This window comes from Ascaphus truei, unplaced genomic scaffold (genome assembly GCF_040206685.1).
Source record: "Ascaphus truei isolate aAscTru1 unplaced genomic scaffold, aAscTru1.hap1 HAP1_SCAFFOLD_1786, whole genome shotgun sequence".
Classification (NCBI taxonomy): Eukaryota; Metazoa; Chordata; class Amphibia; order Anura; family Ascaphidae; genus Ascaphus; species Ascaphus truei.
Window position 1 is genome coordinate 1 of NW_027454685.1, and position 65044 is coordinate 65044.

The 65044-nt window shown below is 45.0% G+C and overlaps 2 long non-coding RNA genes across 8 annotated transcripts; both read right to left on the minus strand.

Moving 5' to 3' along the window:
* Window positions 1–528: 528 nt before the first annotated feature.
* On the minus strand, window positions 529–12328 carry LOC142476874 (uncharacterized). Of its 4 annotated transcripts, none has more exons than XR_012792026.1 (7): window positions 12234–12328; window positions 9715–9834; window positions 8612–8694; window positions 7051–7154; window positions 3182–3301; window positions 2067–2162; window positions 529–622 (listed from the first exon to the last, which is right to left on the minus strand). It is a non-coding gene; the product is annotated as an uncharacterized LOC142476874 (long non-coding RNA). The 4 variants fall into 4 exon arrangements; XR_012792025.1 differs by having other exon boundaries at window positions 8599–8694; XR_012792027.1 differs by lacking the exon at window positions 8612–8694 and having other exon boundaries at window positions 604–622; window positions 12234–12324.
* A 1240-nt stretch (window positions 12329–13568) lies between these two features.
* Window positions 13569–37069, minus strand: LOC142476875 (uncharacterized). 4 transcript variants are annotated; one of them, XR_012792030.1, is made up of 12 exons: window positions 37055–37069; window positions 35538–35657; window positions 33286–33389; window positions 29370–29489; window positions 28267–28349; window positions 26706–26809; window positions 22756–22875; window positions 21640–21735; window positions 20092–20195; window positions 16234–16353; window positions 15119–15214; window positions 13569–13674 (listed from the first exon to the last, which is right to left on the minus strand). It is a non-coding gene; the product is annotated as an uncharacterized LOC142476875 (long non-coding RNA). The 4 variants fall into 4 exon arrangements; XR_012792031.1 differs by having other exon boundaries at window positions 21653–21735; window positions 28254–28349; XR_012792029.1 differs by having other exon boundaries at window positions 28254–28349.
* Between the last annotated feature and the right edge of the window lie 27975 nt (window positions 37070–65044).

Here is a 65044-nt window from a genome sequence, read left to right on the forward strand (position 1 = left end):
GCTCCAGCAATCCCTGCACTGAGGTCCGAGGCGACGGGGAGGCCCTGCATCGCTCGCACGCACTGTGGACGACCAAGCGTGTGCCCATGATAATCACGGCCTTAGAGGGATGAGTGTGTCAGAGCCTAGAAGGGGCATATAGATGATGGAGGAGGAGGGAGGAGGAGATGATAGCATTGTAAGAGTTAACAAAATAGTTAGTTTAAGCAGAAAGTGAGGAGAGGTTAGAGATAAGGGTAGATGTCAGAGGAGAGAGTTCAATTAAGCTGAGGTATCGAGTAGGACAGGGGTGAGGGGAATGAGAGGTGGTGGATGATGAGAGCAGAAGAGGTCATGTACAAATAGACCTTGTTAGTCAGAGAGCAGTCATTCCAGAGGGCACGTGAGAAGTGAAGAGTAAAGTGAGACATGGAATGTGGATTACATTAGATGGGTTAATACGCTTAGCAGGGAGGTGGAGAGAGAGAGGCAAGAGGCAGAGAGTGGTGCAGGGGTTGAGGAAGAGATGTTGCATGTACCTTATCAGAACATTAAAGAACATCAATTCACACTGGTGCAGAGTTGATGATGAATCCAGTTCACCTCCAATTCAATTTTAACAGAAATGTTTCATTCTTCATTACTGAAAAAAAAGAAAAGTAAAAAACATTTCATTACTATTTTCAAAATGGATTGAATTCCCCCAACAATGACTATGTGTTACCAATATATCCCTCTCAGTCCCACTGCAGCATATACTGTACCAGTGTGAAAGTAGGAAGGTACACAGTACCGGTAAAACAATACGTGCCGGTACTATGCACCATATGAATTATAAGGGGATGTAAATCTCCCAGTCTCTCTCCATATCCGCAACAGAGCGGGCTCCGGTCAGTGGCATGGATGCCCATATATGGGTATGCTCATATTTGGGCATCCCATGTCACTGACCGGAGCCGGCTCTGAGTATAGGGATATATGCGGAGACGCAGAGGTGCAAGGAAATGGGAGGAGGCACGGTGAGAAACAGGGAGAGACCACAGGAAGATAGAGGGCAACAACTTCCACAAGGTACTTGTATGGGTAGAATTGTTTGTATTTTGTGCAGAGGGGGTAATTTCAGATAAAATACAATTCTCCACCCTCTACGAAACAATTCCACTTTGTTCAGTAAGCCAGAAAGTCTTGGTCCCATGTGGACTGAATTTAATGCAAATAAGGTCCTTAATACACAAGTAAAGAATAAAGTTACTTATTCTCTACTGTAAGAAGTGCCACATTGCCCACTATTTGGGTCCTGTGCCCAGATTGTGACCATGCATGGCAGAGGTGAGATTCCCCCAACTCCAATTTGCTACACTCTCCAAGAGAGATAATTGTGATCAGAGGTGGAACTAGGGGAGGGTGTGAGCAGGGTCACTGCCCAGGGAGTAACCTGACTGGGGGCACGGAAATCTCATTTAGTGCATATGTTGCGGCACTGCATTGATTGACCGGTCAATCTGCACTGCTGCCTGTCACAGTGACATCCTGATCGGGCACTGTGATCAGCTATAGCACTGACCCAGGTGAGATAGTTCAGCACTTTACAAGGAGGGAACAGATGTTGTGGGTGACAGATGCTGGAGGTAGGCCAAGACTGTTGGCCAGAGTAACGTGGAGACTTACTGCACTCTGCATGCCCATCCTCTCCCTGACATCAGGGGAAGGAAGTGGCCCTGGGGTGTGTGTAGGTATGCCAGATGTCAGTGTATGCATAAGTAAGTATGCCTGTGTAGTGGGAGGTGTAGGGGCGTTAAGCTGGAGGACTTAAAACAGGCACAAAAGCACATAGATACCTCTGATTATACCGCACCAAATGCTGATAATATCATGCTGTAGCTGCACTTTACAGAAGATGATGCAGATGTCATCATTGGTTGGTGGGTTCATTAAATCAATCCATCATATCATAACCACACTGTGCATATGATGTACTGAATCAGTAACACCAGGAAGACATCTCCATGTTAGGAGTAGAGTTGAAGTTAACAGAATATGTCCAGCACTGTGGTGTGTAGCCCATAAATAATAATTGTGCACATTACCAGAACAACATACTGTCAACTGCAAGATCATTTTGCTGCTTGTAGCGTATGCTCATCCTGTACAGTGTTGTAGTAGATCCGTCTCTTCAGTGTTCACTGCAACAAAAGTAAGACATTGCATTAATATTACAGACGTTTGGGGGCTGAAATCTCACTTCGCTGCGGACAATTTCCCTTTGCATAAGATTCTTGTGATTATGTCAATGATGATCAATAACTGCATCATAACACAGCCGCTCTATACAGAAGATGTACTTGCTCTCATTGGTCATTGAGGTAATACGTCACACAATGTACAGATATAGCAAGGATTATTTCTCCCACTTGTGCATTATGGCATTATGATGGGAAATGTTGTGAGATTCTGCATTATCAGCATCACTGAATCTTTTGGAAATTAAGTGATATTCTATGTTTTAATGCAATATTATGGGTGATCAGCCGGTAAAATAATAATAGCTTGCTGTATCTGTAGCCATGCTCTACCCATGATGTGCTGAACCAATGACTGCAGAGAGATTCAGAGTGCTAAACATGACTGGAACGCATCTCTGAATAATGGGCAGCAAAGCAGTGCAGAATAGGAGGTGAAAGTATTTAAAATGGAAGATCCTTAGCAGCTGTGTGGAGAGTAGACAGTACAGACTGACCAAGTAAATGGTAAAAGGAGTAACTTCAACATTACTTGGCTTTGTTCTCCACATTGAAGCTTTCCTCCTCTTTAAATCACTAATACTGATGCCATGTGTAACCTGTACTGAGAGTTATATAATCTACTGGCCTAGATGAAACCATATGATGCAAACAGGATCCATCCCACTCCAGATTCATAGAATTTACCACCTCAACCTTTCATAACAATCACATAGAACTGCAGCTGTGCGCTACTGCACATGTTCTTGTTATGAATGGTAGTAGATGTGGTCCTTGGGTCTTTACTTCATACTGTAGCCACCCTCTACTCATGATGTATTGAATCAACGAAAACTTGCATGGTTCAGATCACAGGAAGGGGTAGAGTAGAGATGAAAATATTCAATGTGAAACCCGTAGCAGCCGGATTGTGTGGAGTCAATAAAACGACAAATACTAAATGGTAAATGAGAAATATACACATTGCTTATCTGTCTCTGTGTAGTAATTTTCCTTCTCTTCAACTGTCCTTCAAATTTTCTCTTTTGCAAGAAAAGGAACACATGGCTTCAATATTCACTTCTGTTCTGCAGTCATCCCTCCTGAAATAAAAGTTAAGCATTGCATTGTTATTATGATAATACATACAATAAACCTTGCTCCAAACCATTTGATGCAAAGCAAATCCACCTCCCACCCACAGCTGTGCTCCTTCTAGAGCATGCATGTCAAACTCCAGTCCTCGAGGGTCCCAAACAGGCCAGGTTTTCAGTAGGGATATCCTGAAAACCTGGCCTGTTTGCTGCCCTCGAGGACTGGAGTTTGACATCCTTGTTCTTGAGCTTCTACCACGCAAGTCATCCATGTGAGTGACACTGTACTGCAGTCCTGGTCTGCACACAATCTACTGAATCAATGACATCACACTGTAAAGGCAATCTACAAGATGTATTAGTTGTCCACACTTCCGAAATGTTACTTTTATGTCCAAATCACTTATTCCCATGACCTGATATTTGTATTTGTTATTTATAGGATTGTCACAAAGAGTTGATGAGGTCACCAAATGATAGTATGTAGAGAGAAAGAGAGATCTCAGAACAGAGCCCTGATGTATACCCACAGACAGATCAATAGAAGACGAAGACATGTTAGCAACAGAGATGGAGAATGTGTGACAGGAAAGTTATGATGAAAACCAGGATAGAACTGTGTTACGGATACCAAGAGAGTTTAGAATATGAAGGAGGAGAGTGATTGAGAGCATCAAACGCAGCAGATAGATCAAGTAGGATTAGTAGGGAAAAGTGACCTTGGGAATTTGCTTTAAGCACAGTCTGTAGAACGAGCTGTACGAAAGGCAGGTTGTAAAGGATCCAGGAGGGAATGTGATTTAAGAATGTTGACATTCTAGCAATTAGGAGACAAACAGCAGGAGGGATACAGGGCGGTAGTTAGTAAGGCACATAGGGTGTAGGTTGTTTCTGAGAAAAGGGTGACCACTACAGGCTTAAAGTAAGAGGGTAAAGAGCCAGAGAATAGGGAGGAATTGAAGATGTGGGTGAGAGTGGGGACTAAGAGATGCAGTAAGGTGTGAGGGGATACGATCTAGAGGGCATGTGGTAGAGGGAGAAGAGAAGATGATTAGCTTCCAGCTCTGTAAGAGAAGAAAAGGAGTCAAATGCAGAAGGAGAATTAGGTAGAAGGAGAGAAGGGGGAAGGGACAGAAGGAATCTCCTTGTGGGTGGCATCCACCTTGCCTCTGAAGTAGTCAAATGCTTGAGGAGAAGTGAAGGAAGGATGGCAAGTGTGAGGAGAAGGTTAGTGGAGGGAGTCAAATACAGGGAAAAAAAGACAGCGTAAATTAAATTTGAGTGTTGATGAATGTGAAAAAAAAGTAGTGTGGTTTGGCCCCAGAGAGCAGCTTTATACAGGACTGGAGACATTTTTACTGTAGAAAAATCAAATATCAATTGTGTGATTTCCTTCATAGGCATTAAGAACAGCGAGTGGAAGTGTGATGAACATGTTTGGGAATTTAGCCAAGGGTGTGGGCTAGAGGGACAAGTGTGTCAGAGCCTAGAGGGGGCATATAGATAGGAGGATAGCATTGTAAGAGTTAATAAGATTGTTAGTTTAAGCGGAAAGAGAGAGAGAGCAGAGAGGTTAGAGTAGATGTCAGAGGAGAGTTTAATTAAGCAGAGGCAAATCAGTGGGACAGGTAAGATGGGGTGAGGGGAATGACTGATTGTGAATGATGAGAGCAGAAGAGGTCATGTACAACTAGAGCCTTGTTAGTCAGAGAACGGACATTCCAGATGGCATAGGAGAAGGGAAGAGAAAAGTAAGGAAAGGAATGTGGATTACATTAGATAGGTTAACACTCTTAGCAGGGAGGCAGAGGCAGGGAGGCCCGATGTGTATATGAGCAGGTTCAAGATTATAAGAGATATCCCACACATCAGCAAACATAGAAGGAGACATAGAGATAAGTGTAGAGAGAGACAGAGATAGCTCTATGTAGAGAGAGAGGGACGTAGAGAGAATGAGACAGATAGGCGCAGAGAGAGGGGGCGCAGAGAGAGGGGGCGCAGAGAGAGGAGGCGCCAAAAGAGGGGGCGCAGAGAGAGGGGGCACAGAGAATAGGATATTAAAGAGTGCTTTTCATTGAGCAGTGCAGAAATAGCTGCAATAGAGGTCTGTACAAATGGTGCAGTGTGTAGACACATGCAAAGGTAGGGGAAGGAAAGAGGAGAACATGTGGATAAAAGCAGGAGTGTGGAAGTTAGAGAAATTAGAAAAGTTTAACAGAGGAGTGAGGAAACAGCAAGCAGAAAGAACAAGAGAGAGGTTACATTGGGATGACGTTCTGTGGTAAAGAGAAAATGCTAGGAGAGAGCTTTCAAATATTAGAGGACATGAATTGAGGGAGCAAATGTATAAATCAAAACCTGAGGGGGAGGTATAGCACGAAAGCTTGCAGATTATAGTCTTAATGTTGCGTGTACCTGTCAGGGTATTCAAGAAGTTAAATTCTCACAAGTGCAGAGTTCATGATGAAATGCTGAATCTAGTCCCCCTCCAATTTAATTTTAATATAACTTTTCCATTCTTCATTACTGCAAAAAGCAAACAAAACAAAACCACATTGCATTACTATTTTCAAAATGGATTGAATGGCATATTCAACAGTGACTGTGTGATGCCAATATTCCCCACTCACTCGTAGTGAAGCACATATTGTACTAGTGTTGAAAGTAGGCCGGTAGAGTCAGGTACGCAGTACTGATAAAACAATAAGTGCCCGTCGTAAGTACCAGCTCCGCAACAGTGCGGGCATCACATTAGTGACGTGGATGAACATATATGGATAAGCCCATATTAAGGCATCACGTGACCAGAGCCGTCACTGACTGGGTATACGTAAAGACGCAGGGAGATGCAAGGAAAGGGAGGGAGAGAGACAGGGAGAAGATGTGAAACGGAGGAAGGCACGGATGGAGGGAGTTCTTCCGAGCTTCTGCGGGCCTCTCTCTTTCACTGGTGCATGCCGGGAGCTGGTCCCAACATCCACAAAGTGTGTGTGTATTATTGGTTGTATTTTATGGGGGTAGGAGGGTAGTGTGTATATTGTGTGTGTGGGAGTATTATATTGTGTGTAGAGGTGCAGAGGAGAGTACTAGATTGTGTATCTTGTGTAAGGGTGTTGTGTATATTGTGTTTGGAGCTATAATATTATTGGGGAGATTAGTATTGAGGAGGTATTATAGTGTGTATTGTGGGGAGTATTAGTGTGTGTATTGTTTGTGGGTGACAGATGCTGGGGGTATGCAGCAATCCCTGCACTGAGGTCCGAGGCGGCTCTGCATCGCTCGCACGCACTGTGGATGACCAAGCATGTGCCCATGATAATCATGGCCTTAGAGGGATGAGTGTGTCAGAGCCTAGAAGGGGTATATATATAATGGAGGAGGGTGGAGGAAGTAGGAGGAGGGAGGAGGAGATGATAGCATTGTAAAAGTTAACAAGATAGTTAGTTTAAGCAGAAAGTGAGGAGAGGTTAGAGATAAGGGTAGATGTCAGAGGAGAGAGTTCAATTAAGCTGAGGTATCGAGTAGGACAGGGGTGAGGGGAATGAGAGGTGGTGGATGAGAGCAGAAGAGGTCATGTACAAATAGACCTTGTTAGTCAGAGAGCAGTCATTCCAGAGGGCACGTGAGAAGTGAAGAGTAAAGTGAGACATGGAATGTGGATTACATTAGATGGGTTAATACGCTTAGCAGGGAGGTGGAGAGAGAGAGGCAAGAGGCAGAGAGTGGTGCAGGGGTTGAGGAAGAGATGTTGCATGTACCTTATCAGAACATTAAAGAACATCAATTCACACTGGTGCAGAGTTGATGATGAATCCAGTTCACCTCCAATTCAATTTTAACAGAAATGTTTCATTCTTCATTACTGAAAAAAAAGAAAAGTAAAAAACATTTCATTACTATTTTCAAAATGGATTGAATTCCCCCAACAATGACTATGTGTTACCAATATATCCCTCTCAGTCCCACTGCAGCATATACTGTACCAGTGTGAAAGTAGGAAGGTACACAGTACCGGTAAAACAATACGTGCCGGTACTATGCACCATATGAATTATAAGGGGATGTAAATCTCCCAGTCTCTCTCCATATCCGCAACAGAGCGGGCTCCGGTCAGTGGCATGGATGCCCATATATGGGTATGCTCATATTTGGGCATCCCATGTCACTGACCGGAGCCGGCTCTGAGTATAGGGATATATGCGGAGACGCAGAGGTGCAAGGAAATGGGAGGAGGCACGGTGAGAAACAGGGAGAGACCACAGGAAGATAGAGGGCAACAACTTCCACAAGGTACTTGTATGGGTATAATTGTTTGTATTTTGTGCAGAGGGGGTAATTTCAGATAAAATACAATTCTCCACCCTCTACGAAACAATTCCACTTTGTTCAGTAAGCCAGAAAGTCTTGGTCCCATGTGGACTGAATTTAATGCAAATAAGGTCCTTAATACACAAGTAAAGAATAAAGTTACTTATTCTCTACTGTAAGAAGTGCCACATTGCCCACTATTTGGGTCCTGTGCCCAGATTGTGACCATGCATGGCAGAGGTGAGATTCCCCCAACTCCAATTTGCTACACTCTCCAAGAGAGATAATTGTGATCAGAGGTGGAACTAGGGGAGGGTGTGAGCAGGGTCACTGCCCAGGGAGTAACCTGACTGGGGGCACGGAAATCTCATTTAGTGCATATGTTGCGGCACTGCATTGATTGACCGGTCAATCTGCACTGCTGCCTGTCACAGTGACATCCTGATCGGGCACTGTGATCAGCTATAGCACTGACCCAGGTGAGATAGTTCAGCACTTTACAAGGAGGGAACAGATGTTGTGGGTGACAGATGCTGGAGGTAGGCCAAGACTGTTGGCCAGAGTAACGTGGAGACTTACTGCACTCTGCATGCCCATCCTCTCCCTGACATCAGGGGAAGGAAGTGGCCCTGGGGTGTGTGTAGGTATGCCAGATGTCAGTGTATGCATAAGTAAGTATGCCTGTGTAGTGGGAGGTGTAGGGGCGTTAAGCTGGAGGACTTAAAACAGGCACAAAAGCACATAGATACCTCTGATTATACCGCACCAAATGCTGATAATATCATGCTGTAGCTGCACTTTACAGAAGATGATGCAGATGTCATCATTGGTTGGTGGGTTCATTAAATCAATCCATCATATCATAACCACACTGTGCATATGATGTACTGAATCAGTAACACCAGGAAGACATCTCCATGTTAGGAGTAGAGTTGAAGTTAACAGAATATGTCCAGCACTGTGGTGTGTAGCCCATAAATAATAATTGTGCACATTACCAGAACAACATACTGTCAACTGCAAGATCATTTTGCTGCTTGTAGCGTATGCTCATCCTGTACAGTGTTGTAGTAGATCCGTCTCTTCAGTGTTCACTGCAACAAAAGTAAGACATTGCATTAATATTACAGACGTTTGGGGGCTGAAATCTCACTTCGCTGCGGACAATTTCCCTTTGCATAAGATTCTTGTGATTATGTCAATGATGATCAATAACTGCATCATAACACAGCCGCTCTATACAGAAGATGTACTTGCTCTCATTGGTCATTGAGGTAATACGTCACACAATGTACAGATATAGCAAGGATTATTTCTCCCACTTGTGCATTATGGCATTATGATGGGAAATGTTGTGAGATTCTGCATTATCAGCATCACTGAATCTTTTGGAAATTAAGTGATATTCTATGTTTTAATGCAATATTATGGGTGATCAGCCGGTAAAATAATAATAGCTTGCTGTATCTGTAGCCATGCTCTACCCATGATGTGCTGAACCAATGACTGCAGAGAGATTCAGAGTGCTAAACATGACTGGAACGCATCTCTGAATAATGGGCAGCAAAGCAGTGCAGAATAGGAGGTGAAAGTATTTAAAATGGAAGATCCTTAGCAGCTGTGTGGAGAGTAGACAGTACAGACTGACCAAGTAAATGGTAAAAGGAGTAACTTCAACATTACTTGGCTTTGTTCTCCACATTGAAGCTTTCCTCCTCTTTAAATCACTAATACTGATGCCATGTGTAACCTGTACTGAGAGTTATATAATCTACTGGCCTAGATGAAACCATATGATGCAAACAGGATCCATCCCACTCCAGATTCATAGAATTGAACCACCTCAACCTTTCATAACAATCACATAGAACTGCAGCTGTGCGCTACTGCACATGTTCTTGTTATGAATGGTAGTAGATGTGGTCCTTGGGTCTTTACTTCATACTGTAGCCACCCTCTACTCATGATGTATTGAATCAATGAAAACTTGCATGGTTCAGATCACAGGAAGGGGTAGAGTAGAGATGAAAATATTCAATGTGAAACCCGTAGCAGCCGGATTGTGTGGAGTCAATAAAACGACAAATACTAAATGGTAAATGAGAAATATACACATTGCTTATCTGTCTCTGTGTAGTAATTTTCCTTCTCTTCAACTGTCCTTCAAATTTTCTCTTTTGCAAGAAAAGGAACACATGGCTTCAATATTCACTTCTGTTCTGCAGTCATCCCTCCTGAAATAAAAGTTAAGCATTGCATTGTTATTATGATAATACATACAATAAACCTTGCTCCAAACCATTTGATGCAAAGCAAATCCACCTCCCACCCACAGCTGTGCTCCTTCTAGAGCATGCATGTCAAACTCCAGTCCTCGAGGGTCCCAAACAGGCCAGGTTTTCAGTAGGGATATCCTGAAAACCTGGCCTGTTTGCTGCCCTCGAGGACTGGAGTTTGACATCCTTGTTCTTGAGCTTCTACCACGCAAGTCATCCATGTGAGTGACACTGTACTGCAGTCCTGGTCTGCACACAATCTACTGAATCAATGACATCACACTGTAAAGGCAATCTACAAGATGTATTAGTTGTCCACACTTCCGAAATGTTACTTTTATGTCCAAATCACTTATTCCCATGACCTGATATTTGTATTTGTTATTTATAGGATTGTCACAAAGAGTTGATGAGGTCACCAAATGATAGTATGTAGAGAGAAAGAGAGATCTCAGAACAGAGCCCTGATGTATACCCACAGACAGATCAATAGAAGACGAAGACATGTTAGCAACAGAGATGGAGAATGTGTGACAGGAAAGTTATGATGAAAACCAGGATAGAACTGTGTTACGGATACCAAGAGAGAGTTTAGAATATGAAGGAGGAGAGTGATTGAGAGCATCAAAACGCAGCAGATAGATCAAGTAGGATTAGTAGGGAAAAGTGACCTTGGGAATTTGCTTTAAGCACAGTCTGTAGAACGAGCTGTACGAAAGGCAGGTTGTAAAGGATCCAGGAGGGAATGTGATTTAAGAATGTTGACATTCTAGCAATTAGGAGACAAACAGCAGGAGGGATACAGGGCGGTAGTTAGTAAGGCACATAGGGTGTAGGTTGTTTCTGAGAAAAGGGTGACCACTACAGGCTTAAAGTAAGAGGGTAAAGAGCCAGAGAATAGGGAGGAATTGAAGATGTGGGTGAGAGTGGGGACTAAGAGATGCAGTAAGGTGTGAGGGGATACGATCTAGAGGGCATGTGGTAGAGGGAGAAGAGAAGATGATTAGCTTCCAGCTCTGTAAGAGAAGAAAAGGAGTCAAATGCAGAAGGAGAATTAGGTAGAAGGAGAGAAGGGGGAAGGGACAGAAGGAATCTCCTTGTGGGTGGCATCCACCTTGCCTCTGAAGTAGTCAAATGCTTGAGGAGAAGTGAAGGAAGGATGGCAAGTGTGAGGAGAAGGTTAGTGGAGGGAGTCAAATACAGGGAAAAAAAGACAGCGTAAATTAAATTTGAGTGTTGATGAATGTGAAAAAAAAGTAGTGTGGTTTGGCCCCAGAGAGCAGCTTTATACAGGACTGGAGACATTTTTACTGTAGAAAAATCAAATATCAATTGTGTGATTTCCTTCATAGGCATTAAGAACAGCGAGTGGAAGTGTGATGAACATGTTTGGGAATTTAGCCAAGGGTGTGGGCTAGAGGGACAAGTGTGTCAGAGCCTAGAGGGGGCATATAGATAGGAGGATAGCATTGTAAGAGTTAATAAGATTGTTAGTTTAAGCGGAAAGAGAGAGAGAGCAGAGAGGTTAGAGTAGATGTCAGAGGAGAGTTTAATTAAGCAGAGGCAAATCAGTGGGACAGGTAAGATGGGGTGAGGGGAATGACTGATTGTGAATGATGAGAGCAGAAGAGGTCATGTACAACTAGAGCCTTGTTAGTCAGAGAACGGACATTCCAGATGGCATAGGAGAAGGGAAGAGAAAAGTAAGGAAAGGAATGTGGATTACATTAGATAGGTTAACACTCTTAGCAGGGAGGCAGAGGCAGGGAGGCCCGATGTGTATATGAGCAGGTTCAAGATTATAAGAGATATCCCACACATCAGCAAACATAGAAGGAGACACAGAGATAGGTGTAGAGAGAGACAGAGATAGCTCTATGTAGAGAGAGAGGGACGTAGAGAGAATGAGACAGATAGGCGCAGAGAGAGGGGGCGCAGAGAGAGGAGGCGCCAAAAGAGGGGGCGCAGAGAGAGGGGGCACAGAGAATAGGATATTAAAGAGTGCTTTTCATTGAGCAGTGCAGAAATAGCTGCAATAGAGGTCTGTACAAATGGTGCAGTGTGTAGACACATGCAAAGGTAGGGGAAGGAAAGAGGAGAACATGTGGATAAAAGCAGGAGTGTGGAAGTTAGAGAAATTAGAAAAGTTTAACAGAGGAGTGAGGAAACAGCAAGCAGAAAGAACAAGAGAGAGGTTACATTGGGATGACGTTCTGTGGTAAAGAGAAAATGCTAGGAGAGAGCTTTCAAATATTAGAGGACATGAATTGAGGGAGCAAATGTATAAATCAAAACCTGAGGGGGAGGTATAGCACGAAAGCTTGCACAGCAGATTATAGTCTTAATGTTGCGTGTACCTGTCAGGGTATTCAAGAAGTTAAATTCTCACAAGTGCAGAGTTCATGATGAAATGCTGAATCTAGTCCCCCTCCAATTTAATATAACTTTTCCATTCTTCATTACTGCAAAAAGCAAACAAAACAAAACCACATTGCATTACTATTTTCAAAATGGATTGAATGGCATATTCAACAGTGACTGTGTGATGCCAATATTCCCCACTCACTCGTAGTGAAGCACATATTGTACTAGTGTTGAAAGTAGGCCGGTAGAGTCAGGTACGCAGTACTGATAAAACAATAAGTGCCCGTCGTAAGTACCAGCTCCGCAACAGTGCGGGCATCACATTAGTGACGTGGATGAACATATATGGATAAGCCCATATTAAGGCATCACGTGACCAGAGCCGTCACTGACTGGGTATACGTAAAGACGCAGGGAGATGCAAGGAAAGGGAGGGAGAGAGACAGGGAGAAGATGTGAAACGGAGGAAGGCACGGATGGAGGGAGTTCTTCCGAGCTTCTGCGGGCCTCTCTCTTTCACTGGTGCATGCCGGGAGCTGGTCCCAACATCCACAAAGTGTGTGTGTATTATTGGTTGTATTTTATGGGGGTAGGAGGGTAGTGTGTATATTGTGTGTGTGGGAGTATTATATTGTGTGTAGAGGTGCAGAGGAGAGTACTAGATTGTGTATCTTGTGTAAGGGTGTTGTGTATATTGTGTTTGGAGCTATAATATTATTGGGGAGATTAGTATTGAGGAGGTATTATAGTGTGTATTGTGGGGAGTATTAGTGTGTGTATTGTTTGTGGGTGACAGATGCTGGGGGTATGCAGCAATCCCTGCACTGAGGTCCGAGGCGGCTCTGCATCGCTCGCACGCACTGTGGACGACCAAGCATGTGCCCATGATAATCATGGCCTTAGAGGGATGAGTGTGTCAGAGCCTAGAAGGGGTATATATATAATGGAGGAGGGAGGAGGAAGGAGGAGGAGGGAGGAGGAGATGATAGCATTGTAAAAGTTAACAAGATAGTTAGTTTAAGCAGAAAGTGAGGAGAGGTTAGAGATAAGGGTAGATGTCAGAGGAGAGAGTTCAATTAAGCTGAGGTATCGAGTAGGACAGGGGTGAGGGGAATGAGAGGTGGTGGATGAGAGCAGAAGAGGTCATGTACAAATAGACCTTGTTAGTCAGAGAGCAGTTATTCCAGAGGGCACGTGAGAAGTGAAGAGTAAAGTGAGACATGGAATGTGGATTACATTAGATGGGTTAATACGCTTAGCAGGGAGGTGGAGAGAGAGAGGCAAGAGGCAGAGAGTGGTGCAGGGGTTGAGGAAGAGATGTTGCATGTATCTTATCAGAACATTAAAGAACATCAATTCACACTGGTGCAGAGTTGATGATGAATCCAGTTCACCTCCAATTCAATTTTAACAGAAATGTTTCATTCTTCATTACTGAAAAAAAAGAAAAGTAAAAAACATTTCATTACTATTTTCAAAATGGATTGAATTCCCCCAACAATGACTATGTGTTACCAATATATCCCTCTCAGTCCCACTGCAGCATATACTGTACCAGTGTGAAAGTAGGAAGGTACACAGTACCGGTAAAACAATACGTGCCGGTACTATGCACCATATGAATTATAAGGGGATGTAAATCTCCCAGTCTCTCTCCATATCCGCAACAGAGCGGGCTCCGGTCAGTGGCATGGATGCCCATATATGGGTATGCTCATATTTGGGCATCCCATGTCACTGACCGGAGCCGGCTCTGAGTATAGGGATATATGCGGAGACGCAGAGGTGCAAGGAAATGGGAGGAGGCACGGTGAGAAACAGGGAGAGACCACAGGAAGATAGAGGGCAACAACTTCCACAAGGTACTTGTATGGGTATAATTGTTTGTATTTTGTGCAGAGGGGGTAATTTCACATAAAATACAATTCTCCACCCTCTACGAAACAATTCCACTTTGTTCAGTAAGCCAGAAAGTCTTGGTCCCATGTGGACTGAATTTAATGCAAATAAGGTCCTTAATACACAAGTAAAGAATAAAGTTACTTATTCTCTACTGTAAGAAGTGCCACATTGCCCACTATTTGGGTCCTGTGCCCAGATTGTGACCATGCATGGCAGAGGTGAGATTCCCCCAACTCCAATTTGCTACACTCTCCAAGAGAGATAATTGTGATCAGAGGTGGAACTAGGGGAGGGTGTGAGCAGGGTCACTGCCCAGGGAGTAACCTGACTGGGGGCACGGAAATCTCATTTAGTGCATATGTTGCGGCACTGCATTGATTGACCGGTCAATCTGCACTGCTGCCTGTCACAGTGACATCCTGATCGGGCACTGTGATCAGCTATAGCACTGACCCAGGTGAGATAGTTCAGCACTTTACAAGGAGGGAACAGATGTTGTGGGTGACAGATGCTGGAGGTAGGCCAAGACTGTTGGCCAGAGTAACGTGGAGACTTACTGCACTCTGCATGCCCATCCTCTCCCTGACATCAGGGGAAGGAAGTGGCCCTGGGGTGTGTGTAGGTATGCCAGATGTCAGTGTATGCATAAGTAAGTATGCCTGTGTAGTGGGAGGTGTAGGGGCGTTAAGCTGGAGGACTTAAAACAGGCACAAAAGCACATAGATACCTCTGATTATACCGCACCAAATGCTGATAATATCATGCTGTAGCTGCACTTTACAGAAGATGATGCAGATGTCATCATTGGTTGGTGGGTTCATTAAATCAATCCATCATATCATAACCACACTGTGCATATGATGTACTGAATCAGTAACACCAGGAAGACATCTCCATGTTAGGAGTAGAGTTGAAGTTAACAGAATATGTCCAGCACTGTGGTGTGTAGCCCATAAATAATAATTGTGCACATTACCAGAACAACATACTGTCAACTGCAAGATCATTTTGCTGCTTGTAGCGTATGCTCATCCTGTACAGTGTTGTAGTAGATCCGTCTCTTCAGTGTTCACTGCAACAAAAGTAAGACATTGCATTAATATTACAGACGTTTGGGGGCTGAAATCTCACTTCGCTGCGGACAATTTCCCTTTGCATAAGATTCTTGTGATTATGTCAATGATGATCAATAACTGCATCATAACACAGCCGCTCTATACAGAAGATGTACTTGCTCTCATTGGTCATTGAGGTAATACGTCACACAATGTACAGATATAGCAAGGATTATTTCTCCCACTTGTGCATTATGGCATTATGATGGGAAATGTTGTGAGATTCTGCATTATCAGCATCACTGAATCTTTTGGAAATTAAGTGATATTCTATGTTTTAATGCAATATTATGGGTGATCAGCCGGTAAAATAATAATAGCTTGCTGTATCTGTAGCCATGCTCTACCCATGATGTGCTGAACCAATGACTGCAGAGAGATTCAGAGTGCTAAACATGACTGGAACGCATCTCTGAATAATGGGCAGCAAAGCAGTGCAGAATAGGAGGTGAAAGTATTTAAAATGGAAGATCCTTAGCAGCTGTGTGGAGAGTAGACAGTACAGACTGACCAAGTAAATGGTAAAAGGAGTAACTTCAACATTACTTGGCTTTGTTCTCCACATTGAAGCTTTCCTCCTCTTTAAATCACTAATACTGATGCCATGTGTAACCTGTACTGAGAGTTATATAATCTACTGGCCTAGATGAAACCATATGATGCAAACAGGATCCATCCCACTCCAGATTCATAGAATTTACCACCTCAACCTTTCATAACAATCACATAGAACTGCAGCTGTGCGCTACTGCACATGTTCTTGTTATGAATGGTAGTAGATGTGGTCCTTGGGTCTTTACTTCATACTGTAGCCACCCTCTACTCATGATGTATTGAATCAACGAAAACTTGCATGGTTCAGATCACAGGAAGGGGTAGAGTAGAGATGAAAATATTCAATGTGAAACCCGTAGCAGCCGGATTGTGTGGAGTCAATAAAACGACAAATACTAAATGGTAAATGAGAAATATACACATTGCTTATCTGTCTCTGTGTAGTAATTTTCCTTCTCTTCAACTGTCCTTCAAATTTTCTCTTTTGCAAGAAAAGGAACACATGGCTTCAATATTCACTTCTGTTCTGCAGTCATCCCTCCTGAAATAAAAGTTAAGCATTGCATTGTTATTATGATAATACATACAATAAACCTTGCTCCAAACCATTTGATGCAAAGCAAATCCACCTCCCACCCACAGCTGTGCTCCTTCTAGAGCATGCATGTCAAACTCCAGTCCTCGAGGGTCCCAAACAGGCCAGGTTTTCAGTAGGGATATCCTGAAAACCTGGCCTGTTTGCTGCCCTCGAGGACTGGAGTTTGACATCCTTGTTCTTGAGCTTCTACCACGCAAGTCATCCATGTGAGTGACACTGTACTGCAGTCCTGGTCTGCACACAATCTACTGAATCAATGACATCACACTGTAAAGGCAATCTACAAGATGTATTAGTTGTCCACACTTCCGAAATGTTACTTTTATGTCCAAATCACTTATTCCCATGACCTGATATTTGTATTTGTTATTTATAGGATTGTCACAAAGAGTTGATGAGGTCACCAAATGATAGTATGTAGAGAGAAAGAGAGATCTCAGAACAGAGCCCTGATGTATACCCACAGACAGATCAATAGAAGACGAAGACATGTTAGCAACAGAGATGGAGAATGTGTGACAGGAAAGTTATGATGAAAACCAGGATAGAACTGTGTTACGGATACCAAGAGAGAGTTTAGAATATGAAGGAGGAGAGTGATTGAGAGCATCAAAACGCAGCAGATAGATCAAGTAGGATTAGTAGGGAAAAGTGACCTTGGGAATTTGCTTTAAGCACAGTCTGTAGAACGAGCTGTACGAAAGGCAGGTTGTAAAGGATCCAGGAGGGAATGTGATTTAAGAATGTTGACATTCTAGCAATTAGGAGACAAACAGCAGGAGGGATACAGGGCGGTAGTTAGTAAGGCACATAGGGTGTAGGTTGTTTCTGAGAAAAGGGTGACCACTACAGGCTTAAAGTAAGAGGGTAAAGAGCCAGAGAATAGGGAGGAATTGAAGATGTGGGTGAGAGTGGGGACTAAGAGATGCAGTAAGGTGTGAGGGGATACGATCTAGAGGGCATGTGGTAGAGGGAGAAGAGAAGATGATTAGCTTCCAGCTCTGTAAGAGAAGAAAAGGAGTCAAATGCAGAAGGAGAATTAGGTAGAAGGAGAGAAGGGGGAAGGGACAGAAGGAATCTCCTTGTGGGTGGCATCCACCTTGCCTCTGAAGTAGTCAAATGCTTGAGGAGAAGTGAAGGAAGGATGGCAAGTGTGAGGAGAAGGTTAGTGGAGGGAGTCAAATACAGGGAAAAAAAGACAGCGTAAATTAAATTTGAGTGTTGATGAATGTGAAAAAAAAGTAGTGTGGTTTGGCCCCAGAGAGCAGCTTTATACAGGACTGGAGACATTTTTACTGTAGAAAAATCAAATATCAATTGTGTGATTTCCTTCATAGGCATTAAGAACAGCGAGTGGAAGTGTGATGAACATGTTTGGGAATTTAGCCAAGGGTGTGGGCTAGAGGGACAAGTGTGTCAGAGCCTAGAGGGGGCATATAGATAGGAGGATAGCATTGTAAGAGTTAATAAGATTGTTAGTTTAAGCGGAAAGAGAGAGAGAGCAGAGAGGTTAGAGTAGATGTCAGAGGAGAGTTTAATTAAGCAGAGGCAAATCAGTGGGACAGGTAAGATGGGGTGAGGGGAATGACTGATTGTGAATGATGAGAGCAGAAGAGGTCATGTACAACTAGAGCCTTGTTAGTCAGAGAACGGACATTCCAGATGGCATAGGAGAAGGGAAGAGAAAAGTAAGGAAAGGAATGTGGATTACATTAGATAGGTTAACACTCTTAGCAGGGAGGCAGAGGCAGGGAGGCCCGATGTGTATATGAGCAGGTTCAAGATTATAAGAGATATCCCACACATCAGCAAACATAGAAGGAGACACAGAGATAGGTGTAGAGAGAGACAGAGATAGCTCTATGTAGAGAGAGAGGGACGTAGAGAGAATGAGACAGATAGGCGCAGAGAGAGGGGGCGCAGAGAGAGGAGGCGCCAAAAGAGGGGGCGCAGAGAGAGGGGGCACAGAGAATAGGATATTAAAGAGTGCTTTTCATTGAGCAGTGCAGAAATAGCTGCAATAGAGGTCTGTACAAATGGTGCAGTGTGTAGACACATGCAAAGGTAGGGGAAGGAAAGAGGAGAACATGTGGATAAAAGCAGGAGTGTGGAAGTTAGAGAAATTAGAAAAGTTTAACAGAGGAGTGAGGAAACAGCAAGCAGAAAGAACAAGAGAGAGGTTACATTGGGATGACGTTCTGTGGTAAAGAGAAAATGCTAGGAGAGAGCTTTCAAATATTAGAGGACATGAATTGAGGGAGCAAATGTATAAATCAAAACCTGAGGGGGAGGTATAGCACGAAAGCTTGCACAGCAGATTATAGTCTTAATGTTGCGTGTACCTGTCAGGGTATTCAAGAAGTTAAATTCTCACAAGTGCAGAGTTCATGATGAAATGCTGAATCTAGTCCCCCTCCAATTTAATATAACTTTTCCATTCTTCATTACTGCAAAAAGCAAACAAAACAAAACCACATTGCATTACTATTTTCAAAATGGATTGAATGGCATATTCAACAGTGACTGTGTGATGCCAATATTCCCCACTCACTCGTAGTGAAGCACATATTGTACTAGTGTTGAAAGTAGGCCGGTAGAGTCAGGTACGCAGTACTGATAAAACAATAAGTGCCCGTCGTAAGTACCAGCTCCGCAACAGTGCGGGCATCACATTAGTGACGTGGATGAACATATATGGATAAGCCCATATTAAGGCATCACGTGACCAGAGCCGTCACTGACTGGGTATACGTAAAGACGCAGGGAGATGCAAGGAAAGGGAGGGAGAGAGACAGGGAGAAGATGTGAAACGGAGGAAGGCACGGATGGAGGGAGTTCTTCCGAGCTTCTGCGGGCCTCTCTCTTTCACTGGTGCATGCCGGGAGCTGGTCCCAACATCCACAAAGTGTGTGTGTATTATTGGTTGTATTTTATGGGGGTAGGAGGGTAGTGTGTATATTGTGTGTGTGGGAGTATTATATTGTGTGTAGAGGTGCAGAGGAGAGTACTAGATTGTGTATCTTGTGTAAGGGTGTTGTGTATATTGTGTTTGGAGCTATAATATTATTGGGGAGATTAGTATTGAGGAGGTATTATAGTGTGTATTGTGGGGAGTATTAGTGTGTGTATTGTTTGTGGGTGACAGATGCTGGGGGTATGCAGCAATCCCTGCACTGAGGTCCGAGGCGGCTCTGCATCGCTCGCACGCACTGTGGACGACCAAGCATGTGCCCATGATAATCATGGCCTTAGAGGGATGAGTGTGTCAGAGCCTAGAAGGGGTATATATATAATGGAGGAGGGAGGAGGAAGGAGGAGGAGGGAGGAGGAGATGATAGCATTGTAAAAGTTAACAAGATAGTTAGTTTAAGCAGAAAGTGAGGAGAGGTTAGAGATAAGGGTAGATGTCAGAGGAGAGAGTTCAATTAAGCTGAGGTATCGAGTAGGACAGGGGTGAGGGGAATGAGAGGTGGTGGATGAGAGCAGAAGAGGTCATGTACAAATAGACCTTGTTAGTCAGAGAGCAGTCATTCCAGAGGGCACGTGAGAAGTGAAGAGTAAAGTGAGACATGGAATGTGGATTACATTAGATGGGTTAATACGCTTAGCAGGGAGGTGGAGAGAGAGAGAGGCAAGAGGCAGAGAGTGGTGCAGGGGTTGAGGAAGAGATGTTGCATGTACCTTATCAGAACATTAAAGAACATCAATTCACACTGGTGCAGAGTTGATGATGAATCCAGTTCACCTCCAATTCAATTTTAACAGAAATGTTTCATTCTTCATTACTGAAAAAAAAGAAAAGTAAAAAACATTTCATTACTATTTTCAAAATGGATTGAATTCCCCCAACAATGACTATGTGTTACCAATATATCCCTCTCAGTCCCACTGCAGCATATACTGTACCAGTGTGAAAGTAGGAAGGTACACAGTACCGGTAAAACAATACGTGCCGGTACTATGCACCATATGAATTATAAGGGGATGTAAATCTCCCAGTCTCTCTCCATATCCGCAACAGAGCGGGCTCCGGTCAGTGGCATGGATGCCCATATATGGGTATGCTCATATTTGGGCATCCCATGTCACTGACCGGAGCCGGCTCTGAGTATAGGGATATATGCGGAGACGCAGAGGTGCAAGGAAATGGGAGGAGGCACGGTGAGAAACAGGGAGAGACCACAGGAAGATAGAGGGCAACAACTTCCACAAGGTACTTGTATGGGTATAATTGTTTGTATTTTGTGCAGAGGGGGTAATTTCAGATAAAATACAATTCTCCACCCTCTACGAAACAATTCCACTTTGTTCAGTAAGCCAGAAAGTCTTGGTCCCATGTGGACTGAATTTAATGCAAATAAGGTCCTTAATACACAAGTAAAGAATAAAGTTACTTATTCTCTACTGTAAGAAGTGCCACATTGCCCACTATTTGGGTCCTGTGCCCAGATTGTGACCATGCATGGCAGAGGTGAGATTCCCCCAACTCCAATTTGCTACACTCTCCAAGAGAGATAATTGTGATCAGAGGTGGAACTAGGGGAGGGTGTGAGCAGGGTCACTGCCCAGGGAGTAACCTGACTGGGGGCACGGAAATCTCATTTAGTGCATATGTTGCGGCACTGCATTGATTGACCGGTCAATCTGCACTGCTGCCTGTCACAGTGACATCCTGATCGGGCACTGTGATCAGCTATAGCACTGACCCAGGTGAGATAGTTCAGCACTTTACAAGGAGGGAACAGATGTTGTGGGTGACAGATGCTGGAGGTAGGCCAAGACTGTTGGCCAGAGTAACGTGGAGACTTACTGCACTCTGCATGCCCATCCTCTCCCTGACATCAGGGGAAGGAAGTGGCCCTGGGGTGTGTGTAGGTATGCCAGATGTCAGTGTATGCATAAGTAAGTATGCCTGTGTAGTGGGAGGTGTAGGGGCGTTAAGCTGGAGGACTTAAAACAGGCACAAAAGCACATAGATACCTCTGATTATACCGCACCAAATGCTGATAATATCATGCTGTAGCTGCACTTTACAGAAGATGATGCAGATGTCATCATTGGTTGGTGGGTTCATTAAATCAATCCATCATATCATAACCACACTGTGCATATGATGTACTGAATCAGTAACACCAGGAAGACATCTCCATGTTAGGAGTAGAGTTGAAGTTAACAGAATATGTCCAGCACTGTGGTGTGTAGCCCATAAATAATAATTGTGCACATTACCAGAACAACATACTGTCAACTGCAAGATCATTTTGCTGCTTGTAGCGTATGCTCATCCTGTACAGTGTTGTAGTAGATCCGTCTCTTCAGTGTTCACTGCAACAAAAGTAAGACATTGCATTAATATTACAGACGTTTGGGGGCTGAAATCTCACTTCGCTGCGGACAATTTCCCTTTGCATAAGATTCTTGTGATTATGTCAATGATGATCAATAACTGCATCATAACACAGCCGCTCTATACAGAAGATGTACTTGCTCTCAATGGTCATGGAGGTAATACGTCACACAATGTACAGATATAGCAAGGATTATTTCTCCCACTGGTGCATTATGGCATTATGATGGGAAATGTTGTGAGATTCTGCATTATCAGCATCACTGAATCTTTTGGAAATTAAGTGATATTCTATGTTTTAATGCAATATTATGGATGATCAGCCGGTAAAATAATAATAGCTTGCTGTATCTGTAGCCATGCTCTACCCATGATGTGCTGAACCAATGACTGCAGAGAGATTCAGAGTGGTAAACATGACTGGAACGCATCTCTGAATAATGGGCAGCAAAGCAGTGCAGAATAGGAGGTGAAAGTATTTAAAATGGAAGATCCTTAGCAGCTGTGTGGGGAGTAGACAGTACAGACTGACCAAGTAAATGGTAAAAGGAGTAACTTCAACATTACTTGGCTTTGTTCTCCACATTGAAGCTTTCCTCCTCTTTAAATCACTAATACTGATGCCATGTGTAACCTGTACTGAGAGTTATATAATCTACTGGCCTAGATGAAACCATATGATGCAAACAGGATCCATCCCACTCCAGATTCATAGAATTGAACCACCTCAACCTTTCATAACAATCACATAGAACTGCAGCTGTGCGCTACTGCACATGTTCTTGTTATGAATGGTAGTAGATGTGGTCCTTGGGTCTTTACTTCATACTGTAGCCACCCTCTACTCATGATGTATTGAATCAACGAAAACTTGCATGGTTCAGATCACAGGAAGGGGTAGAGTAGAGATGAAAATATTCAATGTGAAACCCGTAGCAGCCGGATTGTGTGGAGTCAATAAAACGACAAATACTAAATGGTAAATGAGAAATATACACATTGCTTATCTGTCTCTGTGTAGTAATTTTCCTTCTCTTCAACTGTCCTTCAAATTTTCTCTTTTGCAAGAAAAGGAACACATGGCTTCAATATTCACTTCTGTTCTGCAGTCATCCCTCCTGAAATAAAAGTTAAGCATTGCATTGTTATTATGATAATACATACAATAAACCTTGCTCCAAACCATTTGATGCAAAGCAAATCCACCCCCCACCCACAGCTGTGCTCCTTCTAGAGCATGCATGTCAAACTCCAGTCCTCGAGGGTCCCAAACAGGCCAGGTTTTCAGTAGGGATATCCTGAAAACCTGGCCTGTTTGCTGCCCTCGAGGACTGGAGTTTGACATCCTTGTTCTTGAGCTTCTACCACGCAAGTCATCCATGTGAGTGACACTGTACTGCAGTCCTGGTCTGCACACAATCTACTGAATCAATGACATCACACTGTAAAGGCAATCTACAAGATGTATTAGTTGTCCACACTTCCGAAATGTTACTTTTATGTCCAAATCACTTATTCCCATGACCTGATATTTGTATTTGTTATTTATAGGATTGTCACAAAGAGTTGATGAGGTCACCAAATGATAGTATGTAGAGAGAAAGAGAGATCTCAGAACAGAGCCCTGATGTATACCCACAGACAGATCAATAGAAGACGAAGACATGTTAGCAACAGAGATGGAGAATGTGTGACAGGAAAGTTATGATGAAAACCAGGATAGAACTGTGTTACGGATACCAAGAGAGAGTTTAGAATATGAAGGAGGAGAGTGATTGAGAGCATCAAACGCAGCAGATAGATCAAGTAGGATTAGTAGGGAAAAGTGACCTTGGGAATTTGCTTTAAGCACAGTCTGTAGAACGAGCTGTACGAAAGGCAGGTTGTAAAGGATCCAGGAGGGCATGTGATTTAAGAATGTTGACATTCTAGCAATTAGGAGACAAACAGCAGGAGGGATACAGGGCGGTAGTTAGTAAGGCACATAGGGTGTAGGTTGTTTCTGAGAAAAGGGTGACCACTACAGGCTTAAAGTAAGAGGGTAAAGAGCCAGAGAATAGGGAGGAATTGAAGATGTGGGTGAGAGTGGGGACTAAGAGATGCAGTAAGGTGTGAGGGGATACGATCTAGAGGGCATGTGGTAGAGGGAGAAGAGAAGATGATTAGCTTCCAGCTCTGTAAGAGAAGAAAAGGAGTCAAATGCAGAAGGAGAATTAGGTAGAAGGAGAGAAGGGGGAAGGGACAGAAGGAATCTCCTTGTGGGTGGCATCCACCTTGCCTCTGAAGTAGTCAAATGCTTGAGGAGAAGTGAAGGAAGGATGGCAAGTGTGAGGAGAAGGTTAGTGGAGGGAGTCAAATACAGGGGAAAAAAGACAGCGTAAATTAAATTTGTGTGTTGATGAATGTGGAAAAAAAAGTAGTGTGGTTTGGCCCCAGAGAGCAGCTTTATACAGGACTGGAGACATTTTTACTGTAGAAAAATCAAACATCAAGTGTGAGATTTCCTTCATAGGCATTAAGAACAGTGAGTGGAAGTGTGATGAACATGTTTGGGAATTTAGCCAAGGGTGTGGGTTAGAGGGACGTGTGTGTCAGAGCTTGAAGGGGCATATAGAGGATAGCATTGTAAGAGTTAATAAGATTGTCAGTTTAAGCAGAAAGAGAGAGAGAGAGCAGAGAGGTTAGAGTAGATGTCAGAGGAGAGTTTAATTAAGCAGAGGAAAATCAGTGGGACAGGTAAGATGGGGTGAGGGGAATGACTGATTGTGAATGATGAGAGCAGAAGAGGTCATGTACAACTAGAGCCTTGTTAGTCAGAGAACGGACATTCCAGAGGGCATAGGAGAAGGGAAGAGAAAAGTAAGGAAAGGAATGTGGATTACATTAGATAGGTTAACACTCTTAGCAGGGAGGCAGAGGCAGGGAGACCCGATGTGTATATGAGCAGGTTCAAGATTATAAGAGATATCCCACACATCAGCAAACATAGAAGGAGACACAGAGATAGGTGTAGAGAGAGACAGATGGGCGCAGAGAGAGAGGGGGCGCAGAGAGAGAGGGGGCGCAGAGAGAGAGGGGGCGCAGAGAGAGAGGGGGCGCAGAGAGAGAGGGGGCGCAGAGAGAGAGGGGGCGCAGAGAGAGAGGGGGCGCAGAGAGAGAGGGGGCGCAGAGAGAGAGGGGGCGCAGAGAGAGAGGGGGCGCAGAGAGAGAGGGGGCGCAGAGAGAGGGGGCGCAGAGAATAGGATGTACATGAGTGCTTTTCATTGAGCAGTGCAGAAATAGCTGCAATAGAGGTCTGTACAAATGGTGCAGTGTGTAGACACATGCAAAGGTAGGGGAAGGAAAGAGGAGAACATGTGGATAAAAGCAGGAGTGTGGAAGTTAGAGAAATTAGAAAAGTTTAACAGAAAAGTGAGGAAACAGCAAGCAGAGAGAACAAGAGAGAGGTTACATTGGGATGACGTTCTGTGGTAGAGAGAAAATGCTAGGAGAGAGCTTTCAAATATTAGAGGACATGACTTGAGGGAGCAAATGTATAAATCAAAACCTGAGGGGGAGGTATAGCACGAAAGCTTGCACAGCAGATTATAGTCTTAAAGTTGCGTGTACCTCTCAGGGCATTCAAGAAGGTAAATTCTCACAAGTGCAGAGTTCATGATGAAATGCTGAATCCAGTTCCCCTCCAATTTAATTTTAATATAACTTATCCATTCTTCATTACTGCAAAAAGCAAACAAAACAAAACCACATTGCATTACTATTTTCAAAATGGATTGAATGGCATATTCAACAGTGACTGTGTGATGCCAATATTCCCCACTCACTCGTAGTGAAGCACTTATTGTACTAGTGTTGAAAGTAGGCCGGTAGAGTCAGGTACGCAGTACTGAAAAAACAATAAGTGCGCGTCGTAAGTACCAGCTCCGCAACAGTGCGGGCATCACATTAGTGACGTGGATGAACATATATGGATAAGCCCATATTAAGGCATCACGTGACCAGAGCCGTCACTGACTGGGTATACGTAAAGACGCAGGGAGATGCAAGGAAAGGGAGGGAGAGAGACAGGGAGAAGATGTGAAACGGAGGAAGGCACGGATGGAGGGAGTTCTTCCGAGCTTCTGCGGGCCTCTCTCTTTCACTGGTGCATGCCGGGAGCTGGTCCCAACATCCACAAAGTGTGTGTGTATTATTGGTTGTATTTTATGGGGGTAGGAGGGTAGTGTGTATATTGTGTGTGTGGGAGTATTATATTGTGTGTAGAGGTGCAGAGGAGAGTACTAGATTGTGTATCTTGTGTAAGGGTGTTGTGTATATTGTGTTTGGAGCTATAATATTATTGGGGAGATTAGTATTGAGGAGGTATTATAGTGTGTATTGTGGGGAGTATTAGTGTGTGTATTGTTTGTGGGTGACAGATGCTGGGGTATGCAGCAATCCCTGCACTGAGGTCCGAGGCGGCTCTGCATCGCTCGCACGCACTGTGGATGACCAAGCATGTGCCCATGATAATCATGGCCTTAGAGGGATGAGTGTGTCAGAGCCTAGAAGGGGCATATAAATATATAATGGAGGAGGGAGGAGGGAGGAGGAGGAGATGATAGCATTGTAAAAGTTAACAAGATAGTTAGTTTAAGCAGAAAGTGAGGAGAGGTTAGAGATAAGGGTAGATGTCAGAGGAGAGAGTTCAATTAAGCTGAGGTATCGAGTAGGACAGGGGTGAGGGGAATGAGAGGTGGTGGATGATGAGAGCAGAAGAGGTCATGTACAAATAGACCTTGTTAGTCAGAGAGCAGTCATTCCAGAGGGCACGTGAGAAGTGAAGAGTAAAGTGAGACATGGAATGTGGATTACATTAGATGGGTTAATACGCTTAGCAGGGAGGTGGAGAGAGAGAGGCAAGAGGCAGAGAGTGGTGCAGGGGTTGAGGAAGAGATGTTGCATGTACCTTATCAGAACATTAAAGAACATCAATTCACACTGGTGCAGAGTTGATGATGAATCCAGTTCACCTCCAATTCAATTTTAACAGAAATGTTTCATTCTTCATTACTGAAAAAAAAGAAAAGTAAAAAACATTTCATTACTATTTTCAAAATGGATTGAATTCCCCCAACAATGACTATGTGTTACCAATATATCCCTCTCAGTCCCACTGCAGCATATACTGTACCAGTGTGAAAGTAGGAAGGTACACAGTACCGGTAAAACAATACGTGCCGGTACTATGCACCATATGAATTATAAGGGGATGTAAATCTCCCAGTCTCTCTCCATATCCGCAACAGAGCGGGCTCCGGTCAGTGGCATGGATGCCCATATATGGGTATGCTCATATTTGGGCATCCCATGTCACTGACCGGAGCCGGCTCTGAGTATAGGGATATATGCGGAGACGCAGAGGTGCAAGGAAATGGGAGGAGGCACGGTGAGAAACAGGGAGAGACCACAGGAAGATAGAGGGCAACAACTTCCACAAGGTACTTGTATGGGTATAATTGTTTGTATTTTGTGCAGAGGGGGTAATTTCAGATAAAATACAATTCTCCACCCTCTACGAAACAATTCCACTTTGTTCAGTAAGCCAGAAAGTCTTGGTCCCATGTGGACTGAATTTAATGCAAATAAGGTCCTTAATACACAAGTAAAGAATAAAGTTACTTATTCTCTACTGTAAGAAGTGCCACATTGCCCACTATTTGGGTCCTGTGCCCAGATTGTGACCATGCATGGCAGAGGTGAGATTCCCCCAACTCCAATTTGCTACACTCTCCAAGAGAGATAATTGTGATCAGAGGTGGAACTAGGGGAGGGTGTGAGCAGGGTCACTGCCCAGGGAGTAACCTGACTGGGGGCACGGAAATCTCATTTAGTGCATATGTTGCGGCACTGCATTGATTGACCGGTCAATCTGCACTGCTGCCTGTCACAGTGACATCCTGATCGGGCACTGTGATCAGCTATAGCACTGACCCAGGTGAGATAGTTCAGCACTTTACAAGGAGGGAACAGATGTTGTGGGTGACAGATGCTGGAGGTAGGCCAAGACTGTTGGCCAGAGTAACGTGGAGACTTACTGCACTCTGCATGCCCATCCTCTCCCTGACATCAGGGGAAGGAAGTGGCCCTGGGGTGTGTGTAGGTATGCCAGATGTCAGTGTATGCATAAGTAAGTATGCCTGTGTAGTGGGAGGTGTAGGGGCGTTAAGCTGGAGGACTTAAAACAGGCACAAAAGCACATAGATACCTCTGATTATACCGCACCAAATGCTGATAATATCATGCTGTAGCTGCACTTTACAGAAGATGATGCAGATGTCATCATTGGTTGGTGGGTTCATTAAATCAATCCATCATATCATAACCACACTGTGCATATGATGTACTGAATCAGTAACACCAGGAAGACATCTCCATGTTAGGAGTAGAGTTGAAGTTAACAGAATATGTCCAGCACTGTGGTGTGTAGCCCATAAATAATAATTGTGCACATTACCAGAACAACATACTGTCAACTGCAAGATCATTTTGCTGCTTGTAGCGTATGCTCATCCTGTACAGTGTTGTAGTAGATCCGTCTCTTCAGTGTTCACTGCAACAAAAGTAAGACATTGCATTAATATTACAGACGTTTGGGGGCTGAAATCTCACTTCGCTGCGGACAATTTCCCTTTGCATAAGATTCTTGTGATTATGTCAATGATGATCAATAACTGCATCATAACACAGCCGCTCTATACAGAAGATGTACTTGCTCTCAATGGTCATGGAGGTAATACGTCACACAATGTACAGATATAGCAAGGATTATTTCTCCCACTGGTGCATTATGGCATTATGATGGGAAATGTTGTGAGATTCTGCATTATCAGCATCACTGAATCTTTTGGAAATTAAGTGATATTCTATGTTTTAATGCAATATTATGGATGATCAGCCGGTAAAATAATAATAGCTTGCTGTATCTGTAGCCATGCTCTACCCATGATGTGCTGAACCAATGACTGCAGAGAGATTCAGAGTGGTAAACATGACTGGAACGCATCTCTGAATAATGGGCAGCAAAGCAGTGCAGAATAGGAGGTGAAAGTATTTAAAATGGAAGATCCTTAGCAGCTGTGTGGGGAGTAGACAGTACAGACTGACCAAGTAAATGGTAAAAGGAGTAACTTCAACATTACTTGGCTTTGTTCTCCACATTGAAGCTTTCCTCCTCTTTAAATCACTAATACTGATGCCATGTGTAACCTGTACTGAGAGTTATATAATCTACTGGCCTAGATGAAACCATATGATGCAAACAGGATCCATCCCACTCCAGATTCATAGAATTGAACCACCTCAACCTTTCATAACAATCACATAGAACTGCAGCTGTGCGCTACTGCACATGTTCTTGTTATGAATGGTAGTAGATGTGGTCCTTGGGTCTTTACTTCATACTGTAGCCACCCTCTACTCATGATGTATTGAATCAACGAAAACTTGCATGGTTCAGATCACAGGAAGGGGTAGAGTAGAGATGAAAATATTCAATGTGAAACCCGTAGCAGCCGGATTGTGTGGAGTCAATAAAACGACAAATACTAAATGGTAAATGAGAAATATACACATTGCTTATCTGTCTCTGTGTAGTAATTTTCCTTCTCTTCAACTGTCCTTCAAATTTTCTCTTTTGCAAGAAAAGGAACACATGGCTTCAATATTCACTTCTGTTCTGCAGTCATCCCTCCTGAAATAAAAGTTAAGCATTGCATTGTTATTATGATAATACATACAATAAACCTTGCTCCAAACCATTTGATGCAAAGCAAATCCACCTCCCACCCACAGCTGTGCTCCTTCTAGAGCATGCATGTCAAACTCCAGTCCTCGAGGGTCCCAAACAGGCCAGGTTTTCAGTAGGGATATCCTGAAAACCTGGCCTGTTTGCTGCCCTCGAGGACTGGAGTTTGACATCCTTGTTCTTGAGCTTCTACCACGCAAGTCATCCATGTGAGTGACACTGTACTGCAGTCCTGGTCTGCACACAATCTACTGAATCAATGACATCACACTGTAAAGGCAATCTACAAGATGTATTAGTTGTCCACACTTCCGAAATGTTACTTTTATGTCCAAATCACTTATTCCCATGACCTGATATTTGTATTTGTTATTTATAGGATTGTCACAAAGAGTTGATGAGGTCACCAAATGATAGTATGTAGAGAGAAAGAGAGATCTCAGAACAGAGCCCTGATGTATACCCACAGACAGATCAATAGAAGACGAAGACATGTTAGCAACAGAGATGGAGAATGTGTGACAGGAAAGTTATGATGAAAACCAGGATAGAACTGTGTTACGGATACCAAGAGAGAGTTTAGAATATGAAGGAGGAGAGTGATTGAGAGCATCAAACGCAGCAGATAGATCAAGTAGGATTAGTAGGGAAAAGTGACCTTGGGAATTTGCTTTAAGCACAGTCTGTAGAACGAGCTGTACGAAAGGCAGGTTGTAAAGGATCCAGGAGGGCATGTGATTTAAGAATGTTGACATTCTAGCAATTAGGAGACAAACAGCAGGAGGGATATAGGGCGGTAGTTAGTAAGGCACATAGGGTGTAGGTTGTTTCTGAGAAAAGGGTGACCACTACAGGCTTAAAGTAAGAGGGTAAAGAGCCAGAGAATAGGGAGGACTTGAAGATGTGGGTGAGAGTGGGGACTAAGAGATGCAGTAAGGTGTGAGGGGATACGATCTAGAGGGCATGTGGTAGAGGGAGAAGAGAAGATGATTAGCTTCCAGCTCTGTAAGAGAAGAAAAGGAGTCAAATGCAGAAGGAGAATTAGGTAGAAGGAGAGAAGGGGGAAGGGACAGAAGGAATCTCCTTGTGGGTGGCATCCACCTTGCCTCTGAAGTAGTCAAATGCTTGAGGAGAAGTGAAGGAAGGATGGCAAGTGTGAGAAGAAGGTTAGTGGAGGGAGTCAAATACAGGGGAAAAAAGACAGCGTAAATTAAATTTGTGTGTTGATGAATGTGGAAAAAAAAGTAGTGTGGTTTGGCCCCAGAGAGCAGCTTTATACAGGACTGGAGACATTTTTACTGTAGAAAAATCAAACATCAAGTGTGAGATTTCCTTCATAGGCATTAAGAACAGTGAGTGGAAGTGTGATGAACATGTTTGGGAATTTAGCCAAGGGTGTGGGTTAGAGGGACGTGTGTGTCAGAGCTTGAAGGGGCATATAGAGGATAGCATTGTAAGAGTTAATAAGATTGTCAGTTTAAGCAGAAAGAGAGAGAGAGAGCAGAGAGGTTAGAGTAGATGTCAGAGGAGAGTTTAATTAAGCAGAGGAAAATCAGTGGGACAGGTAAGATGGGGTGAGGGGAATGACTGATTGTGAATGATGAGAGCAGAAGAGGTCATGTACAACTAGAGCCTTGTTAGTCAGAGAACGGACATTCCAGATGGCATAGGAGAAGGGAAGAGAAAAGTAAGGAAAGGAATGTGGATTACATTAGATAGGTTAACACTCTTAGCAGGGAGGCAGAGGCAGGGAGACCCGATGTGTATATGAGCAGGTTCAAGATTATAAGAGATATCCCACACATCAGCAAACATAGAAGGAGACACAGAGATAGGTGTAGAGAGAGACAGATAGGCGCAGAGAGAGAGGGGGCGCAGAGAGAGAGGGGGCGCAGAGAGAGAGGGGGCGCAGAGAGAGAGGGGGCGCAGAGAGAGAGGGGGCGCAGAGAGAGAGGGGGCGCAGAGAGAGAGGGGGCGCAGAGAGAGAGGGGGCGCAGAGAGAGAGGGGGCGCAGAGAGAGGGGGCGCAGAGAATAGGATGTACATGAGTGCTTTTCATTGAGCAGTGCAGAAATAGCTGCAATAGAGGTCTGTACAAATGGTGCAGTGTGTAGACACATGCAAAGGTAGGGGAAGGAAAGAGGAGAACATGTGGATAAAAGCAGGAGTGTGGAAGTTAGAGAAATTAGAAAAGTTTAACAGAAAAGTGAGGAAACAGCAAGCAGAGAGAACAAGAGAGAGGTTACATTGGGATGACGTTCTGTGGTAGAGAGAAAATGCTAGGAGAGAGCTTTCAAATATTAGAGGACATGACTTGAGGGAGCAAATGTATAAATCAAAACCTGAGGGGGAGGTATAGCACGAAAGCTTGCACAGCAGATTATAGTCTTAAAGCTGCGTGTACCTCTCAGGGCATTCAAGAAGGTAAATTCTCACAAGTGCAGAGTTCATGATGAAATGCTGAATCCAGTTCCCCTCCAATTTAATTTTAATATAACTTATCCATTCTTCATTACTGCAAAAAGCAAACAAAACAAAACCACATTGCATTACTATTTTCAAAATGGATTGAATGGCATATTCAACAGTGACTGTGTGATGCCAATATTCCCCACTCACTCGTAGTGAAGCACTTATTGTACTAGTGTTGAAAGTAGGCCGGTAGAGTCAGGTACGCATTACTGAAAAAACAATAAGTGCGCGTCGTAAGTACCAGCTCCGCAACAGTGCGGGCATCACATTAGTGACGTGGATGAACATATATGGATAAGCCCATATTAAGGCATCACGTGACCAGAGCCGTCACTGACTGGGTATACGTAAAGACGCAGGGAGATGCAAGGAAAGGGAGGGAGAGAGACAGGGAGAAGATGTGAAACGGAGGAAGGCACGGATGGAGGGAGTTCTTCCGAGCTTCTGCGGGCCTCTCTCTTTCACTGGTGCATGCCGGGAGCTGGTCCCAACATCCACAAAGTGTGTGTGTATTATTGGTTGTATTTTATGGGGGTAGGAGGGTAGTGTGTATATTGTGTGTGTGGGAGTATTATATTGTGTGTAGAGGTGCAGAGGAGAGTACTAGATTGTGTATCTTGTGTAAGGGTGTTGTGTATATTGTGTTTGGAGCTATAATATTATTGGAGAGATTAGTATTGAGGAGGTATTATAGTGTGTATTGTGGGGAGTATTAGTGTGTGTATTGTTTGTGGGTGACAGATGCTGGGGTATGCAGCAATCCCTGCACTGAGGTCCGAGGCGGCTCTGCATCGCTCGCACGCACTGTGGATGACCAAGCATGTGCCCATGATAATCATGGCCTTAGAGGGATGAGTGTGTCAGAGCCTAGAAGGGGCATATAAATATATAATGGAGGAGGGAGGAGGGAGGAGGAGGAGATGATAGCATTGTAAAAGTTAACAAGATAGTTAGTTTAAGCAGAAAGTGAGGAGAGGTTAGAGATAAGGGTAGATGTCAGAGGAGAGAGTTCAATTAAGCTGAGGTATCGAGTAGGACAGGGGTGAGGGGAATGAGAAGTGGTGGATGATGAGAGCAGAATAGGTCATGTACAAATAGACCTTGTTAGTCAGAGAGCAGACATTCCAGAGGGCACGTGAGAAGTGAAGAGTAAAGTGAGACATGGAATGTGGATTACATTAGATGGGTTAATACGCTTAGCAGGGAGGTGGAGAGAGAGAGGCAAGAGGCAGAGAGTGGTGTAGGGGTTGAGGAAGAGATGTTGCATGTACCTTATCAGAACATTAAAGAACATCAATTCACACTGGTGCAGAGTTGATGATGATTCCAGTTCACCTCCAATTCAATTTTAACAGAACTTTTTCATTCTTCATTACTGCAAAAAAAAAAGTATAAAACATTGCATTACTATTTTCAAAATGGATTGAATTCCCCCAACAATAACTATGTGTTACCAATATATCCCTCTCAGTCCCACTGCAGCACATACTGTACCAGTGTGAAAGTAGGAAGGTACACAGTAACGGTAAAACAATACGTGCCGGTACTATGCACCATATGAATTATAAGGGGATGTAAATCTCCCAGTCTCTCTGCATATCCGCAACAGAGTGGGCTCCGGTCAGTGGCATGGATGCCCATGTATGGATATGCTCATATTTGGGCATCCCATGTCACTGACCGGAGCCGGCTCTGAGTATAGGGATATATGCGGAGACGCAGAGGTGCAAGGAAATGGGAGGAGGCACGGTGAGAAACAGGGAGAGACCACAGGAAGATAGAGGGCAACAACTTCCACAAGGTACATGTATGTGTATAATTGTTTGTATTTTGTGCAGAGGGGGTAATTTCAGATAAAATACAATTCTCCACCCTCTACGAAACAATTCCACTTTGTTCAGTAAGCCAGAAAGTCTTGGTCCCATGGGGACTGAATTTTAATGCAAATAAGGTCCTTAATACACAAGTAAAGAATATAGTTACTTATTCTCTACTGTAAGAAGTGCCACATTGCCCACTATTTGGGTCCTGTGCCCAGATTGTGACCATGCATGGCAGAGGTGAGATTCCACCAACACCAATTTGCTACACTCTCCAAGAGAGATAATTGTGGTCAGAGGTGGAACTAGGGGAGGGGGTGAGCAGGGTCACTGCCCAGGGAGTAACCTGACAGGGGGCACGGAAATCTCATTTACTGCATATGGTGCGGCACTGCATTGATTGACCGGTCAATCTGCACTGCTGCCTGTCACAGTGACATCATGATCGGGCACTGTGATCAGCTATAGCACTGACCCAGGTGAGATAGTTCAGCACTTTACAAGGAGGGAACAGATGTTGTGGGTGACAGATGCTGGGGGTAGGCCAAGACTGTTGGCCAGAGTAACGTGGAGACTTACTGCACTCTGCATGCCCATCCTCTCCCTGACATCAGGGGAAGGAAGTGGCCCTGGGGTGTGTGTAGGTATGCCAGATGTCAGTGTATGCATAAGTAAGTATGTCTGTGTAGTGGGAGGTGTAGGGGCGTTAAGCTGGAGGACTTAAAACAGGCACACATCTCACTTCGCTGCGGACAATTTCCCTTTGCATAAGATTCTTGTGATTATGTCAATGATGATCAATAACTGCATCATAACACAGCCGCTCTATACAGAAGATGTACTTGCTATCAATGGTCATGGAGGTAATACGTCACACAATGTACAGATATAGCAAGGATTATTTCTTCCTCTGGTGCATTATGGCATTATGATGGGAAATGTTGTGAGATTCTGCATTATCAGCATCACTGAATCTTTTGGAAATTAAGTGATATTCTATGTTTTAATGCAATATTATGGATGATCAGCCGGTAAAATAATAAAAGCTTTCTGTATCTGTAGCCATGCTCTACCCATGATGTGCTGAATCAATGACTGCAGAGAGATTCAGAGTGGTAAACATGACTGGAACGCATGTCTAAATAATGGGCAGCAAAGCAGTGCAGAATAGGAGGTGAAAGTATTTAAAATGGAAGACCCTTAGCAGCTGTGTGTGGAGTAGACAGTACAGACTGACCAAGTAAATGGTAAAAGGAGTAACTTCAACATTACTTGGCTTTGTTCTCCACATTGAAGCTTTCCTCCTCTTTACATCACTAATACTGATGCCATGTGTAACCTGTACTGAGAGTTATATAATCTACTGGCCTAGATGAAACCATGTGATGCAAACATGGTCCATCCCACACCAGATTCATAGAATTGAACCACCTCAACCTTTCATAACAATCACATAGAACTGCAGCTGTGCGCTACTGCACATGTTCTTGTTATGAATGGTAGTAGATGTGGTCCTTGGGTCTTTACTTCATACTGTAGCCACACTCTACTCATGATGTATTGAATCAATGAAAACTTGCATGGTTCAGATCACAGGAAGGGGTAGAGTAGAGATGAAAATGTTCAATGTGAAACCCGTAGCAGCCGGATTGTGTGGAGTCAATAAAACGACAAATACTAAATGGTAAATGAGAAATATACACATTGCTTATCTGTCTCTGTGTAGTAATTTTCATTCTGTTCAACTGTCCTTCAAATTTTCTCTTTTGCAAGAAAAGGAACACATGGCTTCAATATTCACTTCTGTTCTGCAGTCATCCCTCCTTAAATAAAAGTTAAGCATTGCATTGTTATTATGATAATACATACAATAAACCTTGCTCCAAACCATTTGATGCAAAGCAAATCCACCTCCCACCCACAGCTGTGCTCCGTCTAGAGCATGCATGTCAAACTCCAGTCCTCGAGGGTCCCAAACAGGCCAGGTTTTCAGTAGGGATATCCTGGAAACCTGGCCTGTTTGCTGCCCTCGAGGACTGGAGTTTGACATCCTTGTTCTTGAGCTTCTACCACGCAAGTCATCCATGTGAGTGACACTGTACTGCAGTCCTGGTCTGCACACAATCTACTGAATCAATGACATCACACTGTAAAGGCAATCTACAAGATGTATTAGTTGTCCACACTTCCGAAATGTTACTTTTATGTCCAAATCACTTATTCCCATGACCTGATATTTGTATTTGTTATTTATAGGATTTTCACATGTATTACTACTGTGAAACGCTATATACATTAATAGTGCTATATAAATAAATACATACACATTTATATATAATAATAATAACAGCATGTTCTTTTAAAGCGCTGCTAGTTTTACGTAGCGCTATACAGAGACATTTTGCAGACACAAGTCCCTGCCCCATAGAGCTTACAATCTATGACATTGGTGCCTGAGGCACAGAGGATATGAAGTGACTTGCCCAAGGTCACACACACACAAATATATATACATAAATATATACACACACACACACACACACACACACACACACACACACACATATATACATAAATATATACATATATATACACACACACACACACACACACACACACATATATATGAAAACTAACACAGAAAAAAAGAATCCCCTGAATAGCACTCTAACATACACAAATTGTATCAATAAAGGTTTATTAATCACATACACATAAATGGTTAAAATGAGGAGCAGTGGTGACCTACAAAGCTGTTATAAACTGAACCTTAAGGTGTGGGGAAAAATGCTACACTGCAGTAATAAGTACAAAGTATGTAAATAAAGTGTAGAGGCAAGAAATATATGGAAATGAGAACACTCAGACCGGCCGGTCAAGTACTACCTAAGTTGAAGCCCCCTGTGTGAAGTGCTTGTATGAAACTAGTGTATAACTAACAAGCAAATGCTTGTCCGGGGGCTTAACATATAGACAGTTGATAGATGTATTTGAAGTTGCATATTCTGTGCCGTGGATTAATCAGTATACTGAAAGCAACTGAGGATGGTACAGTAGCTGTGATAGGTTGGCCTCATAGCTCCTCCTTCAATGGAGGACTCGGCTCACGGAGCACTTAAATCCCTAAATGCCCACAGAAAAAAATAAGCATGCAGTACTTAAAGTGAAAGTAAAATGAGAAATGAAATAAAATAAACACACACATTGAAAAATCACTCACCCGACTGAGAGCGCCTTCTACAGAGCGCTGTACCACTGCTCAGCTAGCAGCTAAAACTGTCTCATTTTCCCACCATTGAAGTTTACACATGTCCACGCCCCACTCTAACAAGACGCTGTGTACGGAAGCTCGCAGGAGACAAACTAGTGAGAGAAGGTGTAGCTGCTAGCCACACTCCACGAGGTGCATTGTGGGAAATGTAGTTCTTTGCCTTTTAGCTTCTCTGACTGGTTACTGATCACGTGATGTCACTAGGGGCGGGATTAGTGTGTTGCAATGTAACGGCCCGGCTGTATGATTGTCACAGAAGGGGGGAGCCTGAGAATGTCACGGATTTAATTACACATGTAATGATGTAATAACACAGCCATGAACTAAGACAGTATACATATGGTCATGTGATATTTATAATGCATTTATTAACATTATTGTGTGGATTTGGGCTGAATTAAACTTGTATGGGATTGTCACTTTAATATCACAGTACCACTACTGTTTTAACACTTATAATGACCTCCTGATTACAGATTATTAGGGACAGACTTAAAAAGGCCTGTGTAAATATTTATTATAGAGTGGCCTCTTTACTTTATAATATCAGGGAGTATCAGACAGGCCTGTGTTTATTTTTAATATACATTAGGGTGACCTGACTCCAGATTATTGGCCTTTCCCTCTGACAAATGCATATTTTCCTATACTGTGTTAATTTTGTTAGAACAAAATAAATATTCATGCGCTAAATGACAGTACCAGTGTGAGTCCCAATAAGAAGTAGTGAGGTAAAAAACCATGGTACCAGCAACATATGTAACTGATGGGGAGGGTGCTAAAATATATGGAGTGTGGCGTCCTGATTGCTAAATGAGGTGTATTATATCATAAGTGCATATAACAATATCCCTCATAGCAATCTATTAAGAACCAACAAGAACTAGGTAGCACAATAATCAGTGCTGCAGTTATAGCCTAATAATAAGTATATATATATATATATATATATATATATATATATATATATATATACAGTGTTCGACAAACCTATACATTTGCTCGCCCCGGGCGAGTGGATTTAACCCCCGGGCGAGTAAATATTGGCCCAAGCAGCACACGTTTGGTACTAGGTGGCGAGTAGATTTTTTTGTGTGGCGAGTAGATTTTTTGGTGATTTGTCAACCACTGTATATATATATTGTGACAAACGGCTTACTCCGGGGCTCCGTCGTTTGTCCGGGACTGTTTAGAACACGGTCTTTTAGGGTAGGTTAAATGATGAGGCGTCACGTACTGTTCCTTTAAACAGGCTATGCCTGGTTTATTCAGTCCCAGGCACTGAGACTGCCACAGTGCATACAACAGAAAACAGATCAAAACAAAAGCTGCTCACCTGAGCGATAACTTAACTTAGATATCCCTGACTCAGGGTTGGAAGTGGCTTTTCCACTTCCAACATCAAAACATGGTACTTTTGCAGTCTTACACAAATGAACAGAAAGATTGAACCTGTTTGGGGAAGAGGCTTCTCCCCTCTGTAGTTCAGCAGCCTTCCAGCCTCCTGGCTCTTGTGGGGAGACCAGAGCAAACAGGAAATCAGTCTTTCATACCTGATTCCTAATTAGCATGACAGGTGACAGAAATCAGGCAGCAGACAAACTCTGGTCTGGATCTCTCATCCCTCAGTTCCAGCGCTTGCCAAACTGTGGGATGGAGTGTATGTATTATAAGGTTGCACTCCCAGGCCAAACAGGATAGAAACTGTCTAGTATCCTGGGAGCCCTATATACGGAATTTATTACCATCCCCTGGTTTCTGTCACATATCCTCCCCCCCAGCTCAGACCTCGAGGGATGAGCGACCATGGATATTAGGGAGTGCATCCTTGACAACCCGTCAGCATTGCCATGTTTGTGCCCTGACCTGTGTTCCACAGAAAATTTAAAGGGTTGTAGGCTTAGGAACCACCTGGTCACTCTAGCATTCTTTTCCCTGTTTTGACACATCCAGGTAAGGGGTGCATGATCTGTGACCAACCGGAATTTTCTCCCCAACAGGTAGTATTTGAGCGTCTCTACAGCCCACTTTATTGCGAGACACTCTTTCTCTACTATGGAGTAATTTTTCTCCTGGGGATTTAGTTTCCTACTTAAATAAAGGATGGGGTGCTCCTCACCTTGAGACTCCTGGGAGAGTACCGCCCCCAGCCCTACCTCAGATGCGTCGGTTTGGACTACGAACTCTTTGGAGAAGTCAGGTGTGACCAACACTGGTTGGGCACAGAGAGCTTCTTTCAGGCTTCTAAAGGCCTGTTCGGTTTCGGGGGACCACTTTACCATTAGCGGTCCTCTTGCTTTTGTGAGGTCAGTTAGTGGGGTTGCCTTAGTTGCAAAATTGGGAATAAACCTTCTATAGTACCCAATTAAGCCCAAAAAGGTCCTTACTTGTTTTTTTGTAACTGGCCTTGGCCAATTTTGTATCGCCTCCACTTTGAGTGTTTGGGGTTTGAGTAAACCTCTGCCAATAGAATATCCCAGATACTTGGCCTCCTCCAGACCAATAGTGCATTTAGCGGGGTTAGCAGTTAGTCCAGCAGACCGGACTGCGTCAAGCACAGCTTGGACCTTTGGAAGGTGGGATTGCCAATCTTCACTATGGATTACCACATCATCCAGGTAGGCAGCAGCATACCGAGCATGTGGTTTTAAAATTTTATCCATCATTCTTTGGAATGTGGCGGGAGCTCCATGTAAGCCAAAAGGCAACACCTTATACTGAAAGAGGCCGTCTGGGGTTGAGAAGGCTGTCTTTTCTTTTGCCCTTTCTGTGAGGGGAACCTGCCAGTACCCTTTTGTTAGGTCTAGGGTTGTGAGATATCGGGCTTTGCCCAGTCTCTCTACAAGTTCATCTACCCTGGGCATAGGATAAGTATCAAATTTTGACACCGCGTTTAGTTTCCGGTAGTCATTACAAAACCTTGTTGTACCATCTGGCTTTGGGACTAAGACTATAGGGCTGTTCCACCCACTTTGGGATTCCTCAATTACACCTAGTTTTAGCATTTTTTTAACCTCTAAACTTATAGCCTTTCTTTTGGCCTCTGGGATTCGGTACGGTTTAAGGTTAACTCGGACCCCCGGTTCAGAGACTAAGTCATGTTCAATTACGCTAGTTCTACCTGGCCGTATAGAGAAGATATCTTTGTTTCTTTTCACTAAATTCTGAACCTCTCGTTTCTGATGAACAGACAGTGTTTCAGCTATGCTAACCTCTGGGTCAGTTTCTTGATTCTCTGACGGACCTGGGGGTACTAGGGTTAACAAGACTTCTCTATCTTTCCAGGGCTTGAGTAGGTTTATATGGTAAATTTGCTCAGGTTTCCTCCTACCTGGCTGTCTTACCTTATAATTTACTTCTCCCACTCTTTCCAAGACCTCATATGGCCCATGCCATTTAGCAAGGAATTTACTCTCCACGGTGGGAACCAGAACTAGTACCCTATCACCTGGAGAAAAAATTCTGACCCTAGCACCCTTATTATATGTATTCCTCTGTGCTTCTTGAGCTTTCTCCATGTGTTCCCTCACTATGGGTAGGACTGCAGCAATGCGGTCCTGCATCTGGGCAACATGCTCTATTACACTTCTGTAAGGGGTAACCTCGTGTTCCCAAGTCTCTTTGGCTATATCCAGTAAGCCCCTTGGGTGTCGGCCATACAATAGTTCAAACGGGGAGAAGCCTGTGGATGATTGGGGAACTTCCCTAATGGCAAATAACAGGTACGGTAACAAACAATCCCAGTTTTTCCCATCTTTATCAACCGCCCGCCGTAACATGCTCTTTAAGGTTTTATTGAACCTTTCCACTAAACCATCTGTTTGTGGATGATAGACTGAGGTTCTGAGATGCTTGATTTTTAGGAGTTTACATAGCTCTTTCGTTACTTGGGACATAAATGGTGTTCCCTGGTCAGATAGAATCTCTTTAGGAATCCCGACCCGGGAAAACAGAACTACTAACTCTTTTGCTATGTTTTTAGCTGAGGTGCTACGTAGGGGAACTGCCTCCGGATATCGGGTGGCATAATCTAATATTACCAATATATGCTGATGTCCCCTAGCAGACTTTATTAGGGGTCCTACTAGATCCATAGCAATCCGGTCAAATGGTACCTCTATTATGGGAAGGGGTACCAATGGGCTGCGGTACGCCTTGAACGGGGCGGTGATCTGACATTCTGGGCATGAGGAACAATAATTCGTAATTTCTGCCAGAACCCCAGGCCAATAGAAGCTTCGGAGAACCTTTTCTTTTGTCTTTTCCACCCCTAGGTGTCCCCCCAATGGATGACTATGTGCGAGGTGTAATACTACGTTACGGAATGTCCGTGGTACCAACAATTGTTTAGTTGTAACTGATTTCCTTTTATCAACCCGATATACTAGGTCGTTCTCTACCTCGAAGTAGGGGTAAGCAAGTGACCTATCTGGTTGGCCAGGAGTACTATTCTGGTCCCGTATATTTCCCCTTGCTACCGCTAATGTGGGGTCCTCCCACTGGGCCTTCTTAAAACTCCCAGGACTGACCTCTAGGTCAGCGAGGGTCTTATCCGGTTCTGGGGTGGTAAGTGTCTGCTCAACATCTTGATTTGGGGTATTCCCTACCAAAGTAGTGATGGGGAAGGGAATTTTACAGCACTCCTCCTTTTCCCCCTTCTTATTTGGGCCCTCGTCAACCTCCATTTCTGAAAAAGGGAAAGGATTTGTTTCTTCTAATACTTCGTTATGGTCCGCTATTGAACTCTGGGCACTATTCTGAGCGGGGGACCACATTTTTAGAAAATGGGGAAAGTCGGTCCCTATTAACACATCATGTGCCAGTTTGGGTACAATACCCACCTTGAAATCTAAAGAACCAAACTCTGTTTCAAAAAAAACATCAACAGTGGAATATTCATGATTATCCCCATGTATACAACAAATTGCCACTCTTTGTGAACTGTTTCCCTGTTTCTTCTTAATGGGCAAGAGGTATTCGGACACTAGTGTGACCATGCTCCCAGAGTCAAGAAGTGCCCGAACCCTCTTACCATTAACCTTTACAAATGCCCACAGATGGTTATTCAAGGGGTCCTCTGGGCTAGGGCCCATACATTGGGACAACAGCGAATAAGGTTCCACGCTGTTGCATTGCATGGGCTCATAATTTAGTGGGCAGATTTTTGCTGTGTGGCCCCTCTCATGACAATTTACACATTTAGGTACATAGTCTGTGTCCCACTTAGAGCCTTTTCCCGGCTCCCCATGTTGGCTATTGCCCTTAGTGTGCGAACCACTGTTGCTGGTGCTGCGTGAAGGTGGTCGCCGCTCTTCAGCGCCCCTTAACCCCGGTACCCTTTTACCGTCTCTGGAAGAGTCCTGGAACCTCGGGTAGTGGGGTTGCTCCACGACTGTGGGTTGCGGGTGCTCTTCTGCTGCATTGTACCTTTCTACGAGGGCCACAAGCTCATCCGCATTGTGGGGGTCACTCCGACTGACCCAACGGCGTAAGGCAGAGGGAAGTTTCCTCAAGAACTGGTCCATGACCAACCGTTCCACGATGTGGCTGGCTGAGTTGATCTCGGGTTGTAGCCACTTCCGGGCGAGGTGGATGAGGTCATACATCTGGCTTCGGGTGGCTTTATCCATCGTGAAGGACCATGCGTGAAACCTTTGGGCGCGAACAGCCGTGGTTACGCCGAGGCGGGCGAGGATCTCGAACTTCAATTTTGCATAGACGTTAGCTTCGGCTGGCTCTAGATCAAAGTAAGCCTTCTGGGGTTCGCCGCTTAGGAAGGGTGCGATTAGACCAGCCCACTCAGCTTCTGGCCATCCCTCTCTCTGTGCCGTGCGTTCAAACGTGAGAAGATAGGCTTCCACATCATCCGAGGGTCCCATCTTCTGAAGGTAGTGGCTTGCCCTGGTCATTTTCGGAACTGGGGCTGCCGCTGCCAGTGGAAGGTTACTGATAGTCCCCCTCAGGATCTCGAGTTCCTGCTGTAAGCCCTGAGCGAACCGCTGTTGCTCCTCTCTCAGCAAGCGGTTTGTCTCTTGCTGGTTTGCATTCGCGTTTTGCAGGGCTTCATTCGTCTGTTGCTGGTTTGCATTCGCCTGTTGCTGGTTGGCATTCGCCTGTTGCTGGTTGGCATTAATCTCTTGCTGGGCTATTAGCAGCTGTTGATGGGCTGCATTCGTCTGCTGCTGGTTTGCATTAGTTTCTTGCTGGGCTATTAACAGCTGTTGCTGGGTTTCATTCGCGTCTTTCTGGGCAGCGACATTGCGTACCAGCGCACCCACCACGTCTTCCATCTTGTTTGCAGAGGATGAAAAAAACTTTTTTTTTTTTTTTTTTTTTCAAAGTTCTTCAACCCGCAGACCCCCTAGTGCTCTGCCCGCATTCTCCACCATATGTGACAAACGGCTTACTCCGGGGCTCCGTCGTTTGTCCGGGACTGTTTAGAACACGGTCTTTTAGGGTAGGTTAAATGATGAGGCGTCACGTACTGTTCCTTTAAACAGGCTATGCCTGGTTTATTCAGTCCCAGGCACTGAGACTGCCACAGTGCATACAACAGAAAACAGATCAAAACAAAAGCTGCTCACCTGAGCGATAACTTAACTTAGATATCCCTGACTCAGGGTTGGAAGTGGCTTTTCCACTTCCAACATCAAAACATGGTACTTTTGCAGTCTTACACAAATGAACAGAAAGATTGAACCTGTTTGGGGAAGAGGCTTCTCCCCTCTGTAGTTCAGCAGCCTTCCAGCCTCCTGGCTCTTGTGGGGAGACCAGAGCAAACAGGAAATCAGTCTTTCATACCTGATTCCTAATTAGCATGACAGGTGACAGAAATCAGGCAGCAGACAAACTCTGGTCTGGATCTCTCATCCCTCAGTTCCAGCGCTTGCCAAACTGTGGGATGGAGTGTATGTATTATAAGGTTGCACTCCCAGGCCAAACAGGATAGAAACTGTCTAGTATCCTGGGAGCCCTATATACGGAATTTATTACCATCCCCTGGTTTCTGTCACAATATATATATATATATATATACTGCTGCGGCCAAGTTTATTCGAGCATTTGCCCGTTCTTGGCCGCAGCAGTAGCCTGGCGCGCGCCCGAGAGTGACGGGCGCGCGCCGAAGCAGCGGAAGAGCGCCCTCCGATCGGGGCGCTCTCCCTACCGCTGCCGGGTCCGCCGGGTCCCCCGGAACCCCCTGCCGCTGTCCCGCGATCGCGGGACACCAGGGCTCCCTCGGGGAGCCCCTGGACGCGCGTGCAGGGGGCGCACGCTCCCGAAGACACGTGACCGCGCGTCTATGACGCGCGGCACGCCGAGGGGCGGCCACTAGCAAGCCGGGAAATCTCCCGGCTTGCGGTACCGGCCACACTCGAATAAAGTGTGTCGGTACTATATATATATATATATATATATATATATATATATATGTAACCCATATTCCCCCACCCAATCGCAGATAGGGTGCATGTGAGGGGAGCTATATGTATTACCCAGTGTGGTGCTTTACCTGTGAGGCTCACAGGAGGCCTGAGCCTCCGCCAATGAGAGCCTGGGGTGTATCCTCCTGAACAATACTATATGGTGCAGCGCCTCCACCTGTGATGGCTCCAAGCAGAGCGGGAGTTGTTCCTCACAGGACAATAATATAATATCACGCACACAGCATATAAAAGAACAGTGACTTTTCTAACAGTAACATAACTATGCATGTCATACATTAAGTGTCTCTCTTCTAGGAGACACAGTAACTCACGTGTCTCGCAGGATGCAACCCCTCACCGTGTACCCACACCATGTCCAACTCCCCACACCACAACCCCACCCCCAAAGTAAGGTATGTGTGTGTGTGACTGCACAGCCACTATGTACTGATTTATAGTTGGTGCACTTATGGATGTTACCTGCCGAGCGCTCCAGCGCTAGGACCTGCAAACAGACTTCGCAAAGGATCCGACGGTGAAGATACGTCAGGGTTACCTTCCAGGGCGATCCCACCCGGTTGGTTGCTGCTGTGCTTGAAGAGGTCTGATCCTAAACCTCTGTAATGGTGCTGCGACAGTCTCTGCTTCCTTCACTTCTCTCTCTCTCTAAAGTGACAGGTTCCTGTACTAGGGCCTGTCCCTGTGACCACCCACCCTCACTAGTGGGAAGTCAGGGCCTCAACTCTAGCCTGGGGATTTCTGGCCTAGGGCAGAATCTCGCAGCTCTCTGCCCACCTTCTTTCCCCCTTTGTCCCCTAAGTCTCACTCACTCACGTGCTTCCCAGTCTGCTTCCTGACTGCACAAAACAATGTATCAAATTCCCTGCTGCAGAGAATCTGCAAGTCTCAGTGGCTGGTTGGTTGCAGGTGACAGGGAACATAGGGCATTCACCAGAGGCTGCTGGGGGATGTAGTCCACTCAGAACCTCTTTCCTATGGGGACTGTGTGCGCGGTCTCTACTGCACCTGTGCAAAGCTGTAGTGGCCACCGCTACACATAACTGCACCTGCGCAACCTACCAGATCTCCTGTACACTTGTAATGGCCACCACTACCCTTGCCAACCTCTGCGTATTGCGCGAACCTCGCACCAAACACAACATGGCCGCTGTGGCTATCTGCGCATGCTCGAGCATCAGGGCCCCCGACGGCGCCGGCACAGATAGCGGCGCCAACTGGGAAAAGTCGCCATCCCCTTCCCCCACTGCCACAGGGGTAAGGCAAGGGGCAAAGGAACATCAGGGAAGCCGGGAGTGGCCCCCTTACATATATATATATATATATTGTGGTTGACAAATCACCCAAAAATCTACTCGCTGAACAAAAAAATCTACTCATCACCTAGCCCCGCCCCAGGCCCGCTTTAAAAAAAATTGAATAAATTCCTAGTAAGAACAACATTCGTTTTTGACATGTTTATTTATTGTATTACATTATACTACAATTAGTCCTTGTTAAGAGTGTGTGTGTGACACAGAGAGAGTGTGCGTGTGTGTGTGACACAGAGAGTGTGTGAGACACAGAGAGTGTGTGAGACACAGAGAGTGTGTGAGACACAGAGAGTGTGTGAGATAGGGTGAGGCAGAGGGTGACAGGGTGAGGCAGAGGGTGACAGGGTGAGACAGAGAATGACAGGGTGATACCGAGAGATACAGAGGTTGACAGGGAGAAAATGGGTGACATGGTGTGACACAGGGTGACAGGGTGAGACAGAGGGTGACAGGGTGAGACAGAGGGTGACAGGGGGAAACAGAGGGTGACAGAAAGTGAGACAGAGGGTGACAGAAAGTGAGACAGAGGGCGACAGAAAGTGAGACAGAGGGAAACAGGGTGGGTGACACACACACACACACACACACACACACACACACACACACACACACACACACACTCTCCCTCTTACACACACACTCTCTCTCTCCCTCTCACACACACACACACACAGACAGACATCAAACCCCTCCCCTCTGCGAGAGCGAGGGTCCGCCCTCACAAATTCCTCTATGCCTCTTATCAGCGGTGCAGACAGGAGATGAAATACAGCAGTGACCGCACGACCCTTCTTTTGGCGATGTTACATATATATACTGATAATAGTAAAAAGCAGAACAAATAATATAAAAAGGCAATTGCTTGCTTGGGAAGTAGCTTCTGCTGGGCCCAATTTGAGGAATCCCTTGTCAGTAGGGCCGCCAGCAGAAATCTTGGGGCCCAGGACAAATGCAAGGATCAGGCCCCCCTCCCTACCCCATAGCACACCTACCATGACATTTTTTTTAGGGCACAACTTTTACTCAAATGGTAGTGTTGCAAGGCCTATTTCACACCTCGCAAACCCCCCCATTTTACACTTTTTTATATTTTTATATATATATATAAAAAGAGAGAGAGAGAGAGAGAGAGACAATCAAGTGGTTTCTTCTTCTCTTAGCCAAAGACGTACTACTCTATGTTCCTTTTCTCATTCTCCTATTTTTGTACCTTGGTATAATTGTATATACATACTTCACAGCATATGTTCCACCAAAGTAACTACGTCAGCGATGACAGCGACCAACAGTGGCACTACTGTGTTTAGGGTTCTACAGTGCACAGCCACCCTACACTACCCATCTGGTATTTCCACAGCCCAGATAGTTGAACAAACTGGCTGCGGTCCATATTACCTCTGACTCCAGCAATGCTTGGACAGTTTCCCCTATCTCTTTCTGCTCAATTTATTGGATACATAGCTTTGGATATATTTCAGCATTCTATGACACTCAGGATAGCGCTCATGATGTCATCAACAACCAGGGGACTCCCAATAGTTGCTATTATGTGATCAATTTTTACTGCACGCAGTCCTGAGTATACTATCAGCTTTGCCACAGTTGAGAGTCTGGCACATTTCTCTGCTGTACAAATGTGTCAGAGAACACATCCAGGCATTCAGTATACATCCCAGTTAGGCAGCGCTTATAGTAAGTGCGACGCGACGGGAGTAACGCTGGCGACTCAAAATTTGGAGCTGGGGAAATCAGATTTTTCAGAGGCTGTCGCCACATGTGACAGCCTCTGAACCAATCAATGCCCATGTCGCCAGCGACATCCCCGAAAGTTAAATTATAACTTTCGCAGGTGACGTCACCCGTCACTTCGCCAGTCGCGTTGCTGGCACTATAAGCATGACCTAGGGGAGGGCCCAGGAGAATCCCATACAACTCTGGAGAGTTTCTCTTAATTAAGGTAACTTTCCACTATGTGTCCTGTTCACAGCAATGCAGTACTAACTACATTTAAGCATGTCTGTAAGATACAAAAGTTAACCCATCATGCACCTTGGCCTAGGGAGGATTTGTTCCTATAAAGTACACCCAGTTTGGCAATGATTTTGGATGTCAGATTATCAATATGCAACTCAAATTTTAAATGGGAGTGAAACCAAATGCCAAGATATTTAAAATTAGTGACACTTTAGTTGGCTTCAATTAATTACTGCATTTATAAAATTCTGCAGAGCATCTAGTAACCTTGTAATATTAAGAGATGGCAGCCTTGGTATGTTATGCCTCTTTTTTCCTGTACACCGCAAAGGATTTTGTGGCCTATTCTAGTAACTCTGAAGTGAGGCAAACCACTTCTAAATAGCTCTCTTTATGTGAATTGGCCTACTTTGCTATGCTGTAAGCCAGGCCTGCACAGTTCCAGTCCTCGAGAGCCGCAAACAGGCCAGGTTTTCAGGATACCCTAACCCTAACTTCTTTCACTGCAGCCATTGTAATCAGACACTGCTAATGGAGGGTATGATACATTCTCTACCACTGAAAGAATATACATCTCAGTGGTAGACGGCTGATAAGAAGCTGTTTCAGTCTGGTTCTGCCAATTCGATCGGTTTAAAAAATCCTCCATTTTCAGGTCTATGTATGTTGATCTGATTTCTTAGGCTTTCAAGACGTTATAGCAGTCCTGTTTTTAGTGCTCATTCTCTCCCCCTTTATCTCTCAACTTTTCTCTCTCCCTTTATCACTCACTCCCCCTTTATCTCCTTCTATATGACCCTTGCCTCACTTCCCCTGACTCAAACTAATCAATCTTTAATCACCTCTCTCTACCTCTTCTCCCTCTCCCACTCCCTTCTCGCTCCCTTCTCTCTCACTCTCCCTTCTCTCCATTTTTTCACTCGGACTCCAACTGGTATTAGTATCTCAGATTTATTTTGATTTTTGGTGTGCAACATTTTTCCACATTACATAGCACTTGTGAGCAAGACATCCAGTCCAGCCACGGCTGATGGGACACTGTTCTTTCACTGATCGCTATATCTGAGCTATTGGGAAACAATTTTAAACACTATTACATTCTCTGCTCTTTCTCTCAGCTGCTATCTCGGTCATTGTGCCCAGCATATGGCGTCATCAGGCATATTAATGCTTCCAACATCCCAGGAGAAAATGGTTATATTGTTTTGAACAAGGGGCCTATTTCTGATGACTTATTCCTGCATTAGTAATATGTGTCATATATCTTGGCTCAATCAGAGGCTTGGTTGAAAACTGAGCCCCTGATGGAACCACATGTGCTTAAGGTGGGATATCCTGAAAACCTGACCTGTTGGACAGGCTTGAGTACTGGAGTTGAGAACCCCTGTTCAAACATTTATCTTCCTACCAGTACATAGGTAATTTCAAGAAATTAAACAAAAAAAGGTAGAAAAACTTTAAACAGCAAAATAACCATACAGTAACTTGTAAACCTTGAGAAATGCATCTTAATAGGGTCATGTCACACTGAAAATATAGTATTCCCAGGTTTAACCCTTGCATTCATCAGCCAGATATGTTGAGTCTTTAAGTTGCATTCATTGTTTTGAAATAGACTTGGTATTTTATGTCTCTTTTTTCCTGTACACCGTAAAGGATTTTGCGGCCTAGTCTAGAAACTCTGAAGTGAGACAAATCACTTCGAAAGAGCACTCTAGATGCGAATTGGCATGGTTTGCTATGCTGCAAGCCCTTCTCGCATGTCCAATCTGTATCTAAAAAGGCTTTGTACGAAGCTGTTTCAGTCTGGTTCTGCCAATTCGATCGGTTTTAAAAAATCCTTCATTTTCAGTGTATGTTGATCTGATTTCTTAGGCTTTAAAAACATTAAAGCAGTCCTGTTTTAAGAGCTCATTCTCTCCCCCTTTCTCTCTCCCTTTATCACTCACTCCCCCTTTATCTCTCTCGATATGACCCTTGCCTTACTTCCCCGACTAAAACTGCCCCCTCTTTAAACACCACTCTTTACCTCTGCTCTCTCTCCCTCTCCCTTCTCTCTCCCTCTCCCTTCTCTCTCATTTTCCCTTCTATCTCACATTCCCTTCTCTCTCACTTTCCCTTCTCTCCATTTTTTCACCCTGACTCCCACTCTATTTCTTTCACTCAACCCGTCTCTTGCTCTCACACATACTCCCAAAGAGTAACCCTAGAAAATACAAGAGATATCTAGAAATCTAATTGCAAGGTAATAAGTCACATTAAGTGAAATGCACAATGGAATAGTCCCCCCCTTTTTTTAAAAAAACGGTAGATTCCTTACATTTTAGCTATTTGCACTTCTATATTTGTAACACTGGTAATTGCTATAATAACACTGTTACTTTTTTTTAGTTTGTACATGCACACACACACAATTAAATGACCTACTGTATCTCAGTACCTCAGATAGACACAGACACACACACACGCCTATGCAGTAAGCGTTCATAAGCCACTTATCAAGCACTTAATGCCTACTGCTATTCAGTAAGCAGTGATAGTGGGTGATAAGGCGGGAAGGTTGGAAGAGATCACGTGCCACTACATGGGTATTCTGAAGTATACACAGCGTGAAGTGTTCGAATAAAGGCCGCTGCTGCTGCAGCTGTACATTCATATGTGCAATAATGAAAGAAAAATCAATGGCGTCTATCCTCATACAATGAGTTTTGGATTCAAATAAGGCATTTCATAGCACAAGGAGAAAAACATATTAGTTAGTAATTTTGCATTTAAAATGGGAAATGCTCAATAATATAATAATATAATTTATAATAATATAATATAGGTCCCTGCCCCATGGAGCTTACAATCTATGTTTTTGGTGCCTGAGGCACAGGGAGATAAAGTGACTTGCCCAAGGTCACAAGGATCTGACACCAGGAATTGAACCAGGCCCCAGGCTTCAAACTCTCAGTGCCATTCAGTGTCTTTTACTCACTGAGCCACTCCCTCTCCACAAGAGTGCAAGAGTGCAAGAGTGCAAGAGTGCAAGAGTGCAAGAGTGCAAGAAAGAAAGAAAGCAACTGTCTATACTTCCTAATGTGTGGATTCAGAACCACAAACATGAAAAAATATATAATTAAGCAATAATTAAGAGCGGAGAGAAAAATACTAAAATAATTCAGTCAATTCATAGTGAATTAAAAGAAATTAGAGAATTAGTACATGTAAAATATTTTTATTTGTTAAGAATAGATTGATTTAAGATGACACACACACATACACACACACACACACACACACAATTAAATGACATATCCCTGGACCTCAGACACACACACTGACATTACAATAAGCAGAATAGATACATTTAGTTTTTGTTACAATTTGTCTCACTCCCAGTTGTAAGACATCAATCATTGTAAACTCTTGAACTCCAGGATGAGTTTGCAGCAAAGCTTCATGGGCACTGTAGTTTTTTTGTCTCTGCTACAAATTCTCTAATTGGTCACTGATCATGTGATGTCAGATGGGCCTGGGCTTCAATTCAAAGTGTTTAACCGAGTGGTGTGTGTCTCAAATACAGTAAGTTGCTTTATTTTTTTATCTCTGGGAATCTTCTGTGATTAAAGAGGGTCTGTTACTGAAAAAGCACAAAGCTGCTGATTACTTTCTGTTTAATAGAGAAATATTCATAAGGTATCAGTGTTTATTTGAGATGTGTCTGTACCTGAAAGGCTCAACCACCCCTGTTTGTGGGGCTCTTGTGTATGAAATAGCCCAGAGCAACTACCCCTAGAGATAATATACACACATACACACCCACATACTGTAATCTGTGTGTGTGTGTGTGTGTGTGTGTGTGTGTGTGTGTGTGTGTGTGTGTGTGTGTGTATATATCCACTTTTTATTGTCTCTATAAGAGTTCTGATAAAGATTGTAAATACTGTAAATGTTTATCAGTTGATCAAAAAAGATTTGATCAGAAGAGTTGCCCTGTAAATTATCTATTCAGAGCAGCAATACCAGTATATATGTTAGACAGTGATTGTGGTTTGAATGGTGAATTTTGCAAGTATCTATCTGCGAGTTAATAACATACAAAACATTTACAGACCTGCTGTTATTACTCTGTGAGTTATGATATGATCTCAAACTGTGATTTTTGCCAACATTTGTTTGCTAGCTAGCCACATACAAATCAATTACAGACCTGCTGTTATTACTCTGAGAGTCATGATATGATGATATATGGCAAGAGATCCAAATAATCCTCATCCTATTTACATATCAGCCACAAAAAGGGATTTTTAATAATGTATATGTGTTTTTAATTATCTATGTAGAATTAATAAAATGTTATTATTTTCTGATATCCGCAGTGATTCTGGCCAACCTGACAGATCTGCAGTAATATACTGCAAGACCAATTTGTTTGCTAGCTAGCCACATGCAAATCAATTACAGACCTGCTGTTATTACTCTGAGAGTCATGATATGATGATATATGGCAATAGATTCAAATAATCCTCATCCTATTTACATATCAGCCACAAAAAGGGATTTTTAATAATGTATATGTGTTTTTAATTATCTATGTAGAATTAATAAAATTTTATTATTTTCTGATATCCGCAGTGATTCTGGCCAACCTGACAGATCTGCAGTAATATACTGCAAGACCAATTTGTTTGCTAGCTAGCCACATGCAAATCAATTACAGACCTGCTGTTATTACTCTGAGAGTCATGATATGATGATATATGGCAATAGATTCAAATAATCCTCATCCTATTTACATATCAGCCACAAAAAGGGATTTTTAATAATGTATATGTGTTTTTAATTATCTATGTAGAATTAATAAAATTTTATTATTTTCTGATATCCGCAGTGATTCTGGCCAACCTGACAGATCTGCAGTAATATACTGCAAGACCAATTTGTTTGCTAGCTAGCCACATGCAAATCAATTACAGACCTGCTGTTATTACTCTGAGAGTCATGATATGATGATATATGGCAATAGATTCAAATAATCCTCATCCTATTTACATATCAGCCACAAAAAGGGATTTTTAATAATGTATATGTGTTTTTAATTATCTATGTAGAATTAATAAAATTTTATTATTTTCTGATATCCGCAGTGATTCTGGCCAACCTGACAGATCTGCAGTAATATACTGCAAGACCAATTGTTGTCTACCTTTACCATACGAATGACAATAGAGTGCTGTATATAAGGGGAACTCTTCTGATCAAATCTTTTTTGATCAACTCTGATAAACATTATATCTATACCCCTTGAGCACCTGTCGTTTGATCCTATATACCTATTCATAATGGTGATTGCGGTCACATTCACGTACTTTAAATACTGTACATGTTAATTTTTCTTTGGTTTGAAATATGGTATTCATTGGTTTATCATCAACCAGCCCTGTTTGTGGGAGGCTCTTTGCATAGTTCTGTGTATTCTCTGTGTTTTTTCTGTTAAGTTTGCTGAGTAACCTTGTGATATAAAGAGATGGCAGCCTTAGTTTGTTATGCCTCTTTTTTTCCCTGTAAACCTCAATGGCTTTTGCGGCCTATCCTAGCCACTCTGAAGTGAGACAAACCGCTTCTAAAGAGTACTCTAGATGCAAATGTAAATAAAAAGTATAATAGAATTTGAACACATGGCTGCTCAACTCAAGTCCTTAAGCCACGAAACATGTCTGAATTTCAGGATTTTCCAGCTTCAGCACAAGTGGCTCAAACAGAGGCTTGTTTGAAGACAGAGACCCTGATTGAGCCACCTGTGCTGAAGCAGGGACTGATTAAAGCATCTGTGTTGAAGCTTGGATATCCTGAACACCTGACCTCCCTTCTCTCTCTCCCTTTCCCTTCTCTCTCTTTCCATTCTCAACCTCTCCCTCTCCCTTCTCTCTCTCTCTCCCCCTCCCTTCTCTCTCCCTCTCCCTTATAACTCCCTCGTCATTCCCTCTCCCTCTCCCTTCTCTCTCTCAACCATTCCTTTCTCTCTCACCCTCTTCCTTCTCTCTGTCTCTCCCTCTCTCTTCTCTCTCTCGCCCTTCTCTCTCCTCTCTCCCTCTCCCTTCTCTCTCCCTCTCCCTTCTCTCTCCCTTTTCCTTGTCACTCCCTCATCACTCTCTCTCTCTCCCTCTCTCTCTCTCTCTCTCTCTCTCTCTCTCTCTCTCTATCTCTCTCTCTCTCTCTCTCTCTCTCTCTCTCTCTCTCTCTCTCTCTCTCTCTCTCTCTCCCTCTCTCTCTCTCTCTCTCCCTTCTCCATCTTCCTTCTTCTCCATCTCCCTTCTCTCTACATCTACCTTCTCTCTCTCCGTATCCCTTCTCTCTCTCCCTATCCCTTCTCTCTCTCCCTATCCCTTCTCTCTCTCCCTCTTCCTTCTCTCTCCCTATCCCTTGTCGCTCCCTCTCCCTTGTTTCTACCTCTCCCTTGTCTCTCCATTCTCTCTCCCTCTTCCTTCTCTCTCCCTCTTCCTTCTCTCTCCCTCTTCCTTCTCTCTCCCTCTTCCTTCTCTCTCCCTCTTCTTTCTCTCTCCCTCTTCCTTCTCTCTCCATCTTCCTTCTCTCTCCCTCTTCCTTCTCTCTCCCTTTCCATTCTCTCTCCCTTTTCCTTTCCCCTCCCTTTTCCTTCTCTCTCCCTCTCCCTTCTCTCTCCCTCCTCTCTTCCTTGTCACCCCCTTCTCTCTCCCTATCCCTTCTCTCTCCCTTTCCTTGTCTCTCCCTCTCCCTTGTCTCTCCATTCTCTCTCCCTTTCCTTCTCTCTCCCTTTTCCTTCTCTCTCCCTTTCCCTTCTCTCTCCCTTTTCTTTCTCTCTCCCTTTTCTTTCTCTCTCCCTTCTCTCTCCCTTCTCTCTCCCTTTTCTCACTCCCTTCTCTATCCCTCTGCCTTCTCTCTCCCTTCTCTCTCCCTATCCCTTCTCTCTCCCTCTTCCTTCTCTCTCCCTCTTCCTTCTCTCTCCATCTTCCTTCTCTCTCCCTTTCCAATCTCTCTCCCTTTTCCTTGTCTCTCCATTCTCTCCCTTTTCCTTTCCCCTCCCCTTTCCTTCGCTCTCCCTCTCCCTTCTCTCTCTCTCTCCACTCCCTTCTCTCTCTCTCTCCCCCTCCCTTCTCTCTCCCTCTCCCTTATAACTCCCTCATAATTCCCTCTACCTCTCCCTCTCCCTTCTCTCTCTCTCCCTTTCCCTTCTCTCTCACCCTCTTCCATCTGTCTGTCTCTCCCTCTCCCTTCTCTCTCTCTCCCTTCTCTCTCTCCTCTCTCCCTCTCCCTTCTCTCTCCCTCTCCCTTCTCTCTCCCTTTTCCTTGTCACTCCCTCATCACTCTCTTTCTCTCCCTTCTCTCTCTCTCTCCCTTCTCTCTCTCCCTCTTCCTTCTCTCTCCCTATCCCTTGTCGCTCACTCTCCCTTGTTTCTACCTCTCCCTTGTCTCTCCATTCTCTCTCCCTCTTCCTTCTCTCTCCCTCTTCCTTCTCTCTCCCTCTTCCTTCTCTCTCCCTCTTCCTTCTCTCTCCCTCTTCCTTCTCTCTCCATCTTCCTTCTCTCTCCCTCTTCCTTCTCTCTCCCTTTTCCTTTCCCCTCCCTTTTCCTTCTCTCTCCTTCTCTCTCCCTTCTCTCTCCCTCCTCTCTCCCGTGTCACTCCATTCTCTCTCCCTCTCCCTTCTCTCTCCCTATCCCTTCTCTCTCCCTTTCCTTGTCGCTCCCTCTCCCTTGTTTCTACCTCTCCCTTGTCTCTCCATTCTCTCTTCCTTTTCCTTCTCTCTCCCTTTTCCTTCTATCTCCCTTTCCTTCTCTCTCCCTTTTCCTTCTCTCTCCCTTTCCCTTCTCTCTCCCTTTTCTTTCTCTCTCCCTTCTCCATATCCACATTTATTGACTATAAGAGTTCTGATAAAGATTGTAAGTACTGTAACTTGTAATGTTTATGCGGTTAGAAATATGGTATTCATTGGTTTATCATCAACCAGCCCTGTTTGTGGGTGGCTCTTGTGTATGAAATAGTCCATAGCACCTACCCCTAGAGATAATGTACACATACACACCCACATACTGTAATGTGTGTGTGTGTGTGTGTGTGTGTGTGTGTATATCCACATTTATTGTCTACAAGGGTACTGATAAAGATTGTAAGTACTGTAACTTGTAATGTTTATGCAGTTTGAAATATGGTATTAATTGGTTTATCATCAACCAGCCCTGTTTGTGGGGCTCTTTTGTGTGAAATAGCCCAGAGCACCTACCCCTAGAGATAATGTACACATATACACCCACATACTGTAATGTGTGTGTTTATATCCACATTTATTGTCTATAAGAGTTCTGATAAAGATTGTAAGTACTGTAACTTGTAATGTTTATGTGGTTTTAAATATGGTATTCATTGGTTTATCATCAACCAGCCCTGTTTGTGGGGCTCTTGTGTATGAAATTCCCCAGAGCACCTACCCCCTTTATTGTCTCCATAAGAGTTCTGTTAAAGATTGTAAATACTGTGAATGTTAATGTTTCTGTGGTTTGAAATTTGGTATTCATTGGTTTATCATCAACCAGTTCTGTTTGTGGGTGGCTCTTTGCATTGTTCTGTGTATTCTCTGTGTTTTTCTGTTATGTTTGCTGAGTAACCTTGTGATATAAAGAGATGGCAGCCTTGGTTTGTTATGCCTCTTTTTTCCTGTACACAGCAAAAGATTTTGCGGCCTATTCTAATCACTCTTAAGTGAGACAAACCGCTTCTAAAGAGCACTCTAGATGCAAATGTAAATAATAGGTATCATAGAATTTGAACACATGGCTGCTCAACTCAAGTCCTTAATCCCCCAAACTGGTCTGAATTTCAGGATTTTACAGCTTCAGCACAATTTTACAGCTTCAGCACAAGTGGCTCAAACAGAGGCTTGTTTGAAGACAGAGACCCTGATTGAGCCACCTGTGCTGAAGCAGGGACTGATTAAAGCATCTGTGTTGAAGCTTGGATATCCTGAACACCTGACCTCCCTTCTCTCTCTCCCTTTCCCTTCTCTCTCTCTCCCTTCTCAACCTCTCCCTCTCCCTTCTCTCTCTCTCCCTCTCCCTTCTCTCTCTCTCTCCCTCTCCATTCTCTCTCTCTCCCCCTCCCTTCTCTCTCCCTCTCCCTTATAACTCCCTCGTCATTCCCTCTCCCTTCTCTCTCTCTCCCTTTCCCTTCTCTCTCACCCTCTTCCTTCTCTCTCCCTCTCCCTCTCCCTTCTCTCTCTCTCCCTTCTCTCTCTCCTCTCTCCCTCTCCCTTTTCTCTCCCTCTCCCTTCTCTCTCCCTTTTCCTTGTCACTCCCTCATCACTCTCTCTCTCTCTCTCTCTCTCTCCCTTCTCTCTCTCTCTCCCTTCTCCATCTTCCTTCTTTCTCCATCTCCCTTCTCTCTACATCTACCTTCTCTCTCTCCGTATCCCTTCTCTCTCTCCGTATCCCTTCTCTCTCTCCCTATCCCTTCTCTCTCTCCCTATCCCTTTTCTCTCTCCCTCTTCCTTCTCTCTCCCTATCCCTTGTCGCTCCCTCTCCCTTGTTTCTACCTCTCCCTTGTCTCTCCATTCTCTCTCCCTCTTCCTTCCCTCTCCCTCTTCCTTCTCTCCCCATCTTCCTTCTCTCTCCATCTTCCTTCTCTCTCCCTCTTCCTTCTCTCTCCCTCTTCCTTCTCTCTCCCTTTCCAATCTCTCTCCCTTTTCCTTGTCTCTCCATTCTCTCCCTTTTCCTTTCCCCTCCCCTTTCCTTTGCTTTCCCTCTCCCTTCTCTCTCTCTCCACTCCCTTCTCTCTCTCTCTCTCTCTCTCTCTCTCTCTCTCTCTCTCCCTCCCTCCCTCCCTCCCTCCCTCCCTCCCTCCCTCCCTCCCTCCCTCCCTTCTCTCTCTCTCTCCTTATAACTCCCTCATCATTCCCTAAACTCTCTCTCTCTCCCTCTCCCTTCTCTCTCTCTCCCTTTCCCTTCTCTCTCACCCTCTTCCTTCTCTCTGTCTATCCCTCTCCCTTCTCTCTCTCTCCCTTCTCTCTCTCCTCTCTCCCTCTCCCTTCTCTCTCCCTCTCCCTCCTCTCTCCCTTTTCCTTGTCACTCCCTCATCACTCTCTTTCTCTCCCTTCTCTCTCTCTCTCCCTTCTCTCTCTCCCTCTTCCTTCTCTCTCCCTATCCCTTGTCACTCCCTCTCCCTTGTTTCTACCTCTCCCTTCTCTCTCCCTCTCCCTCCTCTCTCCCTTTTCCTTGTCACTCCCTCATCACTCTCTCTCTCCCTTCTCTCTCTCTCTCTCTCTCCCTTCTCTCTCTCTCCCTTCTCCATCTTCCTTCTTTCTCCATCTCCCTTCTCTCTACATCTACCTTCTCTCTCTCCGTATCCCTTCTCTCTCTCCATATCCCTTCTCTCTCTCCCTATCCCTTCTCTCTCTCCCTATCCCTTTTCTCTCTCCCTCTTCCTTCTCTCTCCCTATCCCTTGTCGCTCCCTCTGCCTTGTTTCTACCTCTCCCTTGTCTCTCCATTCTCTCTCCCTCTTCCTTCCCTCTCCCTCTTCCTTCCCTCTCCCTCTTCCTTCTCTCTCCATCTTCCTTCTCTCTCCATCTTCCTTCTCTCTCCCTCTTCCTTCTCTCTCCCTCTTCCTTCTCTCTCCCTCTTCCTTCTCTCTCCCTTTCCATTCTCTCTCCCTTTTCCTTTCGCTCCCCTTTCCATCTCTCTCCCTCTCCCTTCTCTCTCCCTCCTCTCTCCCTTGTCACCCCCTCCTCTCTCCCTCTCCCTTCTCTCTCCCTATCCCTTCTCTCTCCCTTTCCTTGTCTCTCCCTCTCCCTTGTCTCTCCATTCTCTCTCCTTTTCCTTCTCTCTCCCCTTTTCCTTCTCTCTCCTTTTCCTTCTCTCTCCCTTTTCCTTCTCTCTCCCTTTCCCTTCTCTCTCCCTTTTCTTTCTCTCTCCCTTTTCTCACTCCCTTCTCTATCCCTCTGCCTTTCTCTCCCTTCTCTCTCCCTATCCCTTCTCTCTCCCTCTTCCTTCTCTCTCCCTCTTCCGTCTCTCTCCCTTTCCATGCTCTCTCCCTTTTCCTTATCTCTCCATTTCTCCCCTTTTCCTTTCCCCTCCCCTTTCCTTCGCTCTCCCTCTCCCTTCTCTCTCTCTCCACTCCCTTCTCTATCTCCCCCTCCCTTCTCTCTCCCTCTCCCCTTATAACTCCCTCGTCATTCCCTCTCCCTCTCCCTTCTCTCTCTCAACCATTCCTTTCTCTCTCACCCTCTTCCTTCTCTCTGTCTCTCCCTCTCTCTTCTCTCTCTCTCCCTTCTCTCTCTCCCTCTCCCTTCTCTCTCCCTCTCCCTTCTCTCTCCCTTTCCTTGTCACTCCCTCATCACTCTCTCTCCCTTCTCTCTCTCTCTCCTCTCTCTCTCTCTCTCTCTCTCTCACTCTCTCTCTCCTCTCTCTCTCTCTCTCTCTCTCTCTCTCTCTCTCACTCTCTCCCTCTCCATCTTCCTTCTTCTCCATCTCCCTTCTCTCTACATCTACCTTCTCTCTCTCCCTATCCCTTCTCTCTCTCCCTCTTCCTTCTTTCTCTCCCTCTTCCTTCTCTCTCTCCCTCTTCCTTGTCGCTCCCTCTCCCTTGTTTCTACCTCTCCCTTGTCTCTCCATTCTCTCTCCCTCTTCCTTCCCTCTCCCTCTTCCTTCCCTCTCCCTCTTCCTTCTCTCCCCATCTTCCTTCTCTCTCCCAACTTCCTTCTCTCTCCATCTTCCTTCTCTCTCCATCTTCCTTCCTCTCCCTCTTCCTTCTCTCCCCATCTTCCTTCTCTCTCCATCTTCCTTCTCTCTCCCCTCCCTTCTCTCTCCCTCTCCCTTATAACCTCCCCTCGTCATTCCCTCTCCCTTCTCTCTCTCCCTTCCCTTCTCTCTCACCCTCTTCCCTTCTCTCTCCCTCTCCCTCTCCCTTCTCTCTCTCCCTTCTCTCTCTCCTCTCTCCCTCTCCCTTCTCTCTCCCTCTCCCTTCTCAATCCCTTTTCCTTGTCACTCCCTCATCACTCTCTCTCTCTCCCTTCTCTCTCTCTCCCTTCTCCATCTTCCTTCTTTCTCCATCTCCCTTCTCTCTACATCTACCTTCTCTCTCTCCGTCTCCTTCTCTCTCTCCCTATCCCTCTCTCTCTCCCTATCCCTTCTCTCTCTCCCTCTTCCTTCTCTCTCCCTATCCCTTGACGCTCCCTCTCCCTTGTTTCTACCTCTTCCTTTCTCTCCATTCTCTCTCCCTCTTCCTTCCCTCTCCCTCTTCCTTCTCTCCCCACTTCCTTCTCTCCCCATCATCCTTCACTCTCCATCTTCCTTCTCTCTCCATCTTCCTTCTCTCACCATCTTCCTTCTCTCTCCATCTTCCTTCTCTCTCCATCTTCCTTCTCTCTCCCTTTCCATTCTTCTCCCTTTTCCTTTCCCTCCCTTTTCCTTCTCTCTCCCTCACCCTTCTCTCTCCCTCCTCTCTCCCTTGTCACCCCCTTCTATCTCCCTCCTCCCTTCTCTCTCCCTATACCTTCTCTCTCCCTATACCTTCTCTCTCCCTCTTCCTTCTCTCTCCCTCTTACTTCTCTCTCCCTTTCCATGCTCTCTCCCTTTTCCTTATCTCTCCATTCTCTCCCTTTTCCTTTCCCCTCCCCTTTCCTTCGTTCTCCCTCTCCTTCTCTCTCTCCACTCCCTTCTCTCTCTCTCTCCCCCTCCCTTCTCTCTCCCTCTCCCTTATAACTCCCTCGTCATTCCCACTACCTCTCTCTCTCCCTCTCCCTTCTCTCTCCTCTCCCTTTCCCTTCTCTCTCACCCTCTTCCTTCTCTCTGTCTCTCCCTCTCCCTTCTCTCTCTCTCCCTTCTCTCTCTCCTCTCTCCCCTCTCCCTTCTCTCTCCCTCTCCATGCTCTCTCCCTTTTCCTTATCTCTCCATTCTCTCCCTTTTCCTTTCCCCTCCGCCTTTCCTTCGCTCTCCCTCTCCCTTCTCTCTCTCTCCACTCCCTTCTCTCTCTCTCTCCCCCTCCCTTCTCTCTCCCTCTCCCTTATAACTCACTCGTCTTCCCTCTACCTCTCTCTCTCCCTCTCCCTTCTCTCTCTCCCTTCTCTCTCTCCCTTTCCCTTCTCTCTCACCCTTTTCCTTCTCTCTGTCTCTCCCTCTCCCTTCTCTCTCTCTCCCTTCTCTCTCTCCTCTCTCCCTCTCCCTTCTCTCTCCCTTCTCTCTCCCTTTTCCTTGTCACTCCTCATCACTCTCTCTCTCTCCCTCTCTCTCTCTCTCTCCCCTTCTCTTCTCTCTCCCCCTCCCTTCTCTCTCCCTCTCCTTATAACTCCCTCGTCATTCCCTCTACCTCTCTCTCTCTCTCTCTCTCCCTCTCCCTTCTCTCTCTCTCCCTTTCCCTTCTCTCTCACCCTCTTCCTTCTCTCTCTCTCTCCCTTCTCCATCTTCCTTCTTTCTCCATCTCCCTTCTCTCTACATCTACCTTCTCTCTACATCTACCTTCTCTCTCTCCGTATCCCTTCTCTCTCTCCCTATCCCTTCTCTCTCTCCCTATCCCTTTTCTCTCTCCCTCTTCCTTCTCTCTCCCTATCCCTTGTCGCTCCCTCTGCCTTGTTTCTACCTCTCCCTTGTCTCTCCATTCTCTCTCCCTCTCTTCCTTCCCTCTCCATCTTCCTTCTCTCTCCATCTTCCTTCTCTCTCCCTTTCCTTCTCTCTCCATCTTCCTTCTCTCTCCCTTTTCCTTTCCGCTCCCTTTTCCTTCTCTCTCCCCTCTCTCTTCTCTCTCCCTCCCTCTCTCCCTTGTCACCCCCTCCTCTCTCCCTCTCCCTTCTCTCTCCCTCTCCCTTCTCTCTCCCTATCCCTTCTCTCTCCCTTTCCTTGTCTCCTCCATTCTCTCCCTTTTCCTTTCCCCTCCCCCTTTCCTTTGCTTTCCCTCTCCCTTCTCTCTCTCTCCACTCCCTTCTCTCTCTCTCTCTCTCTCTCTCTCTCTCTCCTCCCTTCTTCCTCTCTCTCTCCCTTAAACTCCCTCATCATTCCCTCTACTCTCTCTCTCTCTCCCTCTCCCTTCTCTCTCTCTCTCCCTTTCCCTTCTCTCTCACCCTCTTCCTTCTCTCTGTCTATCCCTCTCCCTTCTCTCTCTCTCCCTTCTCTCTCTCCTCCTCTCCTCTCCTTCTCTCACCTCTCCCTCCTCTCTCCCTTTTCCTTGTCACACCCTCATCACTCTCTTTCTCTCCCTTCTCTCTCTCTCTCCCTTCTCTCTCTCCCTCTTCCTTCTCTCTCCCTCTCCCTTGTATCTACCTCTCCCTTCTCTCTCCCCTCTCCCTCCTCTCTCCCTTTTCCTTGTCACTCCCTCATCACTCTCTCTCTCCCTTCTCTCTCTCTCTCTCTCTCTCTCTCTCCTCTCCCTTCTCTCTCTCTCTCCTTCTCCATCTTCCTTCTTTCTCCCATCTCCCTTCTCTCTACATCTACCTTCTCTCTCTCCGTATCCCTTCTCTCTCTCCGTATCCCTTCTCTCTCTCCCTATCCCTTTTCTCCCTCCCTCTTCCTTCTCTCTCCCTATCCCTGTCGCTCCCTCTGCCTTGTTTCTACCTCTCCCTTGTCTCTTCCATTCTCTCTCCCTCTTCCTTCCCTCTCCCTCTTCCTTCCCTCTCCCTCTTCCTTCTCTCTCCATCTTCCTTCTCTCTCCATCTTCCTTCTCTCTCCCTCTTCCTTCTCTCTCCCTCTTCCTTCTCTCTCCCTCTTCCTTCTCTCTCCCTTTCCATTCTCTCTCCCTTTTCCTTTCGCTCCCCTTTCCTTCTCTCTCCCTCTCCCTTCTCTCTCCCTCCTCTCTCCCTTGTCACCCCCTCCTCTCTCCCTTCTCTCTCCCTATCCTTCTCTCTCCTTTCCTTGTCTCTCCCTCTCCCTTGTCTCTCCATTCTCTCTCCCTTTTCCTCTCTCTCCCTTTTCCTTCTCTCTCCCTTTTCCTCTCTCTCCCTTTTCCTTCTCTCTCCTTTTCCCTTCTCTCTCCCTTTTCTTCTCTCTCCCTTTCTCACTCCCTTCTCTATCCCTCTGCCTTTCTCTCCCTTCTATTTCCCTATCCCTTCTCTCTCCCTTTCCATGCTCTCTCCCTTTTCCTTATCTCTCCATTCTCTCCCTTTTCCTTTCCCCTCCCCTTTCCTTCGCTCTCCCCTCTCCCTTCTCTCTCTCTCCACTCCCTTCTCTATCTCCCCCTCCTTCTCTCTCCCTCTCCCTTATAACTCCCTCGTCATTCCCTCTCCCTCTCCCTTCTCTCTCTCAACCATTCCTTTCTCTCTCACCCTCTTCCTTCTCTCTGTCTCTCCGTCTCTCTTCTCTCTCCCTTCTCTCTCTCCCTCTCCCTTCTCTCTCCCTCTCCCTTCTCTCTCCCTTTTCCTTGTCACTCCCTCATCACTCTCTCTCCCTTCTCTCTCTCTCTCTCTCTCTCTCTCTCTCTCTCTCTCTCTCTCTCTTTCTCTCTCTTCTCTCCCTTCTCCATCTTCCTCTTCTCCATCTCCTTCTCTCTACATTGATGGATTATATATCCCTTCTCTCTCTCCCTCTTCCTTTTTCTCTCCCTCTTCCTTCTCTCTCCCTCTTCCTTCTCTCTCCCTATCCCTTCCACCACTCCCTTTCTATATTACCCACCCACTCCATCTCACACCCAACCAACCACAAACCACCCTCTTCCTTCCTCTCCCTCTTCCTTCTCTCCCCATCTTCCTTCTCTCTCCATCTTCCTCTCTCTCTCCATCTCCTTCTCTCTCCATCTCCTTCTCTCCATCTTCCTTCCTCCCCTCTTCCTTCTCTCCCCATCTTCCTTCTCTCTCCATCTTCCTTCTCTCTTCCCCCTCCTCTCCTCCCTCCTTATAACTCCCTCGTCATTTCCCACTCCCTTCTCTCTCTCCCTTTCCCTTCTCTCTCACCCTCTTCCTTCTCTCTCCCTCCTTCTCTCTCATCCCTTCTCTCTCTCCTCTCTCCCTCTCCCTTCTCTCTCCCTCTCCCTTCTCAATCCCTTTTCCTTGTCACTCCCTCATCACTCTCTCTCTCTCCCTTCTCTCTCTCTCCCTTCTCCATCTTCTTCTTTCTCCATCTCCCTTCTCTCTACATCTACCTTCTCTCTCTCCGTATCCTTCTCTCTCCTCCCTATCCCTTCTCTCTCTCCCTATCCCTTCTCTCTCTCCCTCTTCCTTCTCTCTCCCTATCCCTTGTCGCTCCCTCTCCCTTGTTTCTACCTCTCCCTTGTCTCTCCATTCTCTCTCCCTCTCCTTCCCTCTCCCTCTTCCTTCTCTCCCCATCTTCCTTCTCTCTCCATCTTCCTTCTCTCTCCATCTTCCTTCTCTCTCCATCTTCCTTCTCTCTCCATCTTCCTTCTCTCTCCATCTTCCTTCTCTCTCCTTTCCATTCTCTCTCCCTTTTCCTTTCCCCTCCCTTTTCCTTCTCTCTCCTCTCCCTTCTCTCTCCCTCCTCTCTCCCTTGTCACCCCCTTCTATCTCCCTCTCCCTTGCTCTCTCCCTATACCTCTCTCTCCCTCTTACTTCTCTCTCCCTCTTACTTCTCTCCTCCCTTTCCATGCTCTCTCCCTTTTCCTTCTCTCCATTCTCTCCCTTTTCCTTTCCCCTCCCCTTTCCTTCGCTTCTCCCTCCCTCTCTCTCTCTCTCTCCACTCCCTTCTCTCTCTCTCTCCCCTCCCTTCTCTCTCCCTCTCCCTTATAACTCCCTCGTCATTCCCTCTACCTCTCTCTCTCCCTCTCCCCTCTCTCTCTCTCCCTTTCCCTTCTCTCTCACCCTCTTCCTCTCCTGTCTCTCCCTCTCCCTTCTCTCTCTCTCCTTCTCTCTCCTCTCTCCCTCTCCCTTCTCTCTCCCTCTCCCATGCTCTCTCCCTTTTCCTTATCTCTCCATTCTCTCCCTTTTCCTTTCCCTCCCCTTTCCTTCGCTCTCCCTCTCCCTTCTCTCTCTCTCCACTCCCTTCTCTCTCTCTCCCCCTCCCTTCTCTCTCCCTCTCCTTTATAACTCCCTCGTCATTCCCTCTACCTCTCTCTCTCCCTCTCCCTTCTCTCTCTCCCTTCTCTCTCTCTCCCTTTCCCTTCTCTCTCACCCTCTTCCTCTCTCTCTGTCTCTCCCTCTCCCTTCTCTCTCTCTCCCTTCTCTCTCTCCTCTCTCCCTTCTCCCTTCTCTCTCCCTTCTCTCTCCCTTTTCCTTGTCACTCCCTCATCACTCTCTCTCTCTCCTCTCTCTCTCTCTCCTCTCTCT